Source organism: Chrysochloris asiatica, unplaced genomic scaffold (assembly GCF_000296735.1).
Source record: "Chrysochloris asiatica unplaced genomic scaffold, ChrAsi1.0 scaffold00404, whole genome shotgun sequence".
Taxonomy (NCBI): Eukaryota; Metazoa; Chordata; class Mammalia; order Afrosoricida; family Chrysochloridae; genus Chrysochloris; species Chrysochloris asiatica.
The window spans coordinates 275,722-327,255 of NW_006408922.1; the positions used below are offsets into that span (position 1 = coordinate 275,722).

General features: G+C 42.8%; 2 protein-coding genes and 1 pseudogene across 2 annotated transcripts in view; 2 read left to right on the forward strand and 1 right to left on the reverse strand.

Moving 5' to 3' along the window:
- Window positions 1-6,336: 6,336 nt before the first annotated feature.
- TBC1D25 (TBC1 domain family, member 25) lies at window positions 6,337-34,909 on the forward strand. Its single transcript, XM_006876651.1, has 6 exons — window positions 6,337-6,459; window positions 8,804-8,913; window positions 14,187-14,341; window positions 32,821-32,948; window positions 33,107-33,295; window positions 33,575-34,909. The coding sequence occupies exons 1-6, from the start codon at window positions 6,340-6,342 to the stop codon at window positions 34,907-34,909; spliced, it is 2,037 nt and encodes a 678-aa protein (XP_006876713.1). The 5' UTR covers window positions 6,337-6,339.
- Window positions 34,910-50,676: 15,767 nt separating this feature from the next.
- Window positions 50,677-51,073, reverse strand: LOC102830460 (annotated as a pseudogene).
- Window positions 51,074-51,132: 59 nt separating this feature from the next.
- The window catches only part of RBM3 (RNA binding motif (RNP1, RRM) protein 3), a 2,342-nt gene continuing 1,940 nt past the window's right edge, over window positions 51,133-51,534 (forward strand). Inside the window, exons 1-2 of the mRNA XM_006876690.1 lie at window positions 51,133-51,202; window positions 51,415-51,491. Coding sequence (XP_006876752.1) covers window positions 51,133-51,202; window positions 51,415-51,491 — 147 coding nt within the window. The remainder of the gene's footprint in view (window positions 51,203-51,414; window positions 51,492-51,534) is intronic.

Sequence of the window (51,534 nt, forward strand, 5' to 3'; positions counted from 1 at the left end):
AGAAGATACTTCTTGAAAGAAAGACTGACAGGAAAAATACAAAACAATAATGGCAGTCCGACTGATTACTACAAGAACAAGCAAGTTGCTCGCCCAGGAGACATCAAGGCAAGTGGTTGGGTCCCCTCAGGGCAAACCTTCTAAGACTAAGACCCAATGGAAATACACACTCCGATTGGTGACCACCACGTTCATCACCGGTAAAAGGGAAGTGAGGGAAAAGCAGCAATGAAGCTGCGAGCTAAGCCCTACAACGTTCGATAGACTCTTGTAAACGCAGGTGGAGACCTGGCTGGCCAGTAGTGTAGCAAGTCCAGGAGACTCTTGGACCCAGAGTCAGGGACATAGCCACAGAGAACTAGAGCGGAGAGTGAAGCGTCCAGCTGATAAGAAGAGAGGGCACATGCATAAGTACACCCACACATGCAGATAATACCCACTTGACCTGGCTTCAATGACTAGATGATCAGAGCTCAACTAGAAGAAGAAAGAAGAGGAAAAAAAGAATAATCTGATACAATTTGATAAACTTGACCTACACCTATGGATGCAGTAGCTCAAAAGAGGGAACAAATCTTCACAGTGAGGATCATTTCCACCCCCTCCATACACAGAGAGGACAGGGATGGGCAGCTTGGACATCGGCTATCCAGAATGGGGAGGCTACAGAGGCAAGAAATGACTGGTTTACAAACTTTCAAGAGGGAACCTAGATCCAAAGGGCGTGGAGCAAGGTAGAATCTCTAGGTGGGGCTGATGAAAGATGATAGGTCTCTTGCCATACAATAGTGAATAATTGTTGTTAGGACTGATTGAAAGGGCTGGAAATGTAAAGATAGACATTTTGTGGCAGAGGGAGTTAAGTGATTAACTTTGCAGCCTAGGAGCAGAGGTCCCTGGGACCATCAAGGGAGAAGAGCAGAGAGCGGGACCCTACCCAGAGAAGGAGTGATGCCCGAGATGGAGGCAGAGACGATGACGTGGGTGGTGGGGGACTTTGGACCCGGAGAGGGAGAGGGGTTGGGTGCTGAAGACCAGGGCTTGCGAGGTATACCCTTTGGTTGGTGGATGATGCATGGAGGGGATTGTAACCATGGCAAGGAAAGGACATAAGATGGGATCAATGTGAAGCTAATGTTCTCCCATGTAAACGATCACATAATTCACAATAAAGCATTAAAAAAAAAAAAGAATGAATAAACAAATGAAAAAGAAAAGTTCTTCTTAGGACTATGGCAATGACCTCCTTTTTGTTCTTCTTCCTTCCAGTACCTTTTCATCTAAGACTCTCTCCACAACCAGGACAGAAAGATCTGACCACATCACATCCTTGTGTAAAACATTTGCTCCTATGCCTTCAGGTTATAGTCTAAGCTCCAGGATAATGGTTTGTTCTTCCCACCTGATAATTTAAATGAGAAACAGACTCTCAGACTCCTTGTTTCCATCAAAAAAAGCCAGCAATGCCGTAGAGGTTTTTGACTCTATGCCCACCGGAAAAGAGAGATGTGCCAATAACCCTCTCCTGGGCTTCAAAGAAAATTCTCCATTAGTTATACCTTCCAGAAAATAGAGATGTTTATTTAAATATCAATACAAAAGCAACACATTAAAAGATACCAAAATAGAATTGCAGACTTCTCTAAAAAGTTAACTTTAAGGGTAGCATCCACACAGCACTGCAACTGTACCTGAATTTCAGACATTTACAAGACTCCTATGTTAGAAATGGAGTCTTGGTGTGGCACTGTAGGTTAATGTGCTGGACTGCAAAGTCAGTCTGAACCACAAGGTCAGCAGTTCAAGCTCACCAGTCGCTCCTCAGAAACCCTATATAAGGTCACTAAGGGCTGGAAACAATTTGATGGCACTTAAAAACAACAATGTTAGAAATAACATTTGTAAGAGCAATCAATACTTTTTCCAAACTCAGACTGCATAGATGTTGTGTAATGAAGTGACCAGAATGCCTTTTTGCATTTCGCAACACATGAAGTTTTTTCAAAAGAGTCTAAGATATGTTCACCAGTTCAACTGGTATTTACAGATTGTTGTTGTTGTTAAGTGCCTTCCAGTCAGTTCTGACTCAGCGAATCCGTATAAGGTTTTTTTTGTTGTTGTTTTTTAAGGTTTTTATTGTGGATTGAGTGAAAGTTTACAGGGCATATCATCGGTTTTATATTCAACAAATCATATACCTTGTTTCATTACATTGATTATAATCCCCTGTGTGTACCATCAGTTAACAGTATTTCTCTCTATCTATTTTCGCTTTTTAAAAAACACACAAACAAAAAAACACACTCAGGCATATATAACAATTTACATCTCCAAAGGGCACATTCTGCACATCTGCTCCTGGCCACCAGCTCTTAGTCCTTCTCTTCTTAGTCCATGAATCTAGAGTCCTCAGCTACTCCCCGTCTCCATTGCCTCCATTTCTGGTGCTGCTGCTTCTCTGGATAAGGCCCCGCATTCTGCTTGTGCTTTCCTCTCTTGATGGCCCTAGGGTCCTCTGTTTCCGGACTGTAAGATTAACCACTCCCCTTTTTTTGTTACCAAACTTCTACCTTTACAAGTGTGACAGTCACGATTAGTCATGATAGCAGCTATTCACTATTGAATCTTACGAATCTTATCCCCATCTCCTTTCACCAGCCCTATCTAGACAAGATGACAGCTATTCAGTGGGGACTTATTCTTTCCCCCCATACCTTTAAGCTAAACTCCCTCTTGAAACCTTGTAAGCCAGTCACTTCATGCCTTTATTGCCCCCTCATTTTAGATAGCCAGTGTCTAAGTTGCCCGTTCCTATCTACCCCATGTACAGAGTGGATAGCACTGAAACTTGATTTGAAGACTCTTTCCCTCTCTGTTGGTATTTAGAGTAACTACCACTCTGAGTATAGGTCAGGTTCATCATGCAGATGTATCTTCTGTCACTGTAGCTGTTCCAGTCTGCTTGTCTTTTCTAGTGGGAATGTCTCACCTCATAAGGTTGTGGATGGGACTCAGGATTCCACCTAAGGTTCTATACTCTGTAAAGGCTTTGCATGAGGCCTATATCACTGGGCAAGTTGTAGAACCCCTTTTAGGTATTCCACATAGGGTTTTTGAGGCTTTAAATCTTTGTGGGAGCCGAAAGACTCAAACTGCTAAAATTATGGGTCACAGTTCAATGTTTATTGTATGAAGCCACCATGACTTCAATATGCTGTATAGATTAAATAACATGAAGGCAAACTTCAAAAAGCTAGGACCTCCAGATAGCATAAACATAGCTGTTTTGATAAATTATTTAATGACTATTCTGAACATGTATATGTTGTTGTTAAGTGCCATTGAGTTGGTTCCGACTCATAGCAACCCCATATAGGGTTTTGAGGTTCAAGCTGGTGAGCTTGAACTGCCGACCTTGCGGTTCAAACCTACTTTACAGTCCAGCGTATTAAACTACCTCAGGGCTCCGAACATGTATATAGAAACTGCAAAACATCATAAATATGCAGTTCCATGGGTTTTCACTATTGGAAAATAGTGTACATTAAAATGTGTGTGTTGTTGTTATGTGCCATGGAGTCGGTTCTGACTCATAGCGACCCTGTACAGGGTTTCCAAGGCTGTAAGTCTTTATGGGAGCATTAAGTCTCATCTTTCTCTGGCCAAACAGCTGGTGGTTTCGAACTGCTGACCTTGAGGTTCACAGCCTGATTCATAACCACTACATTACTGTGTAGTATTTTTAAATTTTTAATTGAGGTAAAATATATGTAATGAAAAAATTTTCACTTTAATTATTCTTAAGTGAACAGTTCAGTGGCAATAAATTATGAAAGTAAAAAAGTATTGCTACATAATCATAGAAACTATTAAATAAAAGTATCAAAATATGAGATTACTGTTTGTTGACATATCCTTCATCTAGGTCTATATACTTCTGAAGGTGGCATTTCTATCTCTCTAATCCTGGCCCCAAAGAATTCTGCACTCTTCAATTTGCATCATATCCAAACAACAGTTTTTGCATCCTATAGGGACTCAAATCATGCTTCTTTTTATGTTCTTTGAGTTTTGGGGAGCAAAAAGAAGTCTGCAAGGGCAAGATCAGGACAGTAGGGTGAATGGGGTAAGTTTTCTCAATAAAATTCTTGTAGGACAGCCCTTGTTACCCTTTAAGAATGAACAGGTGCATGTCATGATGGAAAAAAAATTTCCTCTGCACAACTTTCCTGGACTTCTTCCCACCAATGAAGTTTTCTGTGTTTTTAAAGCTTCTTCCTAATAAGCCCTTGTGATCGTCCTGTGCCTTTTGAGAAAACCTGTCCAGATTACCCCTTTGGAATCCCCAAAAAACTGATGCTATGATCTTCTAAGCTGTTCACTCTGTTGTGAATTACCTGGTTCAGCAGATCTCCTCAGATGCCACTTTTTAATTACACCTTGCTCTCTGGATTGTTTTGGTAAATCCAAGACTTGTCCCCAGTTATAATTTGTTCCATAAAATTGTCTTCATTAGTTTCTATCTTGCTTAAAAGATTAATGGAAAAATCAGCTCTTTGGGCATGCTGATTTTCATACAAAACTTTTGGCACCCATCAAGCCAAAAGCTTGCAGAGGCCAAGATTTTGAATTAAAATTGAGTATACTAAACTATGTGAGATCCCAACTTCATCGATGGTATTTCTATGGTTTCCTCTCCAGTTTCTGGACTTCAGCTAGTTTCTTCATTCATTGAGGTTGATGGTCTTCCCTGCCTTCCTTAAAACACTGGATCCACCTAAACACTTGTGTTTTATGTGGAGCAGCATTCCCATAAATTTATTGCAAAGTTTCAATAATTTGGGAAGATATTCACTTGAGTTTTGTTAAAATTTTGATATTATCCCTGACTTCAAAATATGTATTTTTCCCTATGGCACAAAAAGGTGCCTTTTTTTTTTTTTTTTTTTTAAAGGAACCTATATGCTTTGTTTCATCTCAATGATTACAATCCTATCCCTACACACCCAGTTATTCTACTTCCTCCCTGTGATTTCCCTTTTACATCTGATGTTGTTGTTGTTAAATACCATGGAGTCGGTTCCCACTCATAGTGACCTCGCACAGGGTTTCCGAGGCTGCAAATCTTTATGGGAGCAGAAAGCCTCATTGTTTTCCCGCGGAACAGCTGGTGGTTTCCAACTGCTGACCTTAAGGTTCACAGCCCGATTTGTAACCACTATGCTAAGGAGTCCTGGTGTGGCTTGTGGATTAATGCACCGGACTGCAAAGTCGTTTGAACTGCAAGGTCGGCCAAGCTCACCAGCTGCTCCTCAAAAACCCTATATAGGGTTGCTATGGGTCAGAACCGACTCAACGGCACTTAACAACAACAAGGAAACTAAGACAAGTACACTACTGAGAACTTGTCTGAAACCATCCACAGATCCTAGAGATGTGTATAAACACCTTTTTAAAGAAACCTGTGTATGTATGTTGTTAAGTGCATTCAAATCTGTTACAACTCATGACTTTGTAACCATTCATAGCGACCTGTATAGTTTCCAAGAAGCGGCTGGTGGGTTTGAGCTACTGACCTAGTGGTTCAAACTGACCTTGCGGTCCAGTGCTTATCCTACTGCGTCAGACCAGGACTCCTTAGCAACAACTTTCTTACTTATCCTCATACATTCACTGTTTGTGTAATCATCACCATTATCCATTTGTAAAGGTTCATCATCCCACACAGAAACTCCCCATTCTCCCCTTCCTCCAGCCTCTAATAACTAAGAATATACTTTTGTTTCCAGGCATTTGCTTATTCCAATATTTCATACAAGTGAGATATGTATGGTACACTATTTTTTAAAAAATACTCTGGAAAAAGTTTTTTTTTTTCCATACAGCAAACTCATTTGAGGCAATCTCAAGTATTTGAAAGATGACATCATCTGTCAGCAAAGACTCTGGCGCCTTAACGTCATCGCGCAGGAGCCTCCTGTGCCCACCCCGTTTTCTCTCCCTAATATAGGTAAATCACTTTAACAGTAGCTTGATGAATCCGGAAGTAAACCGCCAAAGCAGCCACACCTGGGTAGGTGAGACCTGAGGAGGCGCTTGCACCAAAAGGCAAAACGCCCGGCTTTGGGGGAGGGGCCCTTAACAACAACACGGTAGGCGCATGCGTAGATCTTCACGGCGTTCCAAGTGGGAGGGGCGATGAGGGTAGGGTCGTTGCGGCTCATTGTGCGCCTGCGCCTCGGCGCAAGGTGGGGTCGCGGGCGCCCGCTCTCTAGGGTGTACGCAGTATAAGGGGTAGGGGGCAATAGTCGACCGTCCCCCTGAGCGGGCGACAACGGGATGGCAACGCCCTCAGGGTCTTTGGACTTGGTCAGCTCCGGAGCGCCTCCGCCTGGCGGGGGAGCACAGGGAGCGGCGGCTGAGGAGGAGGAGCGGGAGGTAGTGCGGGTCCGAGTCAAGGTGAGGTTGGTGGCAGATCGGTCTGCCCGCCCCTGTGTCCCAAGGGAGGGGAAGGCGTTTGCCGTCCTAGGGTGGAGGGCGGGGCCTGAGATTTGGGGCGGGGTGTTACTTGAGGTGCTAGGTTTGAGGGCAGAGTGATGATGGTGGGGGAGAAACCAAACCTGCCAGTGCGGGGGCAGGGTCTAAGGGCATTGAGCATTAGGGAGACATCGGAGGTGAAAGATTGAATTTGGAAGGGTGGAGGCTGGAATGGATGGGTGAAGATAATGGATAGAGGGATAAAGCTATAGAGTTGGAGGAGGGGCCGTAGTAATTGAGGGGTGGGGCCCTGAGGAATGGAGGGGCTCTGAAGTGTTGAAAGTCTCCACCCTCGATGAACAGACAAGATTGTTGGGGAGACAAACATCCAAATAAATGAGATTGTTGATTCAGACACTGGTGAGTATCATGAAGGGGAAAAAAAAAAGATGACTAGGGAGTTACTTTAACCAAGGTTATTCTGCTCCCGTAAAGATTTACAGCCTCAGAAACCCTGTTCAGGGTCGCTATGGGCCGGAACCGACTCAATGGCACTTAACAACAACAACAACATACAGGGAAAGCCCCAGAGGAGATACTGAAAAAGCAGTCTCCACTAAAAAGGAGTCTTGCATATAGGGGTGGAAGGGGAGGGAAGCTTGTTCTAGGCAAAGGGAACGACAAGGATAAAGACTGGGAGGTGGAATGAGCTTGTCGTGTTCCCTAGGTGGCCACATTGCTGCTGAGACTGAAGACGAGGAGTAGGTCAGTTAGAGAAGCAAGGGTAGGGACAGACCCCAGGGTCTTTGGTGTCTAGCCGTTGCTGCCAATAGGACAGAAGAACTGCTCCATGGGGTTTGTTGTTAAGTGCTGTGGAGTTGGTTCTGACTCACAGTGACCTGTATTAGAGAAGCAGCTGATGAGTTCGAACTGCTGCCCTTGTGGTTCGCAGTCTAGTGCTGATCCTACAGTGCCACACCAAGAGTCCACCCCATAGGGTTTACAAAGCTGTAAATGTACAGAAGTTGACTGCCACATCTGCAGACTAGAGCGGCTGGTAGGTTTGAACTGCCCACCAGCTGAGCACTTAACTATGGCACCACCAGGGTTCCTTTTTGGTGTGTTGTTGTTAGGTGCTCATGGCAACCCTGTATACAACAGAATGAAACAGTACCCTGTCCTATGCCATCCTATTATGTTAGAACCCATTGCTGCAGCCACTGTGTCAGGCCATCTTTTGGGGGTCTTCTAGGTTATCGCTGGCCCTCTTTTGGTATCTAGTCTGAGGAGAAGGAGTGCTGCAGTAGCCCTGGTAAACAGTGATGATGACTTGGAACAGAGTGCTGGCAGTGGAGGTAATGAGAAGAGGGTAGATTCTGAAAAGTACAGATCGTTTCAGGGTACCAGAGGAAGCACTAGGATAGAGGTTTAGGGGTTCAGAAAAGAGGCATGTGAAGAAAGTGGGAAAGACATTCCAGACAGATTTGCATAAGCAAAGCCTTAGAGTCATATGTTCAGTGTTACTTGCAGCAGTTTGGTACTACCAAAGTGTAAAAGTTTTAAAGAGCTACCTGGAGAGAGGCTGACTGGGGACCCAGGGCCTTCTCCTACAAGTTATGGGTTGCCATTGAAGAAGTGTAAGCAGGCGACTGTTATAGATAAATGTGCTGACATTAGTTACAGTATGGTGGACAGCTAAGTGGAGTCAGACTGGACTTAGAGTTATGGTGTGGCACTGGACTGACTGCTAGCCGCAAGGTCGGCTGTTTAAACCTACCAACTCTATGAATTGCTATGCTATGAATTGGAACTTACTCAATGGCACTTAATAACAACAGACTGAATATATTGATGCTGTTGTTAGCGCTATTGAGTTGGTTCTGACTCATAGTGACCCTGTACAGGGTTTCCGAGGAGCAGCTGGTGAGTTTGAATTGCCAACCTTGTGATTCGCAGTCCAGTGCTGATCCTACAGTGCCACAGCCCTGGGGATACACTCATAGAAAAAGAGTTGGGGGCCTGGACTATTACAACAACCTCTTCCACCCTGGACTGCTTCTTCCCTCGTCTAACCCCCCAATCTGTTCTCCTAGCAGCCAGAAGAATCCTGTTAAATCCTAAGGTCAAGTGCCTTCTCTGCTCAGAACCCTCTTGTGATTCCCCCCTCACTCAGCAAAAACCAAAGTCCTCACCATGATCAGAATGCCCTCCTCTCTCTGTCTCCTGTCACCTCTGGCCTTGTCTTCTACCGCTCTGTACCTCATTCATTGTACTTCAGCATGGTGATGTGGCCCCTCATGGCCTGCCCCGTGTCTTCTCTCCGCAGAAGTGTGAGAGCTTCTTGCCGCCTGAATTCCGTTCCTTCGCTGTCGACCCCCAGATCACGTCTCTGGATGTGTTACAGCACATCCTCATCAGAGCTTTTGACTTGAACGGGTGAGTGAGGGAATTCTGGGGACTGGCCAGTGGACTACCCACCTCAATAGGGGTTATTTTAATATTCGGTTTGTTTGTTGTTCAACTCTACTTGTTAGATAAGAACCAATTCTTCCAATTAAAAACTGTAAGACATATATATAATAGCCAGAGCTTCTGAGCAGCGTACTGGCTGTTCAAACATTGAGTTGGTCATTCTGCTCTGCTCATTGCCATGCAGGTATGAGGCTGTTTAATGCACCAGACTGCAAAGCCGTTTGAACTGCAAGGTCGGCGGTTCAAGCTCACCAACTGCTCCTCGGAAACCCCATACAGGGTCTCTATGGGTTGGAATCGACTCGATGGCACTTAACAACAACAACTTAGTCTAAGACCAGGTGGCCAGGTTTAGCTGTGGAGTGATAGGCAACACATATTTTTGGTTGTGCTTTTGTTTGTTTAGGAGTTTTGGTGTGGCACTGTAGGATGAGCACTGGACCAAAAGGTTGGTTTGAATTGCAAGGTCAGCAGTTCAAACTTACCAGCCGCTCCTTGGAAACCCTAAACAGAGTTGCTATGAGTTGGAAATGACTCGACAGCACTTCATACTTACATACGTTGGTTTGTTTTACTATTACATATAATCCTGTGGTGAATAGCCACATATGTATATATCTTGGAATATTTGGGGGAAATTTAGTTATAAAACCAAGAGCCATGGTGGTACATCATGAAAGGTTGGCGGTTTGAACCCACTCATCAGTTCCGTAGGAGAAAAACCTTGCAATCTGCGTCTGTTAAGATTGTTGTTGTGAAGTGCCGTCGAGTCAGTTGCAACCCTGTATAGAGTTTCCGAGGAGCTGCTGGTGAGCTTGAACTGCCGACCTTGCAGTTCAAACAGCTTTGCAGTCTAGCGCATTAACCCACAGCGCCACACCAGGACTTGTCTGTTAAGATTACAGCCAGGAAAACCCCGTGGAGCAGTTCTACTCTTGTCACATGGGGTCACTGAGTTGGAGTAGACTTGATGGTGCTCAGCAACAGCAGTCATCGAGTACATTTATAGTGGTATTGCTGATTACGGATGTGTACTTTTAATCAGTTCCACAGATGTTTCCAAATGCTGTCCAGACAAGCTTTACCAGTGTTTTCATCAGTTTAGCTTTATAGTTGAATGTTCTTCTTTTACATTACAGTTTTTTTAATTCTAAAATGCATGTAACACAACTTTTGCTGTTCTTGGGTATTTTTGTGTTCTTTTCATTTAATAAAATTAGCTTTTTCTATTAAAATCCTGATGGATATTTGATTGTAGTTGCATTTTTAAAAGAAACTGTTTAATTACGCAGGAAAACTTTTTTTGCTCATTTATAGTCTTACCAGCAACATGAATGCCTATTTCTCTCACGTACACTAGTTATTATAAGACATTGTCAAATTTGTCAGCCTAATAGATGAAGCGTGGCGTCTCTTGGAGGCAGATGTGATATTATTTTGTTGCAGTTCTTTTTTGTTTGTTTTTTAAAACCTTTTATTGTGAGTTGAGTAAAGGTTTACAGAACAGTAAAGGTTTACAGAACAGATTATCAGTTTTATATTCAACAAATCATATACTTTGCTTCGTTTCATGGTTGCGATCCCCTCCATGTATCAAGAGTTACTTACCTGTATTCAGTTTACCTATTGCATTCTTCACACTGTGTCCCGCTACCTTCATCCATCCTCTGCTAACTTCCCTCTTGTGATATATTGCCTGCCTTGTCACCCATGATAATATGTGTCTGCCCTCGAGCCCGTGAAGTTTCCCTCTCCCCTTCCCCCATAACCATCATAGATTGTTTCTTTTATCAAGAAAGCCTTAACTTTTTATAAAGGTCTCATACAATATTTGTCCTTTTGTGATTGATTAATTTCACTCAGCATAATGTCCTCTAGGTTCATCCATGTTGTGAGGTGTTTTTCACAGATTCATCATTATTCTTCAACATTACATAGTATTTCATTGCGTGTATGGACCAAAGTTTGTTTAACTATTCATCTTTAGGTCGCCTCCGTCTTTTTGATATTTCTCTTATACACAGCATATTGAAGGATCCTGTTTTCTTCTCCATTCTGTGTCTCTGTCTTTTGAATAGTGTATTTAATCCATTTACATTCAGTGTAATTATCTGTAGGTATGAATTGATTGCTGTCATTTTGCTGTGTGTATGTGTGTGTGTATATGTATGGAAGCTGGTTTCTTTATTCCACATCATTTTCTGTACTGAGTTTCATTTTGTGGGGTTTCTTCTCACTTTCATTTTGGTGTGTTCATGTTTACTAAGTCTTTCGATTTTCCTTTTTTTAAATTTTGATATACAAGTGTATTAGTTTTCTTTGAGGTTACATTGTAATTAACTTTTTTTCCTGTTTAAAACAATCTGTATTCTCTTGCAATCTACTTATCTTCCTTGTCATTTGGAAATTCTGTATCTACGCTGTTCCCTTCTTTTACTTTGTAGTTGACTTCATTATAAATTGATATATCTGGTTCTCTATTTTCAGCTCTGGTAGCATAGTGGTTACGAGTCGGGCTATTAATCTCATGATCAGCAGGTCGAAACTACCAGCAGTTTCCCAGGAGAAAGATGAGGCTTTCTGCTCCCATAAAGATTTACAGCCTCGGAAACCCTTTACAGGGTCGCTATAAGTTGGAACCAACTCCACGGCAAATAACAAACCAACCAAGGTTTGTTTTACTTTAAATATTTCTATATCTGGATCGGAGTCCTGGTGTGGCACTGTTGGATAAAGCACTAGACCGTAAGGTCGTTTGAACCACAGGGTCAATTGTTCAAACTCACCAGCCGCTCCTTGGATACCCTATACAGAGTTGCTATGAGTTGGAACTGATTCTATGGCACTTAACAACAACAATAGTACTTGAATCTGGAGTCCTGGTGTGGTACTTTAGGATAAGCACTAGACTGAAAGATCAGTTTGAACCACAAGATTGGCGGTTCAAACTCACCAGCCACTCCTCAGCAACCCTATACAGGATCCATGAGTTAGAACCGATAAGTTAGAACCAAAACATATCTGGATTGAGTTCTGGGTGGTGTTGTCATGTATGGTAGTCTCAAGTTGTTATCTGCTGTTATTGGTTTTAGTATAGTTGGTCGGGTCATTCTTACAAATTCCTTTAATTTCTTTTTATCAGGAAACACCCTAATTTTACCATTGCATTTGAGGGACAGCTTTGATTCTTGGTTAGCAGTATTTTTCTTTCAGAGTTTTGTATATGTCATCCCATTGCTTTCTTGCCTGCGTGGCTTCTGCTGAAAAATCAGAATTTAATCTTATTGGTTGTCCTTTGTAGGTAACTTTTCATTTTTCCTGAGCTGCTTTCAGGATTCTTTCCTAGACTTTGGTTTTGGAAAGTTTGATTATGTCTTAGTGATTTTCTTTTGGGATCGGTCCCATTTGTGGTTCTTTCAGCTTCTTATATGTTGATCTTTCTGTCTTTCGTAATGTTAGGGAAGTTTTCTTTCAACAACTCTTTGACAGTTTTCTTTGTGCTTTTATTATCTCTTCCTGTTCTGAAATACCAGTCACCTGTAAGTTGTTCCTCTTCATGGTGTCCCACAAAAGTCTTAGGCTTTCTTCAGATTTTTTCTTTTCTTTTTTTTTTTTTCTTGTAGCATACTGGCATTGAGAGATTTATCTTCAAGCTCAGTAATTCGGGCTTCCATTGCTTCAAATCTACTACTTTGCCCTTTCAATGTATTGTCCATTTCTGAAATCTTTGGGATTTCTAATTGCAGGTTTTGTATTATTTCAAAATTTGCATTTATTTCATCTGTTTGTTCTTGTAATATTTTCCTGGGTTCTAAAGTTTTTTCTGTGTTCTCCTTGTTTTCCTTGATCTTTCTGTCAGTCTTTTGATGGTATCTAAATATCACTCGTTTGAATTCTTTTTTATTTAGTTCCATTACCTTTTCTTCCTTAGAAATATTTTCTGACTCTGCATCTTGCTCATTTGTGTCAGCCTATTCTCTTTTGCTTCTTGTGTGAGCTAAAATTGTCTGTTGTCTCTGGGACATTATGGGGTTGTTTTATATGTATTTAACTGATGATTGTATGTTGATGTGTTCTTAAGGTCTCACGAGACACTGTGGAAGCTGGTACAGTGTTTTTGTTCACCATTTAGGCACTTCAGTTCAGGGTAGGTTTGGCTAGTGTTGGCTTGTCAGGTAGTATAGGATGCTGGTATTGGCTATTGCCCAGTGGGTGGACCTTTCCATTTGCCTGTGTGACTCTGCTCTGCCAGGCCACCTTCTTTACCAAAGCTGCTCACAAAGGCTCAGGATGGTCGCACTGTGTCTGGCAGGCCAATCACTAGTCAGTCTCCCTCTCTCGCCGTCCCTGCGCAGCTTCTCTTCCCAGCAAGTGCTCACTCTACTTTTTCAACCTTACTTCTGAAGTTTTGGGTTCCTGGATTTTCATCTATGTCTGTTTTATTTGGTCTCTCATATCTTTATTGTACACAGTCCATGTAGTACATCTGCCTAGTCCTCCATCTTACCGGAAGTCCCTTTGTTGCATTTCTTTTACAGAAGCACAGGCATACGGTAACATTCATGTAGTACAAAAGTTATGGGTATTTAGGATGTTTCCATGGTTACAGTGATGGTCACACAACACCTTTGCACATTGCATACATGTATCTGAAGAATAATTTCATAATCATTGCACTTTGTGATAAACATTTTTTAACAAATACCACGTTTTTTATTGTGGTGAAAATGCTTAACAAAACATATGTCATTTCTACAGTTTCTTTCTACATTCTCACTATCCTTTTCCAAATCATTCTACCACCATTAGCTTAAACTCAGTGCCCTCTAAGCAAACACTCCTACTTTCCCTCTCATGCCCCATGAGCATTTTTTTGTCATGAAAACTAATAAGCATACAGATTGCTTTATTTTTTTATATAGTAAGCAGGCTCCTTTCTTTCCATTCATATCTCCGAACTGCTCTGTTGTCTTCCCCAGAGGGGACTAACATTTTACAAGTTTGCAGGGTTTTCTTCAGATGTAAGCATGTGTGCATCTGTTTCTGTGTTTGTGTTATTAAAATGGTTGTGAATGACCAGGCCTCAGGCTGCCCCCCCAGCCCTTCGCATAGTACCCAGCACATAGGAGGAAGTTCTTTTCAACACTTTCAGTATACTTTCCCTCCTAGTTTTGGAAACTGTCCCTGAGGCCACCAGGATACTAGAGGCACTGAGACTTCTCCATGTCTCTTTCCAGGAAAAAGAACTTTGGCATCAGCTACCTGGGACGGGATCGGCTAGGACAGGAAGCTTACCTCTCACTCCTATCTGACTGGGACCTCAGCACGGCCTTTGCCACTGCCTCCAAACCTTACCTGCAATTACGTGTAGACATCCGGCCCAGTGAGGACAGTGAGTACCCAGTACCCCGGGGGCACTGCTCTGGGGTCTTTTCCTCATAGTGTGGTGCCTGTGACTCTATTCTTCCCAGTACATCCCATCTCCGTAACCTGAGAAGCCTGGTGACTGGGCCTCAATTTCTATACCTATAACATAGAGATAATGATATCTTAGGACCATTGTGAGAAATAAACAGGGAATTTCACGTAAGGTGCCTAGAACAGTACATAGCCACATAGTGAATGCTAAAAGAAATGTTAGCTCTAATTAGAATGATTTTGTTAAAATATCACAGCATGTAGTCTAATAGTATATTATGTTGTTGGTAAGTGCCATTGAGTCAATTCTGACCCATAGCGACCCTCTATAGGGTTTCCAAGGAGCAGCTGGTGAGCTTGAACCGCCAACCTCGTAGTTCACACCAGGACTCCAATAGTATATTGTAGTTATACAATATGATATGATAATATAGCCAAATATAAACATACCAATGCTTATTATAGTAATGGTTGTCATATTATTCATTTTCTCATTCTGTACCCATTATCATTTTTTGAGCTCTTGCTCAGTCCTTTGTTCCTTTCATCTGTTGGCCTCTTTTGTTTTCATATTTGTTTCGTCACAATTTTGCCTGTGCCTGGTCCCTGGGAGCACACAGATAAATTAAGACATGGTCCCAAGAATTTGACCATTCATTAGATAATAGTATTGTATCAGTGTTAATTTTCCTGGGTGTGGTAATGGTATAATGGTTATGTCTTGGAAAAACCAGTTGCACATTTTACAAGTGAAGTGTCATGATATCTGAAAATAATTTGTCAAAAAACAATAAGGGTATACAGAAAGCATGAAGTAAAGCAAATACAGCAAAAAAGTATTACCAGATAGGGAAGCTAGATGAAAGAATGTATGGAGTTCAATGTATTCTTTTTACTGCAGCTTTGCAGTTTTTTAAAACAAAAAATTGTGAACTCACATGCACATCTGGGACTAAATGAATGATTTCTTTAGTAAGGATCAAGACAAAGCTGGTTCTTATGAGACAGAGGTTAAAGATGTCCTAAATGTCTAACTTATTCAAGCTACTCTACCACTCCACATCTAACTTTAACTACTTCCCTCTCCTCTCTCTACTCTTCCTACTATCTTTGGGTTTGGAAATTCCCTGCAACTCCTCACACAACTCATGAACTATACTTAAAGTTAAGTAACAGGCTACAGCTGGGGAAGTAATAGGCTACACCTTGGGGTCAGGATCAACTTGAAAGTAACAGGAAAAACTCAGGAGACAGGCTATAGTTAGTCAATCAGGACAGCTTCTAACCTCTCTCTACTTCTACTGCTGCAGGACCCTTCATTCAGCCCCATTGCTGCTGGCTCTTTGCTTCTGCCGGTGCTCGGCCATTTCTTGCCACTTCTTTCCGCTCGGTGTTACACTGTCTCCTGGGTCTAGGAAGTTCTCAGTGCAAAGGATACATTCTACTCCCAGCTCTCCTCCTTGATGGCAATGAGGTCCCCATTAACCTCTGTGGAATTGGCTCTTTTTAAGTTGAGCAGGATGGCAAAAGTGACTTATCCTCTCAGTAGGGCAGAGCCACCTAGTGTGCATAGTAACTGACCAATCCCTGCAGGGATTTTACATACCTTATTTGCGTAGAAGATTAACCAAACCCTGTGCAAGATTGTGGCCTAGCAAATCATCTTAGTAGAACTACAAACCCAGACCCAGAAAGACCATATGCAGTCAGTCCTGGGTCACGACTGTCCGACTTACATACAACTTCTACTTGCCCTTTAATGAAGGGCGTCTAATCCATTCTGTCATGGCCTATGAAGTAAAACAGGAACAGACCAGAATTTGAATAATGTGAGTGATTTCTTATGATAACTGGAACGGGAAATAGTTTGGGTTGCAGCCCTGGAACGGGAGACTCAGAAGACGTTTAGTGAGTCCTTTCCAGGAGTCTGATGCATGAGATTGGTTTATCGGCAGGACTTTGGAGAGCCACACATAAAGAGCACTGACATATTTGAAGTCCTACATCAATACTGTATAAATTCGCCTTCACTCTGAAACATTGAGTCAACCCCTACTCAGAACAAATTTTTCATCACAATCGCCTTCACTTGCTGCACATATAGCTTTCAAATTGTGAACAGGCTTCAAGCCTTTTCTTGCAGTAAATCCCCAAACCCACTGCCATCAAGTTGATTCTGAGTCACAGCAACACTATTGGACAGAGCAGAACTCTCCATAGGGTTGAATTTCATATCTTTCTCTAGCTCCAGCAGCCAAGCATTAGGCCACTAGGGCTGCTTTTGTGGTGCTGTAGGATAAAGCACTTGACTGCAAGGTCAGTTTGAACTACAAGTTCAGTGGTTCAAACTCACCAACCGCTCCTAGGAAAGAACTATAAAGGGTTACTATAAGTAGGAAGCGACTCGACAGCACTTAACAACAGTAGCAACACAAGTAGGTTAAATAGGAACCATAGGTACTTAGTCTGACAGACTTAACGATTTTTGAAAACTTTACATTGTGATTTGAGTGAAAGCTTACAGAGCAGCTTGGTTTTCCATTAACTAATTCATACCCATTTTGTTGTGTGACATTGATTGCTGTTCCCACAGTGTAACAGCACTCTCCCCACTTCCTTCCTGTGCTTACTATTTCCATTTGTCCCTCTTTCCTATTCCTGCCTTCTGAATTTTCTCCATGCTGCCCTTTTGATCCTAAGGAGTTTGTACCTCTCTATTGGTGGTGTTCACCTGTCTATTGTTTGTCGAAAGTTGAGCCATGGGGGTGAGTTCAGTTCCGGGTCTGAAAAGTAACCAAGGACCATAGTCTCTGAGGTTCCACCAGTCTCTGTCAGGTCAGTAAGTCTGGTCTTTTTAATGATTTGGAGTTTTGTTCTACATTTTTTCCCACTCTATCCAGGACATCCTATTGTGATACATTTCAAAGAGGTTGGTAGTGGTAGCCAGGCACCATCCAGTACCTTTGGACCAATTGCTTCCATGCATCTTGGCTTTTCTTCAATTTTTTTTTTTTTTTCTGTAGACAGGGACAGACCTATAGTTGCACCTTAGATGGCCACTCACTAGCTTTTAAGATCCCAGTTGCTACTCACCAAAGTGGGATGTAGATCATTGTGTTTGTGGACTATGGTAAGCCAATTGACCTTGATGTCCCCTGTGACTATGCTGACGTGCAATTTATTATTATTATTATTATTGTGAATTGGGTGAAGGTTTACAGGAGCAGATCATTAATTTTACATTCAACAATTTGTGCTCGTTTTGTTTCATCTCATTGATTGCAATCCCCACAATGTAGCATCACTATTCCACCTTCCCCCTGTGTTTCCTGTTTCCATGCTTCCTCATTTCCTAACCCTTCTGAAATATGTTCTTGGGTAAATGCTACCCTTTTGATCCCAAAAGGTTGATGATTCTAAGGTATGCCTACCTCACTAGTGTTATTGTTCCTCTTATTGTTTACTTACAATTGAGCCATGGAGGTGAGTTGATTTCGAGACCTGAAGAATGACTAAGACTCGTGGGTTGTACCAGTCTCTACCCAACCAGTAAACCTGGTCTTGACTTACAAATTTTTTAAAGACACAGTTAGGAAAGGCTCTCGTTCACAACCCAGGGACTACTTGTATAGAGAACCTCATTGACTTGTAGGAATGACTGCGGCATATTCATCGAGGTCATAATAATTTAAAAGTAGCTACTATTCGAAACTACCAGTCGCTCCGCGGGAGAAAGATGAGGCTTTCTACTCCCGTAAAGATTTACACCCTCGGAAATCCTGTACAGGGTCGCTATGGGTCGGACCCGACTCGATGGCACTTAACAACAACAACAACAACAACTTAATGTTTTTGTGTACACCCCCCCCCAAAAAAAAAGATCACAAAAAACAAAGGGAATGGAAGCAAATACTGTTGAATGATGATGCACAGAGGAGATTGTAATCGTTGCAATGAAGCGATGGTATAAAGCTGATGTTCTCCCAAGTAAACTATCACTCGGTTAACAATTAAAAAAAAAAAAGTAGCTACTCGACACATATAATATTTATTCATTGAGTTGTCAAAATAATTCTACAGGGTAGGGACCTTTGTTATCCCCATGTTATACAGGAAGAAACTGAGACTCAGTGAGGTCAAGTCACATAGGTTCAAGTCACATAGGTAGTACATGGTGGCGCAGAACTTGAACTCATTCTGGCTTCAGAGTCCTTGCCCTTTGACTCTACAAAATTTGAGGTTATTATGGCTTGTTAAGGTTGACAGTTTTGAAAGAAAGAGATGGAGAGAACAACAGAAAGAGGGAAAGTGACAGAGACAAGGAGTGGGACAAATCTAGTCAGAGAACCTCTGCCATTGAGTGGCCTCTGCCATTGAGTATGCTTAGGTCAGTCACTTAATTAACTCCCCAGGCGTTTGTTCCCTTACCTGTAAAATACACCCAGTCCCCACTGCCATCAAGTCAGTTCCAATTCATAGTAACCGTGTAAAATAGACTAGTCAAACCCTTGCAGATATAGGGGTCTGAATTCCTGATTCTCTTGCACAGACCTCTGTTAAGTCTTGAGCCAGTTCTGTGTTGTTCATCCCGATAGCTTTATGTTATGTTTCAATGTGTTCCTCTGTTAAAAATGGTCATGACTATTCTTGTGTACTCAACGGTTCTTTTCATTTAATAGAATCCTTTTGTTCTTTTAATATTCTGATAGGAATTTGATTGTTGTTGTTGTTAGGTACCATTGAATCAATTCTAACTCATAGTGTCCTTTTGCACAACAGAATGAAACACTACTCCATCCTGTGCCGTCTTCACAATTGTTAAGCTCAAGCCCATTACTGCTGCCACGATGCCAATCCATCTCACTGGGGGTCTTCCTCTTTTTTTCTGACCCTTTGCTTTACCAAGCATGATGTCCTTCTCCAAAGGTTGGTCTCTCTGGATAATATGTCCAAAGTATGAGAGACTAAGTCTAGCCATCCCAGTTTACAAGGAGCACTCTGGCTGTACTTCTTCCAACACAGATTCATTTGTTCTTCTGGCAGGCCATGGTACTTTTAATATTCCCCTCCAATACCATAACTCAAATGCATCAGTTCCTCTACAGTCTTCCTTATTCATTGTTCAGTTTTCTCATGCATGTGAGATTATTGAAAATACCATGGCTTGGGCCAAGCACACCTTAGTCCTCAAACTGACATCTTTGTTCTTGAACACTTTAAAGAGGTCTTTTGTTGCAGATATGCCTAATGCAATACATTGTTTGATTTCTTTCTTTATTTTTATTTTTGCTGTCAAAGGAAGCTTTATTGTTTTCATTTGGTCTACGACTTGGGAAAGAGGGGCTCCAGGATGGTGGTGCTGCTGCCTCTGTGGCGAGAGGGTGAGGGTCAGGCTGAAGGATGGATGGCAGGGAAAGGCTGAAGGCCCCTCCCAGGTTACCAGGCTACACAGGCTCCTAGTCATGCTTGAGGGTGAACTTGAAGTGATATTCGCCCAGCCCCTCCTGGGGACCGGCCAGCCTGTGGAGCTTGGTCAGGTGGTTGCCCATCTTTTTGATAATCTTCACCTTCTTGTCAAGGTGATTTACAACACATATTTGTGGACAACACTATTCAGTCCATGACAGCAATGGTATGTGTTTAACATAAACGGTATCATATAGTACATTAGTAAATGTTCAGTATATGAAAATAAATAAGACATTATTGCTACTAGTTCATACATCCAGTTCATACATGCATGGGTTTATTTCAAACAAAACGTGGTTAAGTATGTCTCTGCAATCAGTGGCTGGCTGTAGTCAAATTCTTTCACTTATCTCTTTGTCTTAGTCTCATTAGGGTGCCTTTGAAAAAAGGATGTTTTTTTTTGTCATGGGGGAAAAAATGAGTTTGAGGTCAGGGCTAATATCAAATTTTTAACAAAACTCAACTGGACATCTTCCCAACTCATTAAAGGTCTGCAGCAAGTTTACAGGAAAGCTACTCCACATAAAACAACAATGTTTCGATGGATCGGGTGTTTAAAGGACCATTGTTGTTATGTGCCATGGAGTTAGTTCAGACTCATAGCAACCCTGCACAGGGTTTCCGAGGCTGTAAATCTTTACGGGAGCAGAAAGCCGCATCTTTCTCCTGTGGAACAGCTGGTAGTTTCAAACTGCTGACCCTGAGGATAGCAACCTGATTCGTAACCACTATGCTACCAGAGCTCCTTAAAGGAACATTAGGAAGACCTCAAAGATGAATTCAAAATAGATTGGCTCAGAAGATAACTGTTTTTTCAGATTCCAAAAGGGGGTAATCTTGACAGATTTTCTCAAAGGACACAGGACAATCAAGGAGGCTTATTAGGAAGAAGTTTTAAGAAGATTGAAAATTGCATTGGAGAGAAAAAAGTTAGGAAAGTTGCACCAAGAAATTTTTTTCTTCTTGACAATACACCTGCTAATGCTTTGAGGGTAGCAATTTGAGTCCCTTGAGGATGCCACAACTGCCGTTTAAATGTGGTGTGAATCAGAGTGCAGAATTCTAGGGGGAAGGGTTAGAGAAACGGAGACACCGCCTTCAGAAGTGTGTAGACCTAGATGGAGGAGATGTTAAGAAATAATACCTTCACATTTTGATATTTTTGTTGAATAAAGGTTTCTGTGATTTTGTAGCAATATTTTGAGACTTAGCCTCCTAGAGATATTATTAATAGTCTTGTGATCGTTTCCGTGACTATGAAAGCAATATGTGACCACTTGAATAACCTAGTCTCTCTAGGAAGAAACCAGTTTCTGTCACCTCTACAATGTAAAGATTACCATGCCTATAACTTTGATCGATTTGTGATATGAATTCTCTTTCTGTTATACACACTGCAAATATTTTTTCCCAGATTATTTTTGGGGGTTTTGGATGTATTTATAATGTCTTCTTTTTTTTTTTCCATACCAAAAATTTAAATTTGTATGCAGTCTTATACATATGTCTGTCTTTTAATTTCTGATTTTTTTCATCTTACCTTAGAACATCTCCATTCATAAACTTATACAGATATTTTCATTTTCTTTTTAATATAAAATACTCTGTCAACATGGTAATAAGTAGACGACCTAGCCACCTATTTTACACCGATTTGAAATGCCACTCTTGTCATATATTGAGTTTCCATATGTACTTAGATTTATTCCTGGGATTTCTGTTGTGTTTTCCTTGTTGGATCTGCTTATCTTTTGCTGCGTAACAGTACATTATTTTTATGGCAGTGGTTTTGTGGTGATTTTAATAAAGCAAATCCTGGCCGTCCTCCCACTATGCTTTTTTTTTCTTGGCTATTCTTGAACATGAATTCTTCTACATGAACCTTAGAATTATTTTAATCCAGTTCCAGAAACAAGCAAAACCCATTAGACTTCTGATTGTCATTGCATTAAATTTATCTATTAATTTGGGGTTTGGGAAGTTTGACAGCTTTATGATAAGGAAGTGTAGTGCGTGTAGCATGTTAAGTAATACTGCAAGCTGGGACAACACCCCACGATGAATCACTTGGGTATTTCTTGTGGGAAATAGGTGCATATTCTCACTAAGTGGATTGCATAAATCTATAGCCTTCTATCAGTTCAGATCAGGTTTTGCCACTAGATGAGTTTGTGCTTGTACAGTCCTTGGCCTGTTTTATTAATGGGTTCTTTTTTTCAATGTATACAGGCAGACCTCAGAGATATTGAAAGTTTGGTTCCAGACCACAATAGTAAAGCGAATATAGTGATAAAGCAAGTCACGTGACTCTTTTGCTTTCCTAATGTATATCAAAGTAGTCCTGGTGTGATGCCATAGGGTAAGCACTGGACTACTAACTGCAAACCCACCAGCCACTCCTTGGCTTGCTATGAGTCAGAACTGACTCGATGGCACTCAACAACAAGTGTATATAAAATTTGTTTACACTATACTACAGTTTATTAGTAGTCTTGGTGTGGCACTGTAGGATAAGCACTGGACTGCTAACCATAAGGTTAGCAGTTCAAACCCACTAGTCAGACTTGAGAAACAGGGTCGCTATGTGTCAGAACCAAGTGACGGCATCTACATCATCAACCTGAAGAAGAGCTGGGAGAAGCTTCTGTTAGCGCAAGCCATGGTTGCCATGGAAAACCCGGCTGATGTCAGTGTCATATCCTCCAGGACTACTGGCCAGTAAGCTGTGTTGAAGTTTGCTGCTGCCACTGGAGCCACTCCTATTGCTGGGCCCTTCACTCCAGGAACCTTTACGAATCAGATCCAGGCTCTCCTTCCGGGAGCTTCGGTTTCTGGTGATTACTGATCTCAGGGCTGACCACCAGCCTCTCACACAAGCATCTTAGGTTAACTTACCTACCATTACTCTGTTCAGCACAGACTCTCCTCTGTGCTGCAATGGACATTACTATCCCATGTAACAACAAGAGAGCTCACTCAGTGGGTCTGATGTGGTGGATGCGAACCTGGGAAGTTCTGCGCCAGATCCAGAAGGGATTGAAAAGCCAGAGCAGGCCACTGCTGAAAAGGTTGTGACCAAGGTGGCATTTCAGGGTGTGTGGACTGCTCCTGCTCCTGAATTGACTGCTGTGCAGCCCGAGGTTACAGACTGGTGTGAGGGCATGCAGGTGCCCTCTGTGCCTAGTCAGCTGTTCCCTACTGAAACCAGGAGTGCTCAGACTGCAGCTAAAAACTTATGCTCAGGGCACTGAGTGAGATCTTAAGCTGATCTTCCAAAGAATTCTTAGAAAACAGAAATAAGGGTGATGGAAAATAAACATCAATTTCTAAAAAAAGTTTAAAAATTAAAAAGGTATGCCTGTAATGTCTCTCTTTTCCTGTTAGATGCTTTTCACTGTGTGCAGTGTTTTGTTCTGACATTCTCAGATGTTCTTGCTGTTTTGTGTGTTTTCCAGGCTTATCTTTGGTTTACCTTTTTTCTTTAGTCTTCAACCTTTCTTTGTTGTTACCTTATAGCTGGAGTTATGCTTTTCTTTAATACAGTCGACAGCAAATCCTTTAAACTATTTTTTTAATCAGTCTCTCTCACCCTCCCCTGGTCCCTGAAATGAAAGTTTTGGAATAGGTCAAATTCTTAACTCCTCTGACCCCTAACCCTTAACCTTCTGGGTTTTATTTAGACTGCTTTAACTTCTTTTTAAATCCTGGGCTATTATTTTTCATTATAGTGAATTGCTTATGTTTCAGTAATTCTAATGTAACACTTAACATTACAAACTCCCAGTCGTGGTGTCTTTCTCCTTTGACTTTTGTCCTTTTTTGTTTCGTGGTGATAGTTGTGTGCCGCTGAGTTACTTCCAACTCATAGCCACTATAGGGTTTCTGAGGCAGTAAATTTTTATGGAAGCCAAAAGCCTCATCTTTCTCTTTTTGGAGAGGTTGGTGGATTCAAACTGCTGACCTTGCAACTATCAGCAGCCCATCACATAACCCATTAACCCACCAGGGCTCCTTTTATGCTTAGCAATATATATATTTTAAAACTGGTGGCCCATACTTCATTTTACTCTCTTTTGCCTTGAGGCCATTTGCTTAAAGAACTTTCTTGAGTATTTTCTTCCAATAGGGTTCATGAGTTTGACCCCAAAGTCTGCTTAGCTAAAAAGGGCTTTCTTTTGCTCTAGATACATACAGGTATACTTTTGTTTTATTGTGCTTTGTTCTGTTGTGGTTTGCAGATGTTGGTAATTCTCACAATATTTCAGACTTAGTGTAAATGTTTTTATATGTACTGTGAAACCAGAAAAATCATGTGACTGACTTTATTGCAATATTTGTTTTAGTGCAGTGGTCTGGAACCAGACTCGCAATATCTCTGAGGTATGCCTGTACTGTCTTTGCTGGGTGTGGAACTCTTTGATCTCAAGCCTTTCTTCTTAGTGCTCTGTAGAGCACTAAGTGGTAGAGCAGAAGGCTATCATCATTCAGAACTTCTTTGCATTTAAGCAGCCTGTTCTTTAATTCAGAAAACTAGCAAGAGTTTTTCTTCAGTCTTAGAATTCCTGCATTTCATCAGCATATGAATAGGGTGAGGGGGTTATTATATGTGTTTGTTTTTTAATTAATCTTATCCTTATCCAAGACTTGCACATGGCTAACTTGGCTGCTAACCGAAAGGTTGGAAGCGCAAGCCTACTCGGAGGCTCCGTGGAAGAAAAACCTGGTGATCTACTTAAAAAACAGCCACTGACTTCCGGCAAGATGGTAGACTAGGCAGAAGCACTCCATGGACCCTCTACAACAAAGATATGAGAGACCAAATGAAACACACACACACAGATCCTGGAAAATCCTGGAACCATGAGCTTCAGAGGAATGGTTAAAGAAGTAGACTGAGTGCATGCTAGGAGGAGAAGCTGAGCAGGACCAGCAAGGGAGGGAGACTGAGTGGTGAACTGCTGGCCAGACATGGCGCAACAGTCTTGTGAGCAGCTTTGGTCACAGACGGTGGCCTGGTAGAGCAGATTCATACAGGCGACAGGAAAGAAAGGTACAATTCTTTCTTTTTCCCCATGCTCCCTTGGTGACCCTCCTCCACTTCCAGCTCAGACCCTGCTCTCCAAGAGTTCGGAGCCATGTGGTCAGGAGCCATGCCAGTATGAAGCTGGGACCAGCTGTACTACTTTGGTACTTGGATTCAGGCGGGCTCTGCTCCAGACCTACAGAACCTGCAGTCACCGTATAGTCACCTAACAGATTCTGAAACCAGCTCCATCAGGGGCCTCCATGATTGAGTGCCCTGAACATAGATGACGTGGAAGCCAACAGGAACTCTGCTGTCACCTCCCTCCCACACCCAACTCATGAGCTCCTTGACTTTTCTCCTCTCCAGGTCCAATAGCTGCATTGGTTTTTTGTTTTTGTTTTGGGGTTTGGTTTTTTCCTTTTCTCGTTTCATTGTTTTTGTTTGTTTTGGTCTTTTTCCTCCTTCTTCTTCTCTTTCTAAACCCTTGAATTTTATCCTTTCTATTTCTGCTCGTGTCCTTTTTTCCTCTCTTAATTTTCTCTTCTATAGCTTCACTTTCCTATCCTCTTTTTTAGTTATTCTTAAGTGTTTTTATGTCTTCCTTTAATTTTCTCTCTTATATTTTTCTTCTATAGCTCCATTTCCCTGTCATTCATGTCTTTTCCTGTTTTTATTTCTTTTTTCTTTATTATATCATCTTTTCATTGTTGGTTCCTGGTTTGTTTATTCTCTTTTGTTTTCTTGTATGTGTGTAGGTGGGGATGGCTCTCTTTCACATCCAACAGGAGACAGCAACCTTGCCCATACAGCTTCATGCCAGTTCAGATCGGGTTTTGCCGCAACCGTACCCTCTGTAGCTCCACCCACTGAGCAAGAGCCAATACCAGGTCCAATATCACCTGATCAATTGACAGAAGCCAATACCAGCCAAACCCATCCTAAACAGAGGTGCACGAATGGAGAAGAAGGATGGTGTACACACTTCCATTCTTTAACTATACCTTCAGTAGACAGTTGGTGAAAACTTGAGAACACACCAACATACAATCAATTAAATACAAATACAACAACCCCACAATGCCTCAAAAACAACACACAATTATGGCTCACATGAAGAAACAAGGGAATGGCTCAAACAAATTACCACAATGCTGAGCCGGAAAACATTTCTGAAGAAGAAAAGGTAATGGAATTAACTGAAAAATAATTCAAAAGAATGATAATTAGGTATCTTCAAAGGATTGATAGAAAGGTCAAGAAAAACATGGTAAAAACTTTAGAAGCCTTCAGGAAAACACTACAAGAACAAACAGACAAAATAAATGCAAGTTTTGAAACAATACAAATCCTGCAATTAGAAATCCAGAAGCTTACTACTAACATCTCAGAAGTAGACAATACATTGAAAGGACAAAGGAGTAGATGTGAAGCAATGGAAACCCGAATTAGTGAGCTTGAAGATAAATCTCTCAATATTAGTATGCTAGAAGAAAGGTCAGAAAAAAATCCAAATACAGCCTAAGAGTTATGTGGGACTCCATGAAGAGGAAAGACTTAGGGATGATTGGAATTCCAGAATAGGAAGAAACATTAAAGCACAGAGAAAATTGTTGAAGAGTTGTTAAAAGAAAATTTCCGTAACATGAAAGATAAGAAGATAACCGTTCAAGAAACTGAATGAACCCCAAATAGGATAGATCCCCAAAAGAAAATCACCAAGACATATCATAGTCAAAACCAAAGACAAGAAAAGACTCCTGAGAGCAGCTCAGGAAAAATGAAAAGTGACCTACAAAAGAGAACCAGTAAGACTAAGCTCTGATTCTTCAGCAGAAACCATGCAAGTAAGAAGGTAATGGGATGACACATACAAAATCTGAAAGAAAAACTTATCAACCAAAATCATATAACGAGCGAAGCTGTCCCTCAAATACAATGAAATTAGGACGTTTCCTGATAAACAGAAACTAGCAGGACCAACTTTACAAAAAATGCTAAAGGGTGTTCTTTAGACTGAGAAACAACAACAGCAGACCTGAGATTACCATACTTAACAATACTGAACTCGATCCAGATAGATTGTTGCTGTTGTTAGGTGTTGGTCCCTGTTTGAGGTTTCCAAGGCTTTAAATCTTCACAGGAGCAAAAAGCCTCATCTTTCTCCTGCCGAGTGGCTAGTGGGATCAAACCACAAACCTTAGGGTTCACAGTACAGTGCTTATCATATGCAAATATTAAAAGTAAAGCCTACAAGACTGAAAATAGGGACCCAGAGATATCGATTTATAATGAAGTCAGCCTCACAGCATCAAGAGGGAATAGTATAGATGCAGAACTTCCAAAAGGCAAGAAAATCAAGTAGATTTCAAGATAAAAGAGACTTTTAAATAAGGAAAACTATTAATAAATTACAGGCTAACTTCAAAGAAAATGAATACATGTGCACTTCAAAATTTAAAAAAGAGGGAAATCAGAAATATTTAGTAAGCATTAACACCACAGAAGGAGCTCTGGTAGCGTAGTGGTTACGAATCGGGCTGCGAACCTCAAGGCCAGCAGTTCGAAACTACCAGCGGCTCCGCTGGAGAAAGATGAGGCGTTCTGCTCCCGTAAAGACTTATAGCCTCAGAAACCCTGTACAGGGTCGCTATGGGTTGGAACTGACTCGACGGCACTTAACAACACCACCACCACAGAATTGAAAATGCAAAGAAAACCCACAAACAAAATTAACTCAATGAAGAAACTTATGTGGAACAAAGAAACCAGCAGCACCACACACACAGCAAAAAGACAACAATCAGTCATGCATATCAATAATTACAGTGAAGGTAAATAGATTAAATGCACCAGGCAAGAGACAGAACAGAATAGATAAGAAAATAGGATCCTATCTACAAGAAGATGGAGACAGCCGAATTGCCTATCAACAAAAGAATGGCTAAACTAACTTTGGTACATACACATGATGATGAATCTGTGAAACACCTCACAACATGGATGAACCTGAAGGACATTATGCAGAGTGAAACGAATGAATCACAGAAGTACAAATGTTGTATGAGACCAATGTTATAAAAAAAATTTAGAAAAGGTTTTCTTGATAATCTTTGATGTGAGGAAAGGGGAGGGAAAAGTATTCACAGACATGTTAACATGGGTGACAGGGCAGGCAATATACAACAAGAGGGAGGCTAGCAGAGGAAAGATGAAGGTAGTGGGAGACACGGAGGAATGCTGTAACCCAGTTTAAGTGAATAGAGGTAAACACTGTTAACTGTTGGTACATGGAGGGGATTGCAATCATTGTAATGAAGCAAAGTGTATGTTCTGTTGAATGGAAAACTGATGATCTGTTGAGTATAAACCTTTATTCAATTCACAATAAAAATTTTTAAATAATTTATAAAATTCAGGTCTGAGAGTGAAGTAGCCAGCTGGTCTGAAGTACAGGGAGGTGTGTGTGAACTCCTAAACTTACAGTCAGTACTCATTTGACCTAGCCTGGAGGGCTAGTTGACCAGAACTCAAACCAAGGAAGATAAAGATGTTTGATAGTAAGAACAAATGCGAATTGCTACAATTTGACAAGCTCTAGACTTTTGCTTATGAATTCAGTGACAAAATTCCAACCAGAATTGAAAGATTCTTCATATCAGTGTGCTGAGTTGATAGGGATGAGAATTTAGAATGGCTATCAAAAATATGAGGGCTACAAAGGCATGATGAAGTAGTTGGCTTATAAGCTTTCATGAATGTTTTTAGCTGCAGAATGATTGGTTGGGGGGGCGGGGAGAGACATAGAGAGCAGAATGGTTAAGAAAACAAAATCCTTCAATAAGCTGTTTACCAGATATATATCAGAGATGGAGACAGCCTAAATACCTATCAGCAGAAGAATGGCTAAACAAACTTTGGTACATACACACAATGGAATACTGCAAAATGTTGAAGAATAAGGATGAATCTGTGAAACACCTCACAACATGGTTGAACCTGGAGGACGTTATGCTGAGTGAAATTAGTCAAACACAAAAGAACAAATATTGTAAAAAGTTAAAAAAAAAAAAGGTTTTCTTGGTAAAAGAAACAATCTATGATGGTTATGAAGGGAGAGGAGGGCAAAATATTCATGGACTAGAGGGTAGAAACATATTAACATGGGTGACGAGACAGGCAATATGAAACAAGAGGGAGGTTGGCAGAGGAAAGATGAAGGTAGTGGGAGACACAGGGAAGAATGCAATAGATAAAGATAAATGCTGTTAAGTGCTGGTGCATGGAGGGGATTGCAACCATGTAATGAAGCAAAGTATGTGATTTGTTGAATGTAAAACGGATAATCTGTTTAGTAAACCTTCACTCGATTCACAATAAAAAGTTGTGTGTGTGTCTGTTTGTGTTGGTGGGGGGCGGGGGGGGGTGGGAGTCAGCCACTGAAAACCCCACGGAGCCAGTTCTACTTTGACACACAGTTGCCATGCATGAGTTGGGGTTTGACGAAACAGCTGGTGGTGGTGGTGGTGGAAGACTTGGTGAGCCTTTTCTTCGTCTCAGGGGAAAATTTTCCTTTATCACTTGTTTAATTTTAACATTTCCATATGATCCCTTTTCTCCCACTGTATTTCCTAGTATTTGCAAATTAAATCTCCTGGATTTATCTTCCCGGTCTCTACTTTTTCACTCAAATCATCAAGCTTTAAGTTTTGTTCCTTGAAGGAATTCTTCTCTTTGGTCCTTTAGACCATTATTAGTTTGATTGTCAGTAGCATGTCTTTCCTCATTTTGCCTGTTAAATATTTCATGAATGTTTTGGAAAGACCACCCTAGCAATTATTTGGAGAGAGGCAGAGAGAAGCAGGAACTGGTTTGTTGTTTTTAAGTGTCATTGAGTCAGTTCCAACTCATAACAACTCTATATAGTAGGGGTGGGACCTGTGGGCTCTATAAGGCCCACAAAATCATTTGGTCTGGCCCTGCCAAGGTAACCACAGTTCCAGCTATCAAATTGTTGTTGTTGCGGCAGTTCCGACTCAAAGTGACCCTGTATAGTTAATTAAATGTTTAACCAAATATAGCAGGCTAATTTTAATGAATGATGTTAATAAATTTTTGATAGAAAAAAGGTTCTCCACCCCTGCTGTATGGGGTTTCCAAGGCTGTATATCTTTATAGGAGCAGAAAGCCTTATTTTTCTCCCATGGAGCAACTGGTAGGCTCAAACTGCCGACCATATAGTTTGCAGTCCAGTGATTATTGTACAGAGAGTATTCTGGAACACTTAATTGTGCTCATGAGGAATCTGTACCTGGACCAAGAGGCAGTTGTTCGAACAGAACATGGGAACACTGAATGGATTAAAATTAAGAAAGGTGTGCGACAAGGTTGTATTCTTTCACCATACTTATTCAACCTGTATGCTGAGCAAATAATACGAGAAGCTGGGTTCTATGAAGAAAAACGTGGCATCAGGATTGGAGGAAGACTCATTAACAACCTGCACTATGCAGATGATACAACCTTGCTTGCTGAAAGTGAAGAGGATTTAGAACATTTACTAATGAAGATCAAAGAGCACAGCCTTCGGTATGGATTACATCTCAATGTAAAGAAAACAAAAATCCTCACCACTGGACCAATAAACAGCATTCTTATCAATGGAGAAAAGATTGAAGTTGTCAAGGACTTCATTCTTCTTGGGTCAACTATCAACACTCGCAGAAGCAGCAGTCAAGAAATCAAACGACGTATTGCATTAAGCAAATCTGCTGCACAAGACCTTTTTAAAGTGTTGAAGAGCAAAGATGTCAGCTTGAGGACTAAAGTGCCCCGACCCAAGCCATGGTATTTTCAGTAATCTCATATGCATGCAGAAGCTGGACAGTGCATAAGGAAGACCATGGAAGAATTGATGCCTTTGAGTTATGGTGTTGGAGAATATTGAAAGTGCCATGGGTTGCCAAAAGAACCAATAAATCCGTTTTGGAAACTTGCAGTCAGAGTGCTCCTTAGAGACCAAGATGGCCAAACTTCGTCTCTCATACTTTGGACATATTGTCAGGAGGGACCCGTCACTGGAGAAGGATATCATGTTTGGTAAGGTGGAGGGTCAGAGAAAAAGAGGAAGACCCCCCAGTGAGATGGATTGGCCAAGTGGCAGCATCAATGGACTCAAGTGTGGCAACAATAGTGAGGTTGGCCCAGGATCAGGCAGTGTTTCATTCTGCTGTGCATAAGGTCGCCATGGGTCGGTACCAACTCCATGGTACCTAACAACAACAATAACAACCATGCTCCAAGGACTGGTTGTTGTTGTTAAATACTGTCGAGTCAGTTCTAATTCATAGGGGTTCCCGAGGAGCAGCTGGTGGATTTGGACCACTGACCTTGTGGTTAGCAGTCAAGTGGTTATCCTACAGTGCCACACCAGGATTCCAGGGGCTAGTTGTTGTTAAGTATCTTTGAGTCAGCTTTGACGCATAGCGACCCGTATAGGGTTTCGGAGGAGCGGCTGGTGAGCTTGAACCGCTGACCTTGTGGTTCAAACCAAACTTGCAGTCAGCGCATTAACCCACAGCGCCACACCAGGACTCCCCAGGGACTGGTTAGGAGTCACTTTTTCAGTTGAGGAATGATGGTGGCTCAGGCAGAATGACAAGGTGGAGATGAGAGGAGAGATGAAATTGAAGTATTTTTTTTGCTTGCAGAAGCCACAAGGCTTAATGATGGTTTGGATGTAAAGTTGAGAGTATATAGAGGGCATCAAGGATGTCTCTTAGGTTTCTGGCTTAAACAACTGAGCAGAGAGAGATGCTGTTCACTCAGCTGAGTTGCAGAGGAGGCGGTCATGTCTGAGAGTGGATCTCAGACTTCCCTTTGGGGCACCTTAGGTTTGCAGTGCCCATTGAGACATCCAGTATGATATCCCAGTGTGATCTAGGGGTTGCTCCTCTCAGCTGTGTGTGAGAGTGCAGAGAACTCCATGGAAATACCTGTTAGGGATGGCATTTACCTGTAATGACAATAGCTTAGAAACATATCAGAGGATTTTTTTTTTCTGTGGCATTTGAAAATTGACCTCTGGTCATTGTTGGTGTTGGCTTAGCAGTTCAGTGGCTGGAATAAGGTAAACAAGGTTTAGATCTCAGCATTTCCTGCTTCTGGTGATAGAACTTTGGGCTTTTTAGCATCATCTGTAAAATGATAATGATATTGGTAGTGTACACCCTTTGTGGAAAGAGGGTGATTAGGAATATATGATTAAGATATTAACTTCAAGCCAGGCAACCTGGAGTTCAATTTTCGTTTCTTTCATTCACTATCTGTGAGGCATTTCGAAAGTATCTTAACATGATGGTACCTTCGTCCTCATGTAAAGTTAATAATAGTGTCTGCCACATAAGATTGGGAGCGTTGTAACTCTCTTGGATAAGCACTGGACTGTTGGCCATAAATAAGGTCAGTGGTTTGAGCCCATCAGCTGCTCCAGAGGAAAAAGATGAGGCTTTCTGTTCCTGCAAAGATTCACAGCCTCAGAAACCCTATACAGGCTTGCCATGAGTTGGAACTGACTCTACAGCACTTAACAACTACAGTTACACTCCATAAGATTGATGTGACTATTAAATGAGTTAATACTTACAAAAGAACTCAGAACAGTTCCTGGCACTTAGTACGATCGAAGTGTAGCGTAGTGCCTGACAACATAGTAAATGTTCCATAAATAGTATTACTTTATATAATTGCAATATTACATCTTCAAGACTGCCCAGCCATTTTGTGAAATGGTTGCCACAAAAGAATGGCAGTGGTTTTACTTTTTACATGTTTTGGGTGACCTGGGAAAAGGGTGTACAGTCATTCATTGCACTGTGGGTAGCCTGGGTTCAGTAGGAGAGGAACCCAGCCTTGAGGTGTGTGGTTTTCATCTCCCATATCACTCCGTTTTGTATGTCCAGGCCCGCTGTTGGAAGACTGGGACATAATCAGTCCCAAGGATGTCATTGGCTCCGATGTGCTGCTGGCTGAGAAACGGTCATCGCTGACAACCGCTGCCCTACCCTTCACACAGTCCATCCTTTCTCAGGTGGTTTCAGGGACCCCTGGGGCCCAACTATGGTTGGAGGGCAGGGCCTACCTGGCAGACCTCAGAACACCCAGTACCCTGAATTCTAGCATGCTGGTGGGCATTTGCTCCTAGCCTGCCTAACTCATGAGTGGCCTCCCACCCTCCTTCCGTTCCAGGTGGGCCGCACTTTATCTAAAGTCCAACAGGTGCTAAGCTGGTCGTATGGGGAAGATGTTAAGCCTTTCAAACCACCACTGAGCGATGCTGAGTTTCACATGTACCTAAACCACGAGGGCCAGCTGTCCCGTCCTGAGGAATTGCGCCTGCGGATTTATCATGGTGGTGTTGAGCCCTCACTGCGAAAGGTGAGCCTTCTGAATCCATCGCTCCCCCACATGCATTCTCTTTCAATCCTTAAAAGCTCAGGAGACATGAGCACTCTCCCACATTGTTGGAAGCTGGGATACTCCAGGGCAGGAAGCTGTCCTCCAGGAGGGGTTGGGGAGTCAGAGGTAGGCAGACACAGACTTTTTAGAAGGAGAGCAGAGGCCCACAGTGCGTGGGTGGTGATGAATATATACTGGGGTGTGGTGTAGTGACTCATCTGTAGAGCCTCAGTCTCATCCCTTACTTCCCTTGGCCAGGTGGTGTGGCGGTACCTGCTGAATGTATATCCAGATGGGTTGACAGGCCGTGAGCGGATGGACTACATGAAACGCAAAAGCCGCGAGTATGAGGAGCTCAAGAGTGAGTGGGCACAGCGGGTAAACCCTGAAGATTTGGAATTCATCCGCAGCACAGTCCTTAAGGATGTGCTGCGTACTGACCGGGCCCACCCCTACTATGCTGGGCCCGAGGATGGCCCACACCTGCGGGCACTGCACGACCTGCTCACCACCTATGCTGTCACCCATCCACAAGTGTCCTACTGCCAGGGCATGAGCGACCTTGCCTCACCCATTCTGGCTGTCATGGACCACGAAGGCCATGCCTTTGTCTGTTTTTGTGGCATCATGAAGCGCCTGGCTGCAAACTTCCATCCTGACGGCCGTGCCATGGCCACCAAGTTCGCTCACCTCAAGCTGCTGCTGCGACACGCTGACCCTGAATTCTACCAGTACCTGCAAGAAGCCGGTGCTGATGACCTCTTCTTCTGTTACCGCTGGCTGCTGCTCGAGCTCAAACGTGAGTTCGCCTTTGATGATGCCCTCCGCATGCTCGAGGTCACCTGGAGTTCACTGCCCCCAGATCCTCCTGAACATGAGGTTGAACTCATTGGACCCCCCAGCCAAGTAGCAGACACTGGCTTTGGTGGCCACAGAGGGCGTCCCGTGCGACAGAGGCACATGTTGAGACCTGCTGGTGGAGGAGGTGGCGCCTTTGAAGATGCTGTTGATCACTTGGCCACAGCCAGCCAGGGGCCTGGTAGTGGGGGCCGTCTCCTGAGACAAGCCAGCCTGGATGACCTCCAACAACTCAGGGATAGCACAGGCACTAGGAGGGACCCCCTGGTCCAGCTGCCATGCTCAGCTGCCCTCATCAACTCCAAGTCCCTCTCCGAGCCCTTGCTGAACTCCTCAGACCCCCTGCTCTCCTCCTCTTCCCGCCCTGACTCCCCATCCTCCTCATCTCCACCATCTACCCAGGAAGCCTCTCCTGCTACTGACATGGCTGCAGGACCCCTCTTGATGCCACCACCATCACCATTAGGCTTACCCCACCCCACCCCCGCGCCCCAGGAGTTTGGCCAGGGGAACCCATTCATGCTTTTCCTGTGCCTCACCATCCTGTTGGAGCACCGTGACCACATCATGCGCAACGGGCTGGATTACAATGAGCTGGCCATGCACTTTGATCGCCTTGTGCGAAAACACCACCTGGGCCGCGTCCTGCGCCGGGCCAAGGCTCTCTTTGCTGATTACCTGCAGTCAGAAGTATGGGACTCTGAGGAGGGGGCCGAGGCCACAGCCCCATCTTGATCAGGCTCTCTCTGGTTGACCATTCACCCCAGCAGATCTCCATTCTCTGCCATAAGGGCCTACATGTGAGATCCCACCTCCCTGCCTGCCAACTCTACTAGACCTGTTGGAACATGGGGGCCTCTCCCCAGTTCTGAGTGTGTGGCATTGCCCCATGGGGGGGGCATAACCTTTTTTTTCTTTTATTTTGTCTTGTTTTTAACAACTGTACTTTGCACACATGAAAGTCCCTGTGGTCTGTGTATTTCTCTGCCTCCCTCCCTGGTTTTTGCTGTAGATGGAGTGAGTACCCATGGGGTATTTACCAGATGGAGCTGAAGTCCTTCTACTTGGTGGAGGGTGGCTTCTGCCTCCCCAATGATAAGAGAGAGGGAATGCTGACAAGTCGCTCTATCTAGAAGGTGAGCTCAGGTTGGGAACTGCTTGAGGAAGGCCTGAATATTATTTTGGCACATAGTCTGCCTATCCGGGTCTGTATTATGGTTGTGAATGTATATATTTCAGGATGGGCCCCTTAAATATTCTGAATAGAGAGGTGAGCTAGAGAGTTCCTGGCTCAAAAAAAAGGCAAGATTCATTACAAAAACTGGGAAGTATGGATTACTTAGAAATGTTGGATCAGGCACCCACCCTTGGCATTCCATATGTCACCATTTCTAGAATGTAGATCCTCCCCCATGAGTCTTATATACTAATGCTGGCCGTCCTTGGCAGGGGACTTATGCTCAGTTTTGTCTGACTTTTGCACCAGCTTGAGGGACTATGGCCCTGCCATGCCTAGAGCTCTGACCATAGTCTAAACCCTAACTTGAGTTACCAGCAGTAGGAACCATTTATTTTTCTTCTCCACCTCACTGATACAACAAACAAGTCAAGCACTGAATAATATTCAGACCCTGAAAGAAGTCACCTTATTTGAGACAACGCTAAAAAGAAAGTCCTCTGCTACTCTTTACCTTCTCAGAAAGCAGGATTCTGCTTCAGGCTGGGTGCTGTCCTCCTCAAAGGTATGGCAGGTGATATGTGAGGGAGCGTTCAGGTCATGGCCTAGCTGTATCAGCCACCTCTGGGCAATGCTGGTAGAGATAAGGAGTCATCAAAGTCAGTCATCCTCTAACCTGTCTCCCCCAAGAATGCTGCTAGAAAGCTGGGCTGACCCTTAAAAAGCTCACACAACTCTCCAGTATTGGAGGGGGGACTGTCCATTCCTCATATGAGGGCACAGTTACTTGAAGAGCAGACAAGACCATTCTGTCTGTGGTGCTCAAACACCCTGGGTTTAACAAGTGCATTCCGTGGATAAAGTTCTCAGACCCACTGGGGTCCCTCTGAGGACCCAAAGTGCTCCTTTTGTCAGTAACAGGCCGGCACCATTCTAGACTCAAACAAGTACATTCTGTGATTAATGAGCTCAGTTATTTTAAAGGCCAGACAAGTCACTTCTATGTATGGTAACTTGTGACCTCTGAGAGCCAGAAGAGTCCTTTCTGTGAATAGGAGGCTTAGATACCCTGAAGGCCAGAAACCTCTTTTATTCTTCTAGGATACTTGGGGCTTCTGGTTCCTGCCAAGATGGCAAACCGGTGGAAGCTGCTGTCTGCCTTGCCTGAAACCAATCCTGGAAAAATGACAGAGGGAAACATTGACTTCAGACACTGAAGCACAAATATGAGAGACCTGTGGGAAAATGAAAGGCTATCGTAAAGTGGTGTGTGTTTTGAGGTGTGGGTGGCTAGAGGCAGCAATAGAGGATTGTTGTTATTGTTAAGTGCTGTAAAGTCGGTTCTGATGCAGGGCACTTAACAACCACAGCAAACCCTAGAACCTGTATAGGGTTTCCAAGGAGCTTGTCCTATAGCAGTGATCCAGTGTTTGTCTTATAGTACCACACCAGGACTCCTAAATAGAGGATAGGTCAGGGAAAAGAGATTTAGGTTTGGGCTCCAACCTTTCCCTGCTAGTGTCTTGTCTGGCCCTATCGCTGCACAAATCCAAACCATTGGTACAAATGTCGGTGGGACTGGTATCAGGGCAGCCAGCACCCTCCCATGACTGATCAGGGACAATCACCCCTCCATCTCTCTCCCTCCAGACACCAGGAGGTGTCTGCCTCCTCCTAAAGTTTCTTCCCTTTTAGTCCTGCTGGGCTGCTGTAGGATAAACACTGGATTGCTAACCACAAGGTCAACAGTTCAAACCCACCGTTGCTCCTCAGAGACCCTATACAGGGTCACTAAGAGTCAGAACTGACTTGATAATATTTAACCACACAACAAGATTTAAAAATGAAACCCTTACCAGAGGAATTGCCAGATGGGAGCAATAACCATGCCTGGAACTGTTCATCCTCTGGCTTGTCCCCCCACTCCCCACCATCCCTTCACCTCTTGAACTCCAGCTCTAGAGTTTGGCCACCTGCTTTTCCTCAATACGCTTTACCAGTCAGAATAGCTGAAAATCCATGGAGATAATAAATTCCCAGCCAACTAGACACCTGGGGAGTATAATTGAGGAGCCCTGGTGGGGCCATAGGATAAATACTGGACTGCTAACTACAGGATCAGCAGTTCAAACTCAGCAGCCCAGCCACTCAGCAGGAAAAAGATGGAGGCTTTCTGTTCCCAGAAAGATTTACAGCTTTGGAAACCCTATACAGGGTCACTATGAGTCAAAATTGATTTGATGGCAGTGAGTAGGCAGTATAATTGTCCCCAGAATAAAAATAAACTGGATATATTAGTTATTACTGTATAACAAATCACCCCAAAACTTAATCAGCTTAAAACAACAAACATGTTTTAAGTTTTTGACCCTCAGTGTTGGAGGGTCAAAAATCCAGGAATGGCTTAGGTTGGTGGTTTTGACTCAGGGTCTCTCGTGAGATTTCATTCAGATTGCTGGCCAGGACTGCAGTCAGCTGAAGCCTTGGCTTGGCTGACAGGCCCACTTGCAACATGGCCCACTCACATGGCTGTTGGCAGAAGGCTTTAGTTGCTCATTTCCTGAGCCTTTCCATAGGACTCCTCTCAAAATATGATGTGAGCAAACAAACCAGAGACTGGCCAAGACAAAAGCTGCAGTGTCCGTTCTAACTTAATCTCAGAAATAATGTGCTTTTCTGCTGTATTCTAATGGTCATATAGAAAAGTGCTCATACAGTATGGGAGAGAACTATACTTGGTATGAAGGAGCTCTAGTAGTGTAGTGGTTACGACTAGGGCTGCGAACCACAAGGTCAGCAGTTTGAAACTACCAGCTGTTCCGTGGGAGAAAGAGGAGGCTTTCTGCTCCTGTAAAGATTTCCAGCCTCGGAAACCCTGTATGGGGTCGCTATGAGTCGGAACCGACTCCACGGCACATAACCACCATACTTGGGGTGAGCCACCAGCCACCACCATGTTGTTAGGTGCTATTTTGTTTGCTACGATTTGTACCAAATTTATGTATAACAACAAAACGCTGCCCAATCCTGTACCATCCTCACAATCGCTGTTAGGTTTGAGCCATTGTTGCAGAAGAGATACTAGAATATAAACCATGCATGATCAAAAGATTATAAGAAGGACTAAAAGGACATGTTAGGTATTAGTATGATAGTAGAAAGAAAGAAACATACTATAAATGGAGAATATGAAATGAAATGAGAAATCAGAACTAAGTCCTAATAGTAATTACTGAACTGTAAATGGTTAAACTATTTTAAACACACAGACCTTCAATGGATTAAAAAAAATCCAACAGTAGACATAAACACACAAAGATTCAGAAATGCTGAAAATGAACAGATGAGAAAAGATATATAAAACAGACTAATAAAAGCCCAAAGAAAGTTAACATAAGACAATTTTAAGACTAAGATTACAAAAGACAAGGACTTCAAAGCCGTTTGAACTACAAGGTCGGTGGTTCAAGCTCACCAGCTGTTTCTCGGAAACCCTACACAGGGTTGCTATGGATCGGAACTGACTCGACGGCACTTAACAACAACTACTTAACAATTAAGGCCCCCAGGTGCAAACAGTCAAGCACTAGGCTAATGGAAAGGTTGGCAATTGGAACCCAGCCAGTGGTTCCATGGGAGAAATACCTTGTTGTTGTTAAGTGCTGTCGAGTCGATTCCAACTCATAGTGACTCTGTATAGGGTCTCCCAGGAGCGACTGGTGAGTTTGAACTGCCGACCTTGCGGTTCAAATTGTCCTTGCAGTCCAGTGCTTATGCTACAGATTGTTGTTGTTAAGTGCCGTTGTGTTGGTTCCGACCCATAGTCACACTATATAGGGTTTCTGAGGAGCGGTTGGTGAACTTGAACCACCGACCTTGTAGTTTAAACCGACTTTGCATTAACCCACAGTGCCAAAATCCTACGGGGCAGTTGTATCCCATGTCATCTAACAACAACAACAATTTAAAAAGTAGATTATGTTAGAGCACAAAGAAAGCCTCAGTAAATTCAAAAGGATCAATATTTAAAATGTTCACTTTGAATAAGGCAATGAAATGGGAAATTAATAACAAAATGCTTTAAAAACATTCTGGGAACTAATATTACTAAATAACTTGGATAAAGGAAGAAATCATCAAGGAACATTAAAAACATTGAAAAATAAAGTTAAAATGTTAACATGTCAAAATTTGTGGGACTGCAAAATCAGAATAAAATTATAGCTTTCAATACATTTAATCAGTGAAGAAGAAAGGTAGAAAAAGAAATGATTTAACCACTCAACTCAGGAAGCTGGAAAAGGAGCAGAACGAACCTAAAGGGTGGAGACACGATGGAAATAATATGAGAAAGGAAATCAGAAATAAAGAAGTAGTAATAAAGATTAGGAGTCCTGGTATGGCGCTGTAGGATAAGCACTGAACTGCCATCCTCAAGGTTGGCGGTTTTAAACCCACCAGCCACTCCTTGTACAGGGTCACTATGAGTCAGAGCCTACTTGACAGCACCTAACAGTGACAACATATAAAGATTAGCAAAATCCAAAGCTGGTTCTTTGAAAATATTAGTAAGTTTAAACTGACTTAAAAGAAGAGAACACAAAAGGGAAAATTACAACGATGCCAAATATTGTAAGCTAATACACGTGAAAACCTACTTTCTCGAAAATTTTAAATGTGCTTCAAATTGATAAAAAAGAAATAGAAAACTTGAACATACTGTTTTAAGAAAAATTGAAATTATAGTCAAGGACATCCCATATCCCTGTAACAAAAGTTTCCGACTCAGATAATTTTGCAGATTAGTTCTATCAAACTTCAAGAAGTGGTTCATTTCCATCATATACAATTTTTTTTTCCCAGAAAGTAGGGAAATGCAAAAGCCACTCAGCTCATTTTATAAGGCTAGTGAATCTTGATTCTAAACCAGATAAGAAAAATACAAGACAATAAAATTATAGATCCATTTTATGTGTGAATATAGATGTTTTTACATGTGGAATACAGTGGAATATTAACTACGTGAATCCAGCAGTGTATTTTCTTAAAGCACAAATAGGGTTTATTCCAGCAATGTAAAGATGATCCAACATTAGAAAATTTATTAATAAACTAAAAAACAATGATTTCAAAGTAGAAAATGTATTTCATGAAGTTTATCATTTATGATATTAAAAGCAGCAAAAAATATTACAGCAAATGAATTTAAAATGTATTTTCCCTTTAAATTTAGGAACAAGACAAAAATGCTCACTCTTAATACTATGGGTATAATACTGATGGAATCAGTCAATATTGTAAAGAAAGATATAGAAGTGAGGTGTAAATTTGATAAAACTCATTTACAAATGATATGATCGACTACCTTAAATAGCCAACAGAAAAAATGACTAGGAATAATAAGAGTTCAGCAAGGTAGTCTGATCAACATAAAAGCAAAGACATTTCTCTACACCAGCAAATACCAACAAGAAAATAAAGTATATAGGAATGAATTTAGTCAACACAAAAGGCTTAAGAAAAAACCGAAAACCCTGATTAGTATAAATAGAAGATGACCTAAATAAAAGACATTTCATGCTCTTTGTTGGGAAGATTTTTGGAAATATCTGCTATGTGAGAAACTACCCCAAAACTTAATTGACTTCAAACAGCAAACACTTATCTCACACAGCTTCTGAGTGTCTAGAGTCTGGTTTGTTGTGGCTCAGTCTCTTGAGGTTGCAGTCAGGATATGGATTGGGCCTGGAGGATCCATTTCACAGAAGACCCACTCAGCATGCCTATTGTCACACAATCTCAGCTCCTCACCACCTAGGCCCCTCTATGTTGTTGTTGTTGCTAAGTGCTGTCAAGTTGGTTCTGACTCAGCAAGCCTGTGTAGGGTTTCCGAGGAGCAGCTGGTGAGTTTGAACCGCCAACCTTTCAGTTCACACCGACCTTGCAATCCAATATTTATCCTACAGCGCCACACCAGGACTTGTATGAGTTTGTTGTTGTTGTTGTTAAGTGCCGTCAAGTTGGTTCCGACCCATAGCGACCCTCTAGAGGGTTTCCAAGGAGCGACTGGTGAGTTTGAACCACCAACCTTGCAGTTCAAACTGACTTTGCAGTCTAGCGCATTAACACACAGCACTACACCAGGACTCCTATGTCCTTCTGTGACTTCTATGGGCTTGTTGTTATGTGCCGTGGAGTCATAGCGACCCTGTACAGGGCTTCTAAAAGGCTATAAATCTTTACAGGAGTAGAAAGCCTCATTTTTCTCCCGCGGAACAGCTGGTAGTTTCGAACTGCTGACCTTGCGGTTCACAGCCCAATTCATAACCACTACGCTACCAGAGCTCCTTATAGGGCAGCTAATTTGGCAATGCAGGATAATGCACTGCACTGCAAGGTCGGTTTGAAAAGCAAGGTTGGCAGTTCAAACCCACCATTCGCTCCTCAGAAGACCTATACAGGGTCACTATGAGTCAGAACCAAATCATGACACTGGGATCCTGGTGTGGCGCTGTAAGATAAGCACTTGACTGCAAGGTCAGTTTGAACTGCAAGATCGGCGGTTCAAACTCACCAGCCGCTCCTCGAAAACCCTACAGGGTCGCTATGAGTCAGAACTGACTCAACGGCACTTCACAACAACAGGAATTTCCCAGAAAGTGAGCAATCTGTGTGTGAGAGCAGGAAGTCAAAGTGTCTTTGATGACCTAGTGGGAAGTGACACGTCATTTCTGCCTTCCTCTATTCTTTACAAGTACGTCCAGCCCACGCTCAAGGGGAAGAGAATTAGGCTCCAACTCTTGAAGGCAGCAGTATCAAAGCATTTGTGGACCTTATTAAGATGTTCCAAAATTAAACCAAACCCACTGCCGTCCAATGGATTCCAATTCTTTGTGACCCTATAGGACAGAGAACTGCCCCCTAGTGTTTCTGAGGTCTCAAAGATTTACAGTGGTTACGAGTTGAGCTGCTAACCTCAAGGTCAAAAGTTCAAAATGACCAGCCGGTCCGCGGGGGAAAGATGAGTCTTTCTGATCCCATAAAGATTTACAGCCTCGGAAACCCTATACCGGGTTGCTATGAGTTGGAACCGACTCCAGGCACGCTATCACCACCACCAACACTCTTCTCCCTCAGAGCAGCTGGTAGGTTTCAGTAGCCTAGCATTTACTCCACTGCACTACCAGGGTTCCTCTGTTAAAATGTTATTTCTCCTCAAATCCATAAATTCAATGCAATTTCAATACAACGTTCATTCCCTTTTTAAAGGCTCGCAATAAACTTAGATTATAACTTAGAATAATAAAGGATCATGTATAGCTATGACAACCTTCAAGAATAAAATGTTACGATGGGGTCTTGCTCCACAAGATACTTGTTAAGTGCCATTGAGTTAGTCCCAACTCATGGTGACCCTGTATAGAGTTTCCAAGGAGCAGCTGGTGGGTTTGAACAGCTGACCTTGTGGTTTGTAGTCCAGTGCTGATCTAATGGCCATAGTAATAAAAGGAGAAAAAAACGCATTGGCCCAAGAGGTGACAAGTAAACCAATGAAACAAAAACAAAAAACAGCTCAGAGACACAGCTCAGCAGAACTTAATATGTGATTTCTGAAGTAAAACCAAAAAAGAAAAATAGAACAGGTTGCTTAGTAAAAGGGTAAGTCAAAAAGTATTGCTATACTACGGCTCCATTTCAGATATGCAAGAGTTTATTCCAAAACAAAAAATCTAAACTAAAACATGTTTAAACATGTCTGCATCTGTGCATGACTACAGACAAGTTCTCAATAATATACTGGTCTTAGTCTCATTGTAGCTAAGTGCCTTCGAGTCGTTTCCTGTATCGGGTTTCCAAGGAGCGGCTCGTGAGTTTGAACCACTGACCTGATGATTCAAACCGACCTTGCGGTCCAGCACATTAACCCGCAGTGCCATACTAGCATTCCCTAGTCTCCTTGTTGTTGTTGTGATGTGCCGTGGAGTCTGTTCTGACCCATAGCGACCTTGTACAGGGTTTTCGAGGCTGTAAATCTTTGCAGGAGCAGAAAGCCTCATCTTTCTCCCGTGGAACAGCTGGTAGTTTCGAACTGCTGACCTTAAGGTTTGCAGCCCAATTCATAATCACTATGCTACTAGAGCTAGTCTCCTTAGAGTGCCTTAAAACAAAACAAAACAAAGCAAAAAAACTCCAATCTAAACAGTGGCTTCCAAGTGGATATGGGGGACCAGTTACATTCAAGGCAGAGAGGCCAACTCAGAAGGTTATGCTGACTGTTGGAATTCCAAAGGAGTATGATAAACACTGGACTGCGAACCACAAGGTCCGCGGTTTGAGCCCACCAGCCAATTCGCGGGGGGGAAGACCAGGCTTTCTGTTCCCACAAAGATTTGAAGCCTCGGAAACCCGGTACAGGGTTGCGTTGAGTCAGACCGGACTCGAAGGCACTTAACAACAGCAATCTTGATAGGTTTTCTCAAAGGACACAGGACAATCACTGGGACTTACTATGAAGAAGTTTTAAGAAATTGGAAAACTGCATTAGGGAGAAAAAGACCAGGAAAGTTGCACTGAGGAATTTTTTTTCTCCATCACGACAATGTACCTGCTTATTCTTCAACGGTAGCAAGGAGTGTCCCATTAGAATTTCATTGGGAAACCTTACCTCATTCACCCTATAGACCAGATCTTACACCTTCCCACTTCTTTTTGTTCCCCAAAGTCAAAGAACATTGAAAAAGACACAATTTTGTCCCGTGAGGATGCCAAAACTGCCATTTTGATATACTGTAAATTGAAGAGAGCAGAATTCTTTGGGGAGGGGTTAGAGAGATGGAAACACCGACTTCAGAAGTGTACAGACCTAGATGGAGGATATATCAAGAAACAATAGCTTTCCATTTTGATATTTTTGTCTAATAAAGGTTTCCATGATTTTCTAGTAGTACTTTTTGACTTGCCCTTGTAGCTGGTTATAGGAAATCTAGGCCATGACATGGAGAAAAATAGAGCCAGATGTCTACCTCATACCACATATCAGTACAAAGATGGGCTTTACGTGACTTAAAGGCCTAAATGTGAGAGCAAAAACTTTTAAGAATAATAGAACAAAACATAGGAGAATTTCTTTATGACAAGGGGAAAGAGAAAGATTTCCTTTAAAGCACAGACCATAAGGGAAAAAAAATAAATCAAAATTAAGGATCCTTATTCAACCATACTTACTGATGAATATCAAAGACAACAGCCTTCGAAGTTGTCAATGACTTCATTTTACTTGGATCAACCGTCAACACTCATGGAAGCAGCAGTCAAGAAATCAATTGGGCAAATCTGCTGCACAAGACCCCTTTAAAGTGTTCAAGAGCAAAGATGTCAGTTTGAGGACTAAGGTGTGCCTGACGTAAGCCATGGTATTATCAATAACCTCATATGCATGTGAAAGTTGGACAGTGAATAAGAAGACCATAGAAGAATTGATGCTTTTGGGTTATGGAGTTGGATGAGATATTGAAAGTGCCATGGGCTGCCAAAAGTACATGTTGGAAGAAAGTACAGTCAGAGTGCTCCTTGGAAGTCAGGACGGCCAGACTTTGCCTGTCATACTTTGGACACATTGTCAGGAGGGACCAGTCACTGGAGAAGGATGTCATGTTTGGTAAAGTGGAGGGTAGGAGAAAAAGAGGAAGATGGATTGGTACTGTGGCAGCATCAGTGGGCTCAAATGTAGCGACGATTGTGAGGTTGGCTCAAGAACGGACAGTGTTTCATCCTGTTGTGCATAGGGTTGCTGTAAGTCAGTACCGACTCGATGGTACCAAACAACAACAACATTCAACCAAGGCTACTACTTATAACGTTAACACAAAACTTAAAGTGGAAGTGGCTATTTGTAATATCCAACACCCAAGGGATTAATATTTAGACTATGAGGAACCCTTGAAAAACAAGAAGAGGAATATGAGCAAAAGCTATAAACGAGTAATTTATATAAGGAAACCCAAAATCAAATAATTCATTATCAATCATAGAAATATGAATTTAAAATGAAAGAAACATGCTACCTCTATTAGAGTGGGGAATTTTAGAAAGCTGGATAATCCTGTTAACTAGAAAGGGGGAATGTAGGCACTTTCATACTTTGCTTGTAGGAGTATAGGCAGTACACTATTCCAGGTAACAATCTGGCACTGCTTACAGAAATTAACTATGTTCATCCCTATAATTCTTCTCTGAGTATACACCCAAAAGAATTTTTTCACACTGGCTTATAATGAAACATTTGTTTTTGTTGTTGTTAGGTACCATCAAGTCGGTACCAACTCATAGGGACCCTATGCACAACAGAATGAAAACACTGCCCAGTCCTGCACCAACCTCACGATTGTTACTGCGTTTGAGCCCATTGCTGGTGCCAGTGTGCCAATCAATCTCATTGGGGGTCTTCCTCTTTTTCTCCAACCCTCCATTTTACCAAACATGATATCCTTCTCCAGGGATTGGTCCCTCTGATAATATATCTGAAGTATGAGAGACGAAACTTGGCCATCCTGGCTTCCAGGGAGCACTCTGGCTGTACTTCTTCCAACACAGATCGGTTTGTTCTTTTGGCAGTCCACAGTACTTTCAATATTCTTCTCCAACATCATAACTCAAAAGCATCAATTCTTCTACAGTTTTCCTTATTCACGTCCAGCTTTCGCATGCATATGAGGTTATTGAAAATACCATGGCTTGCATCAGGCACACCTTAGTCCTCAGACTGACATCTGTGCTCTTCAATACTTTAAAGTCTTGTGCAGCAGATTTGCCTAATGCAATATGTCGTTTGATGTCTTGACTGCTGAATGTTGATGTTTCATCTGAGCAAAATGAAGTCTTTGACAACTTCAATCATTTACAAGGTATTATTTATTGTTGGTGGCAACCTGAGTGTCCCTTGTTTGGAGCATGGAGGGGTAAAATTATGTAATGGATGCACATCATAGAGTTTATTGTGACCATTAGCAATGGACAGATTAGATGTACACATGGCAACACAGATGAATCTTAAAAACATAAATAATAACACTACCGTTTAATTAAATGCATGCACACAAAAATTCAAAATTTATATGAAATCCTACAAAAAGATTCAACACAAGAAAATGGTTGACTGGCAGGAAGGGAATGGAAGTTGAGCGTGGGAATTGAGAATAAAGGAGAGGAGCTTGTGTGGAATATCAGTGATGGAGTGTATGCTCGGAATTCAGGCATTGAGAGGCAAACAAGTACATTTTTGTATTGGTGGGCTCATATTCTCTGGGGGGAGACCAGTATATATATATATATATATATGTTGTTATGTGTCGTGGAGTCGGTTCCAACTCATAGCGACCCTGTGCAGGGTTTCCGAGGCTGTAAATCTTTACGGGAGCAGAAAGCCTCATCTTTCTCCCGCGGAACAGCTGGTAGTTTCGAACTGCTGACCGTGAGGTTCGCAGCCCAATTTGTAATCACTACGCTACCAGAGCTGGGTGTGTCTATTGTTGTTAAGTGCCATTGAGTCGGTTCCAAGTCATAGAGACTCTGTATAGGGTTTCTGAGGAGTGGCTGGTGTGTTTGAACCATGGATCTTGCGGTTAGCATTCCAGTGCTTTTCCTACATCATCACACCAGGCCTTCATGTATGTATCATTGTGAACTCTAGTCAAGTATATTTTTGGGATAGGAGGTCTATGGTGAAAGTCAGAAAGGTCCATTTTGTGGATGTACTCTGTGTGCTGAACTCTGAAGGGTAACAAATCTAGTCTGTGTTTGGGGTTGCTTAGTGGGAGCTCTGGTAGCGTCGTAGTGATTACGAATAGGGCTGCTAATCTCACGGTCAGCAGTTCGAAACTACCAGCTGTTCCACGGGAGAAAGATGAGGCTTTTTGCTCCCGTAAAGATTTACAACCTTGGAAACCCTGTACCGACTCCACAGCACCTAACAACAACAACAAGTGGCAGTGCAGCGGCTCCATAAGATAAGCATTGAACTGCTAATCACATGGTCCATGGTTCCAGACTGCCAGCTGCTCTGTGAGAGAAAGATGAGGTTTTCTACTCCCACAAAGATTTAAAAGCCTTGGAAACCCAAACAACAACAACATGGATAAGGAACTTAGAGTTAAAGAAGTCCATTTTCCTTTAATGGGGATCTCCGAAATCATCAGTCTATCAAACGGATTCATTGTAAAGGTAATTTAGACACTGAAGTCTGGGCAGGGTCAAATTGTGGACAGCAGGCTCAGATACTCCTTGGTGTGAATAAATCCTTTGTGTACTCTAAAAGTTCTTTCTGTGGATCAAAGACTCAGCAAAAGCCATTCAGAGATTGGAATATACACACTTGGAAGACTGGAGCATCCTGTTTTGTTTTGTCTTTTTTAAAGCTTTTATTACGTATTGAGTGAGTGAAGGCTTACAGGGCAGAGCATCAGTTTTACAATCAGCAAATAATTGTAACGATTATAATCCCCTCCATGCATTCTTCCTGTTGTTGTTATGTGCTGTCGAATCGGTTCTGACCCATAGCGAGCCTATATATGGTTTCCAAGGAGCAGCTGGTGAGCTTGAACTGCCGACCTAGAGGTTCAGCCAATATTGCAGTACAGTGCAATAACCCACAGCACTAGTTGTTGTCATTGTTAAGTGCCGTCAAGTCGATTCCAATCCATAGTGACCCTGTATAGGGTTTCTAAGGAGCATCTGGTGAGCTTGAACCACACACCTTGAGATTCAAACTGACTCTGCAGTCCAGTGCATTAGCCCACAGTGCCACACCAGGACTCCAAGAAATACTGTATGACATATATCTTCAAGAAATAAGAGCTAATTTTTCCAAAATTTCTAAGAGCTGGATGCACTCTCTCTCACTGTATATTGTTGTTATTAAGTGCCATCGAGTCAGTTCCGACCCATAGCGACCCTGGATAGGGTTTCCGAGGAGCAGCTGGTGAGCTTGAACCACCAACCTTGCAGTTCAGATGGCTTTGCAGTCTGGCGCATTAGCCCACAGCGCCACACCAGGACTCCCACAGCACCAGTATTTACCTCTATTATCTTTTTTTAAAATTTTAATTTACACATACCACATTGAAAATACATATTTCGTTTAAATGTCCAAAGGGCACATTTTGCAAGCCAGCCTCCTACCCGCAGGCACACTGCCTTTCTCTGAACTCCACGTGCCTTTAGTCCTTTGCTGCGCTGTCTCTCTATGGCATCGCCTCTGTCACCATCTTCGTTGTCACCGCTTTTCTGGTTAGGATCCGTCACTCCTCTCATGTTCTTCCCTCTTGATGGTCCTAGGGTCCTCTGTTCCTGAAATGACAGATTAACTACTCCCCCCTTTTAGTTGCACCTCTTCTACATCTACAGTTGTGACAATTGCTATTAGTCCTGATAACAATTACTCACAATTGAATCCATCATCAGACCCATTTGGACAGGAGGAGGAAAACAGTTCAGTAGGATTTCTGTCTTACTCCCCCCGTTCTGACACTAAGTACCCTCATGAAAGCTTGTAAGCCAGCCACTTTGTGCTTTGATAGTCACTCAGTTTTGATAGTCGAAGTCTAAGTTGCTTGTCCCTATCGATCCAGTGTACTGAGGAGTCATGCTTGATCCTTAATATGAAGAATCCTTCCTTATTCAGTTGGAATTTTGGGCCGCTTCCTCCACAGGCAAAGGTCCAGTTGATCAGGTTGTAACAATTTACATTTGCTCCCCGTATCATACTTCTTTATCTTCATCTGGTCGAATTCTGGTGGGCAATCGTCCATGCTAGGTCAAATGGGTACTGTCTGCAAGTTTGGGAGTTCTCGCATGCCTCTCCCTTCTTCAGATCAGCTGGCTGCTTCACTCTTAACTCTAGCCCCTAGTGGCTAAGTCTGTGTCTTTGGGCTAGGGAGTTCACACAACTCCCTGAACTTCAAACCAACCAGCCCATCCTCTTCTTTCTCCATGTCATCTTTGCTGCATTTCCTCCACTTCCACTCACAAGCTGACCAGGATGATTGCCAGCAAGCATACAGGGCCGTTGAGTTTCAGTCTTAGAAAGGGGTTTACCCTGATGGGCTGACTTTTCTTGCCTCCAGGGCAAACAGCTTGTTTGATATTGTAACAGCCATCTTTGAAGCATCCTGCTTTGTAGAAGATATCTCAGGCAGCCTGGTGGTGGTGGTGATGAGCCATGGAGTTGGTTCCGACTCATAGCAACCCTGCATAGGGTTTCTGAGGCTGTAAATCTTTATGAGAGCAGAAAGTCTCATCTGTCTCCCATGAAACAGCTGGTAGTTTCGAACTGCTGATCTTGTGGTTAATATTCCGACTTGTAACCACTACGCAGCTACGTAACCATAGGCTGGCTTCAGATAAATATGAGAGCTAAAGTAAGAGATGAGAAGGAATGATGCCCAGGAGAAGGGTCCCAATAACAGGCAATTAGATATTGGACTGAGAGGGGGCAGTGGAAGGTTTAATGTCAGGGACCAAAATCCGTTGCTATGGAATCAGTTCCAATTCCTGACTACTCTAGTGGTTCAGTGGGTGCAGTTAGTTTAAGCCTTGGGCTGCTAACCACAAGGTCGGGGGTTCAAACCCACCAGGCACTCCAAGGGAGAAAGAAGAGACTGTCTGATCTGGTAAAGGTTTATAGTCTCCAAAACCCTAAGGAGCAGTTCTATTAGTCAGAATTCACATCCAGGGCTATGAGTAGAGCTACTCTGTAGGATAAAATAGAATTGCGCTGTAGAGTTTTCAAGCTTGTAAATTTTTACGGAAGCGAACTGTCACATCTTCCTCTGGAGCTGCTGATGGGTTCCTACTGGTGGGTTCATAAATGCCACGTTTCCAGTTTGCAGCTAAGCGCTTAACCGCTGCGCCACCAGGGCCCCTTACTTCAGGGAAGAGTAAGGGATAAAATGTATGGGCCCATGAGGCTTAAGTGATTAGAAGACTAGATGTAAGAAACCATGAGGAAGGCAACTGTGATGGTGAGGATATCAGAACCAATTAGGGGAGGGAACACAAAGGACGCTGAGGATGATGCTTCTGGGACTAAACTGAAAGGAAAGGGGAAGGCGATGGGAACCGTGAGACCGATAAAGCTCGCGTGCCGGAGGGATGATGACGTCAGGATGCGCCAATCACACACAAGTCGCCTCCATTCCCGGAAGCGCGCAGAGCGCATCGTTCCTTTAGCTCTGAAATCCCTTCCTCCATGCCCCTCCCCCCGCAGAGGGTCTCAACCAATAAACGAGTACGCCGGAGCGCGCGCGGAGGACGTTCTGTGACGTATCCGCTACGTACGCTTTATCAAGCGTCTTCCCGCGCGGTAGCCTCCTCATTCTCTCTGCTCTTCAGCGTTAGCTGTTACTGAGGCTCTTCAATTTTTAAATTCCCAGGTAAGCAGTGTGTGCTCTGCCGAGCAGCCGCTCCTTGCATCCCTCGCGCTTGGCGGGAACAGGGCTGCGCGTGAGGAAACTGGAGGCCTTTTGAGATAATCGGCTTGGGCTTCTTCGCACGGGCGGGTCCCGTAGTCTTAGATGAAACTTTGGGACTGATGGGAGACAGGCGCACGGTACCCGATGCTAAGGGTGCCTGCCGGGAGTGGTTGGCGGCATTGGTGGCGCGGTAGTGACCACGCGACAGCCGAGACTTGTTACCCAGTGCCCCCTCCCCCACGTGACCGCCGCCATCTTGTTCTGCGGGCGCAGAGGGAATGCAAGGGTGTTCTGGGCCTGCGTGGCTGCACAAAATGACGGGCGTGGTGGCTAGGGGAGTTGTGGGCATGCGCGAAGGCGGCCCTCAAATGGCGACCTCGCTGGGTGAGCCCCACTGATTCCCGCCTTTTCGGCCTTCCTCCCTAGTGTCCTCACCACCACCCACCCGGTGCCATCGAGTTGATTCCGACTTGTGGCGACACTAGGACACTAGAACTGCTTCATATAGTTTGCAAGACTAAATCTTTGGGGGGACAGACAGCCTCATCTTTCTCTTTTCCCCCAAATTTGCCCTCTCCTACTACTTTATCCCACAGGATCCAAATTCACTGCCATGTCCTCTGAAGAAGGGAAACTCTTTGTGGGAGGTCTCAATTTCAACACCGATGAGCAGGCGTTGGAAGACCATTTCAGCAGCTTCGGACCGATTTCTGAGG

Bases quoted from the DNA above. Each gene is read 5' to 3' on its own strand.
- TBC1D25 (XM_006876651.1), top strand. From the start codon at position 6,340: ATGGCAACGCCCTCAGGGTCTTTGGACTTGGTCAGCTCCGGAGCGCCT. The intron at 6,460-8,803 runs GTGAGGTTGGTG...TTCTCTCCGCAG, and splicing joins TAGTGCGGGTCCGAGTCAAG to AAGTGTGAGAGCTTCTTGCC. The intron at 33,296-33,574 runs GTGAGCCTTCTG...TCCCTTGGCCAG, and splicing joins TTGAGCCCTCACTGCGAAAG to GTGGTGTGGCGGTACCTGCT.